The 72089-nt window shown below is 36.0% G+C and overlaps 1 pseudogene; it reads left to right on the top strand.

Moving 5' to 3' along the window:
• The first annotated feature begins 18076 nt into the window (after positions 1 to 18076).
• LOC125856098 (homeobox-leucine zipper protein HDG11-like) lies at positions 18077 to 46146 on the top strand (annotated as a pseudogene).
• Positions 46147 to 72089: the final 25943 nt, after the last annotated feature.

Here is a 72089-nt window from a genome sequence, read left to right as displayed (position 1 = left end):
AGTATTGTTATGTAGATTAATTCTTACGTGCTTCTTGGAGTGATTATTGCTAGTCTTAGCTTTCATATCTATGTGTTTTATACAGATTGTTCTGGCTTCTTGGTACTCTCTTAAAATAGTAATCGACTATTGATCTTTCAAGGAAAATACTAGAAAATATGGTCTGGATTGTTATTGTTTTATCTTCATTCTTTATATCTATGTAGGTTACTCAAAACCTGCAAAGTTTTTATTGCGCCTGTGTTGGATCACTAAAAAATGCTCAACTTTGGAAGGATTTATACACACTAGACGATATTTTTTAGGAGCCTAGGTTTAAGTTACTTTTTTTTTAGTTACAAATCAATGCTTATTTTTATGGTGCCTTCTCCTTTCATAATTTATATAGCTATAATGCAAATACCTCTCCCTTTCTCCGATCACATATCAAAGGTATAACATTGCTTGGTTGCTACACTATGTTGTTTGTTTTCTTCACAATCATAATATAATGTCGGTATAATGATAAATCTAAGTTCACTTAGCTTTATCTTCTCATCTCGGGTGTAGGTGATGCTAGCGTGCACGACTGAATTTTTTCATGAATGGAGGAATCGTCTGGGGACGTGGAAGCCTAAAACAATGTGATAATTACTTGTGGATATATAGAGAGCTCTTCAGCTCAAGAAAAAAGTCTACTGGAGAGGTGTAGGAATAATTTAATGGCCAAAAAAACAACCCAGATGTTAAAAGGGAATGCTAATGATGACAGAGCTATTGGAGTCCCCATGGGTTGGATTATTCGCAGGGAATATCAATGGTATGGCTCTAACTTCCATTACACCTAAATTGATAGAGAGTAATATATATAGTGGTTGAACTAGATAATCAAAGATTGATATATCTATATGTATATTTCAGCGAAGAGCCTTTTAACCGTTCGTCTATTAAAAGTTAAAAGGTTGAGTCATGTCAAGTAAAGTGATGGGTCTTGTATTTGAGTGAGCTTTTTTTTTGAAGTTTTAGAACAACTTTTATATTTGTGTTGTAAAGACAAATAAAATTGAAGAAAGTATATTACTTTGATGAGACTCCTGTAGAGTTTTTATACAGATAAAATAAACCAAATTAGTCTAAACTAACTCCTAGAATGTAGGAACACATAACAACAGCTAATAGATGGTGCAGGCTAGCTCCTTTGGGGATGTAGTTAATGATTTTTTGTTGCTTAAAGATGTTGTTTTGCAACATCATTACAAAATTGCGTTGTTCTATGAGAGGAATGATAACAATAGGTTCATATGGGTGAGGTAAACTAAGATATGGGGTTGGTAGTGAAGATGATGAGGGTAGTTGATGGCGATAGACGTGATTAACTGGTTGACGGTGATTTATGGAGATTGGAAAAGTTGAGGGGACATTGGGCTGGCTCTGGAAAACAAAATGGGGTTGAGGGTGAGCCACATGGCATTGCATATACCTATTAGAAGAAGAGGGTAATGAAGTAATGGGGGTATTATCTGGTTCCTGAGTTATGGAGTGATCTGCCTTTGGATAGTTCTCTACTGTGCGACACGAATTGAGCATGCGTCTCGGCATGTATCTGGCAATAGTGGAATAGTGGAGGGAAACTAGATGGTACTAGTATAAAGTATTTTTTGTGGATGAGAGAAAAGGTTAGACTAATTTTGAAAAGAATTGTTTTTCCATGCTAAAGAAGAAAGTTTCTGTTTAAAGTGAGAAAACATACTGTCAAATGGAAAAAACATCTTCAAAAAATCTGATATCTCAAGAGAGAAAAAGTTTAGAACGTGTAGGGTCAAAATACTGATGGGAATGAGAAGTAATGGAAAAATCTAGATAGACACAAGGTTTGGAGTACGGCTTGAAATTATTTTTGGTATAGGGTTGAAGCCACGGGTAACCAAAAAAACCATATATATGAAGAGATATGTAAGCTGGTTTGTCATTGAAAATAACTTTAAATGGTAACTTGCTATTAAATGTGTTAGTGGGTAGAAAGTTGATGAGATATGCGACATGATGACAAGCAAATGACCAAAAATCGGATTGTAAGGCAGCTTGATGAAGTAGTGTTTTTGCAGTCTGAACTAGTTGATAATGGCGTCTATCAGCCATGACAACCCTTTGAGGTGTGTTTGGTGGAGAAACAAGTGTTGTATGCCATTGCAATGAAGGTATGGGTCTAGTATTTGGTATTTTCCTCCCCCATCGGTGTAAAGGGTGGGTATTTTTTTTATCAAAATGTTTTTCAAGCACAGGAAGTAAGGTGTGAAAATTATTTTTAGCTTCAATTTTATTTTTTATTTTGTATAACCGGATGTACTTTCTATACTGATCAACACAAATACAACAATAATATTTTTTATCAATTGAGAGTACCGAGGAGGGTTCCCAAAGATCACGTAAAAGTGTTTCTAATGGAGATTTGTTGGACACTTTATTTGAAGATAATGGAAATCAATGGGCTTAATTGCAGAAACAAGAATTACAATAAGTGAATTTGTCTTTCAAAGAATAAGAAAGATTGAAATTATCGAGAATGTAAAATAAAACTCAAGAATGGGGAGTGACCCAATCCTCGATGCTATAGATGTAAGGAAGGGCTGGTAGAAACATTGATTGTTGGGTGAGACAGTGACGACCATTCCTAGAGTCCTGCTTTATTAGGGCTACACAGAAGAGGAGTTCCCATAGTCAGCTCCTTTACAAGAAAATTGAAAAAAAAATACTCGATTAAGGTTAAGCTGTCTTAGAAAAATTGAGAAATCGAAAGAAGGTTACGCTTGATAGCAGGAGCACATAAAACAGTAGAGAGTTTGCAGGCTTTATTTGATGCAGATAAATGAGTCGTACAAGTTTGAGTAATTGGAATGACATTACAATTACCAATCATCATGTTCTCGATCCCTTTGAAGTGCTAAACATTGTGCATGGAGTTTGCATCATAGGTAATATGGTGAGATACACCTGAATCGATAATCCAAGGTTTATGTGCTAGTGTGTAGGCAACAAATTAGACTTTACTTCAAAATAGTTATGGGACTGGGACCGACATACAGTTTTTGTATGCCCAAAATTGTAACATAGCTGACAGTGACCTGTGAGGGTTTTTGTGGGAAATTACGCCATTGAGAACCTTTTTTTGAATCTTGGAGAATGGCGTTTCAATGGGATGTCTGGTTGGGGAACGACAGTTGTTGTCGCTGGTGGGCGTCGAATATTACGTTGGTCTGATTGGGAATATGTGACTCATTAAGCAATTGTTGCAGTCACCTAACTGGTTGTAGTTATTAGGTCCTCGTGTTTGAGGAAAAAATCGTGATCAAGAAGTTTGTCAAACAGTTCAGCGTAGCTAATTGGAGAGTCTCTTGCCTGTATTGCTGATCAAGTCTCAGGAAACTCTAGAAAAAGTTCACTCAATATTTTCACCACAATTTCTTCGTTATTGACCAGTGAACCGGTGTGGCGAGTTCATCATACGTAGATGGAATATCACTCAAATAGTCAACAATAGATTTTCCCTTTACTAACTCGACGAAGATGGTACTGAAGGATAAATATGCGGGTTTGAGACTTGTTTGTAACGGAGGTGTGAAGGTGATCCCATGCAGCTTTGGAGTTTTTTGTTGAAGCAACGATGGATGCGATTGTGACATCAACAAAGGCCATAAGAGCATTTTGGATCAGTTTATCTTGTCAAAACCAATCCTTGTACTCAGGGTTGACAGTTTCAATTTCATTAGTATTGACTTTTTTCGAGGGGACACCTTGGTGCCGACAACATGACCATAGAGGTCATGGACTTGAAGTAGCATGACATTATAGATTTTCCAAGCGATAAAGTTGTGGCTACCAGAAAGTTTAATGGGAAGTTGAGATGATGGGTTGAATTGAATCAAGTGGTTAACAACAGGGGAGGCATCAACATTAGCAGCTGGGGTGGAGGGAGCCATTGATTTGTAGGAAAAAATTTACTCATTAGTGTATTTTTGGCACTAATACCATAGAAAAAGAGAGAAATAAAGTAGAAGAAAGTATAATACTTTGATGAGACTCTTATAAAGTTTTTTTTACATATGAAATAAGCCAAATCAGCAAAAACTAACTTCCATAATTTAGGAACAAATAACATTATCTTGAATAAATTGAACAAACATAATCCTAATAAAATTGTGCACAATAAAACAATGTTACAACACAAGTAAAACAGTAATGCTAATGTGCTATTAAAAATAGAAACTCTCTAGTTAAAGTTAATTGCTTTTATAGTTAGAATCTATAAGTCGGTGACCTTATATGAAATTAACCTAAATTTAAACACAATATTATGTTCGGAGCCATTTTAGAAATTTCGAGAAAACTCACATTGATTGATTTAGTATAATATATTGAATGTGTTTTTTACTCCAGAGATATCACACCTTTTTGTTGACAAATTTTGAAAATATGTCTCTACAAAGGGTAGTTAATAAAGAAGAATTGAAGAAGTAAAGGTGACTTCAATTTAAATTGTAAATGAATTGATGTCGTTGAACATTCAAAAACATGATAATATCTTGGAGCTAGAATCCAAAGAAATGATTAAATACAATTTGGACCTAGGTGGAAGAAGTCAGAAAATCTTTTTCTTTGTTGCCTTTTTTCTTTTTCTCTCTTTTCTCTTACAACCAAAATTCCTTTAATTTTTTTTGATACTTGAATCTTCTTTTTCTGAATGATTCATACTTGGATCTTCTTTACCTGGAGGATTCAATTTAAATTCAGCTTCAACTGGTGAGAGTCTGTTAGTACACTGTGGAATGCACGAAAACATAATGAGATTATAAAATAAGTTTATCAATTTTCTTTTATTTTGTCAAATATTTAAGAACCAACTTTAAAAAAAAGAGAAAAATAATGTTGAACAATACAAGAAACTTGTTGAAAATACTTAATGTTACAGAGGAAGATAGACATAAAGTTTAAATGAATTACCTAGTAGATGTATCAATGGAAACAAAATTTTAAACTTCTTGGTATTCCTTGTGTGAAGCGTTAAATTCCATCCTTTTCATCTCTGGAACAAAGTTTCGAACCACAATTATAATATTGTCTTTTAAAATAAAATCTGAATCATTTAAAATACAATTAAAATTATTTTGTAGATTATCTTCACATATGACTTTGTTGAGCTCAGACTCACCTGGAAATTCTATATATAAGCAAATGTGATTAAATGATACACCTGAAACTAATATATTATAAGTTCAAAAAATGGGACATAAGCTTCAATCAAATGACCGAATTTTAGGTTACTACTAGGTTATTTTCCATTTGGTTCTAGAGTTTCAATTATATTGAACTCATCGATTAAAAATTTAGGATTCATCTCTACTTCTGAATAAAACAAAGAATCAAACCATGAATATAAGTTTAAATTTTAAGATGTAAAATTCCTTAAGTACCATTGATATCTTTTTACTGATTAGGTAGTTCCTCCTCAAAAGAATCTTTTTTATTTGTGCTTATGTTGCTTCCATTGCATTTTCTGGATGTCTTATTTGCTAGCTCTCGGAAATTCACTTGATTCTTTTATAAGTGATTGAAGATAGAAAAATATATTGGGGAATAAGTGAGCGTGATCAATGAAAAATTCATGTAAATTGACATAAGTGATGATCAATTACCTTACAAACATCAACAAGGGCATTAAGCCTCTTTGATATTCCCTTATATGCATGGTAGTTTTTATTATTTTAGAATTTGTATTCTCAACATTAGAATCAACAAGGTATGATTAGAATTATATGATGGACTATCTTCATTAAGATTATCAAACTCACTTGAAAATCATGCATAAGCAAACGAAAAAGATAAATGATTAATATTATGAGCGTATCTATAGTTTTTTTTCATTTGGTTATGCATGATTTTCATATGTGTTTGATAATCTTAGAGAAGATAGCTTGTCGAAAAATTCTAATTGTACCTTAACTTACAATAACATTGACAGTAAAAATACAAAAAAAAAAATGAAGACTACCCTGCCTATAAGGAAATATTAAAGAGGTTTAATGCCCTTGATTACCTTTGGAACGTAAGTGATCATCACCTATGTCTATTTACATGAATTTTTTATTGAGCACACTCGTTGTATTCTACAATATATTTTTGTATCTCCAATAACTTAAAAAGAAAAATAAATGGTTTTCCAGGATTTATGAAATGAGACATCCAAAAAATGCAATGGAAGCAAATAAGCACAGACCAAAAAGATTCTTTCGAGGAGGAACTACCTGACCAAAAAAAATATATTGATGGTCCTTAAAGGAATTTTACATCTTTCAATGTAAACTTATGTTAATTATTTAATTTTTGTTTTTATTAAGAAGTAGAGATGAATCCTTAATTTAAAATCAATGATTGCAGTATAATTTAAAGTGTAGACCTAAATGACACATAAAATAGTAGTAACCTAAAATGTAGTCATTTTTTTAAGCTTCAGTCCCACTATTTGAAGTTAGAATTTGTTTCCTCGGTATCATTTCATCACACATGGATAATATAATTTTTAGGTGAGTTTGAGCTTAGCAATGTTACATGTTAAGATAGTCTCCCGGATAATTCTGATCGTATTTTAAATAATTCTGATTGTATTTTTAAAGATAATATTGTCAATTGTGGTTTGAAACTTTGGACAAGAGATGAAAAAGATGAAAATTACCGCATCACGCAAGGAACGCCAAGAAGTATAAAATTTTATTTCATCGATAACGTCTACAAGGTAATTCATATAAACCTTATGTATGTCTTCCTCTGTAACATTAAGTATTTCCAACAATATTGTTCAACAATAGTTTGCTCCTTCTTTACTTTTGGTTCTGAGATATTTGACAAAATAAAACAAAATTCCTGAACTTATTTTTATTATGTCATCAAGTTTTCTTACATGCCATAGTGTACTAACAGGTTCTCACCAGTTGAAGAAGAATTTAAATGAAATCCTCAAACTAAAGAAGATTCAAGTATCAAAACAAACAAAAGGAATGTTGGTCGTAAGAGAAAAAAAATGGCAATGGAGAAAAGGATGTTGCATCTTCTTCCATGGAGCTCCAATATTGATTTAATCCTTTCTTTGAATTCAAACTCCAACATTGTATCATTTCTTTGAATGTTGAATGGTACCAATTAATTTACAATTTGATATTTTTATTTGACGTCTAAAAGTATATATCCATAAATGAAGTGGATATATACTTTTAGCCGTCAAATAAAAATCTCAAATTGTAAATGAAGTGGTACCATTCAACATGAAAAGAAATAATACAAACTTGGAGCTAGAATTCAAATAAATGATTAAATACAATCTTGGAGCTAGTTGGAATAAGTTGCAACATCCTTTTCTCCATTGCCTTTTTTGTTTTTTCTCTTACGACCAACATTTTTTTTAGTTTTGATACTTGAATCTTCTTTTGCCAAATGATCCATATTTTGATCTGCTTTAGTTGGATGATTCCATAAAATTTAACTTACACTAATGAGAGCATATTAGTACATTGTAGAATGCAAGGAAACTTGATGAGATAAACAAAATAAATTCAACAATTTTCTTTTATTTTGTCAAATATCTAAGAACCAAAAGTAAATAAAGAGCAAACTAATGTTAAAAAATACTAGAAACTTTTTGAAAATACTTAATTTTATGGATGAAGATAGACATAAGGTTATATGAATTACCTTGTAGACGTTATCGATGGGATAAAATTTTACAATTTTCGGCGTTCCTTGAGTGATGTGGTAATTTCCATCTTTTTCATCTGTTGTCCAGAGTTTCAAGCCACAATTGAAAATATTGTCATTTGAAATACAATTAGAATTATCCGAGAGACTACCTTCACATGTAACTTTGTTGAGCTCACATTCACCTAAAAAATATATGTAACCAAATGTGATGAAATGATACATATGAAATAAATTTAAGTTCCAAAAGTGGGACTAAAGCTTTTAAAAAATGACTGTATTTTAGGTTACCACTATGTTATGTGTCCTTTAGGTCTAGAGTTTCAATTATACTGGAATCATTGATTTAATATTTTGGATTCATCTCTACTTCTGAATAAAATGAAAATTCAAATAATTAACATAAGTTTAATTTGTAAGATGTAAAATTTCTTAAGTATCGTCAATATCTTTTTGTTGGTCCGATAGTTCCTCCTTGAAAGAATTCTTTTTGTATGTGCTGATGCTGCTTCCATTGCATTTTTCGGATGTCTCATTTCATAAATCCTGAAAATTCACTTGTTTCTTTTATAAGTGATTGGAGATATAAATATATATTGTAGAATACAATGAGCGTGCTCAATGAAAAATTCATATGAATAGAAATAAGTGATGATCAATTACGTTGCAAAGGTCAACAAGTGCATTGAACCTCTTTGATATTCCCTTATATGCATGGTAGTCTTCATTTTTTTTGCATTTGAATTGTCCATTTTATTGTCAATTAAGGTACGGTTAGAATTATTCGATGGACCATCTTCACTAAGGTTGTCAAACTCATTTGAGAATCATGCATAACCAAATGAAAAAAACTATATATTCACTCATTCTTTTAATTATTTATTCTTTTCATTTGGTGATGCATGATTTTCAGGTGAGTTTTATAATCTTAATGAAGATAGATAATAATTATAATCGTACCCTTATCGACGATAACATTGAGAATACAACTACTAAAAAAATGAATATTACCATGTGTATAAAAGAATATCAAAGAGGTTTAATGACCTTGTTGACCTTTTCAAGGTAATTGATCATCATTTATGTCAATTTACATGAATTTTTCATTCAGCACGCTCATTGTTTTCCACAATATACTTTTCTATCTCCAATCACTTTTAAAAGAAACAAGTGGATTTTCGGGAGTTATCAAATGAGACATTTGAAAAATGCAATGGAAGCAACATAAGCATGGATGAAAAAAGATTCTTTCGAGGAGGAACTACCTTACGAACAAAAAGATATCAATGGCACGTAAGAAATTTTACATCTTATAATTTAGTTTTAGGCACTTTCCCACTTTGCTATCTATTGAATTGTGTTAGTTTTACCCATTTAATTACCTTTTAGGTCATAAAGGAGTTTCAACTTGAAAGAAGCTACTTTTGTTTCAACTTTCAGGTCAATGCAATATATATGGAATTACCTACAATATGTTTGTTTTGGCCTTTCCTACAAAGGATCTGATATAGATTGAAACGAGAGGAACTCACTGTACATAATTCCGCAAGATGGATGTAACATACTACACAATGTATTTTGTTAATATTTATTTTTATCATCTTACATATTTGGACGTCTACAAATATGTTTGTGCCTTGCACGAGCACCCTTTATCTAGTATTATTGAAGCATGGATAGGAGCACTTGGTATCAACATGTCTGTATATTGTCATTAATTAAAAATCAAGTGAAGGGTAATTTAAACTTTTCACTACTACCTATAAAACGTGTCTTTCACCCTGATCTTCCATAACATAATTCTCTTCCATGTCCAAAAATGGCATCAAAGACATAGAAGAGATAGTCGACCACCAAGTTTCATGTATTCGCATCGCTCCCTACAATGATGTATTATTTAGTTCTATTTTCCTTCCTTATAATCTTGGGTTTTGTTGTTTTCTAATAGATTGGTGGGTCGTTGCATTTAGGTAACTTATAGTTGTATGTGTGTAGTTTTTCTTCATTCACTCTATAACTCTTAATTTCATGAGATGTAAAAATTAATTTTATCTTCCTTTTTGTTTGATTTCCTAGAATGGATTAATTTTGCTTGCGAAGCTCGATTTTGAAATCTCCCCCAGAGAAAAAGACTAGTGATGGAATTAAGCTCTTAATGATGCACATTGTTGTTGTCTTCTTCTCAAGTTGTTGTTTCCTCTTTCTTGTAGTGGTTCCTTCAAATTAACTATTGTCTTCTAAGGATGGAGATGTCGTTTGCTGAATATTTTAATGGAATGATGCCAAACTACTGCCCGCATTTACAAAACAGAATGCCAAATTTGTATAGACAAAAGTGTTCACATTTTTGGCATAAAATGAACTCTTTTGGATATACATATAATTTGTGCTCTCATAGAACACTTGGGGCTTTTAATGGAATGATATTTATATCCTCTTTTGGTTAATGAGATTCTTTTTCTAGCTATAGGTAATGCTTGTGAGATCCTCGATAAAAGTTATAAATCTTGTGCTTGATGTAGTGTGGTATGTACTGACTGTGACGCTAATGCAATAAAATGGTTGTAGTATTATTTCTATTCCTTATGTTTACTCTTTTCACCCTCTGACTCTTACATCTTAGAAAGAGAGAAATGAATTATCTTTTTTAGAAGTTAGGAAGAGAGCCTCAACGCTTTAAAAAGGTACACAACATAATCAGTCAGTCAAAATGTCAGAAAATCACAACTGTAATTAAGAAAATCAAGATGACTGCCACCAACATAGTAACAGATTGCGTTACTATTTTTTCTTTTGTGGTACCGACTTCTATAAATACTCATGTGCACACATGGCAACCTTATCTAGTATACCATATATACATAACTTTTTCTTTCCATGCATACATTGCAATAATGAAACAAAATACATTATAGCATTAAAATTATTACAATCTTACTAATTATACAATATATCAATACTATATTATTACATAAATCAACTAAAGTTAATAATTTAAACATAAATTTATTCAAGTCTGAGATGACGATAATCACGACGACATTCAGGGCACGTCATGTTTGTAGTCATCCAATTATATATGCAGCCATGATGATATACATGGTTGTAAGGGAAGACTTGTACGTACGCGATCTGTTTGAATTCAGTCAAACAAATTTTGCACCTACCATCAGTAAAGTCTAATTCCTTCTTGTACCGAATATGGTACATGATAGAATAAACTAACGGCCCGTCTAATGGGTTGTAGGGCGGCATCACGTGTAAACGTATCGCGTGCCTCCCAGTATATAATAAGTAAAATTAAAACTACTAATCCTAAGAATGCACCTAAAGCAATTAGTTCAACACTTGTTTTAATAGGATTCTGCCATTTATCGAATTTGAGAGAAACTGAATCAACTTAGCAAATAACTATAAATATTTGTTTCAACCAAAATATATAATGTATAAATACGACGTTTTAAGACATATGCACGTGTATCTAGTGCGCCTTACATGCATCTTATGGGCCTTACATACATCTTAGTAGCTGATTAAAATAGAAATAAACACATATGCTACTATTTCAAATTATCAGATAACTGCATGTTGCGGACGTTCAAGTGCGTAAAACCTTCTTGAAATGGAAATAAGAACCACGTACCCTTTCTTCGAAATTTCAAAAGATTTTTTCTGTTTTAAGTCTTTTGAAATTAAATTAAAGATTTATTGGTTTTCATTTAAAAATTAAGTGGTAACTCTTTCAGAAGTTGATTTTTCCCCTTAAAGTTGAAATCAATTTTAAACATTTTTTTCGGACACCTAACAATGTTTATAACTAATTTAATGAACCTGTGACCTTAAGTTAACAATGTACTAAATGAATTGGATGGATAGGGGAGCCACTTCAAATATATTCAATACCTATGAAAGGAAGGAAATATAGTTTTTCATGTGGATATTGAATATGTTTAGGGCTCATGTGGAATTATAACATTTACATTTTGAAGCTATTAAAAATAAATCACATTTCCTCTTCATCTGCAATTCAAAAAAGGGCCTAAAATACCTCTCAACTATGAGAATTGGTACAAAATTACTCTTCATCTACCGTTTGGGCCTAAAATGCCCCGGACGTCAACCTTTTAGCTCTTTCTTGTTTTTTTTTAACGGCCTAAATGATAACCCCAATTAACAACTTCATTAATGATGTGTCATTTCCCGTTGACTACTCTAATAATTAATTAAACTAATTAAAAAGACCACCAATTATGCATTAATGCAATTGGCTCACCATTAGTCTCTTCAAGTAATTTTTCCAAGGAAGAGGCTGAAGAATTGCCTTAGCTGTTTCCAAGGAAGAGGCTGAAGAAACTAAGCAACAACTCGAAGAAGATGGTGCTAAAGTTTCTTTTGCTTTAATAAATATGTGGTAAAAGTTCATTCTTATCTCTGTTATTGAAGAGAATTCAATTGTTAGATATACTTGTATTCAATTTTCTGAATTCAATTTTATTTTCACTTGTCTTTGCTTATGGTTATGCACCATTTGTGAGTTGTTCCAGTTTTAGATTGTTAGTGTGTGTTTCTGGTGACTATTGTCTAACACAAATCTATATTTGTAAGATCAATTATTAGATGTTCCCCATTTGGGATACTTGAATGATCCGACTTTCATCTCTATATGACCAGTTGGTCTCACAGTCATGCTTATACGAGCAAAATCTCAGCTTGTGCTTACTTACACACACCTCAGTTGAATGTTAATCATGGGAATGATATAACCAATTGAGATCATTCTGAATCTTGTTCCAAGAAATATTGGTCCTTATGTTGGCCAATATTATGAATATGCAACTCCACTGTATTAGAGGAGTTAGGTTGTGTCATTATGGTTACTGGTCATGAATAGTAAGCTGATTCAGTGAAACACAATCAACTGTTAAATGGTTTTATCCATGTTACTTCTCTGTAGTCAGCTATATTGCAAATATCACAAGACTCAAACTAGCAATTGAGGGCTTGGCTGATCTTAAAAGATGAGGGTTAGGATTGCATTGACATTGATCAGTCGTAAACCATAGCCATCACTTGCAGTGGTTCTGCGTCCTGTTTTATACATGTTTGTCTGCATGAATTGCTTCCTTTGCATACTATATTGTTCAAGAAGTATTTCACCTATAACAATTTAACCCATCGATTTTAGCTTTAGAATTTGAAATACTTGGCCTGAAAATGGAAAACAATGTTTGGGACTCACCAACGACACCTATCTATGATTTATACATAGGATGACAGACCGTCCAGGTGAACCGTGCATAGGGTACTAGGACTTGTTTTGAATAAAATATTTTCCCTCTTCCTATGATTACCATCTACGGCCCATAGAAACTTCTACAGTCCATAAATGGGACCCTTAAAACCAGGCTTCAGTCCAAAAATTTATTTTCTTTCTTTTCCAAGTTCTGAGGTGTTACATCTAGGGTTCATCAAGGTATGTGGAAAGTTCATCAATGGATCCCTTTTAATCCATTGAGTCCTAGAGAATTCTCTATTTTCACTATGATTCCAGCCCAAATTCTAGGGTTTTGCATAATATTTTATGGGCTCAATTTTTTATGAATAAATTCATTATGGTTGATATCATTATGCATGACTTGATCTAAATTACATGTTTTCAATGATTTTCACATTAACTCATGCTATATGAATACTTTATAAATCTGAACTATGTTTTTGAAAAAATGGATACCATATAAATGGAGGAATTTATGAATCACACGTGCTTTTAGATAAAGTATCAACATGTTTTATGAAAAAGGTTGCTTCCAATTGAAGTATTCTCATTGTGAAAATATTATCATGATTTAGATGCTATAGATAAGTGTCTTTATGAGTATGAAATAAAATCATAATTTTGAAAGGAGTTATTTTATGATATGATGTTTATGATTGAATTGGTATTATTAGATTATTACCATTTCAAGTATTCTGATTATGATATGACTATGTACGTTTTGGTTGGGATTTTAGTTAGCATATTGTTGACTTTGGGATGGAGGTTCACTCATTAGTAGACACGGAGTTTTTTAGTAGCAATCTTCTTGTCTCATAACTACGTGTTCCCATAGGACTTAGTCTTAACTGAATCTAGCCAATGGATCCACCTAACCTTAAGAACATGGCTCTTAATTTAGCAAGTACAAACTCTTTTTTTTGTGTGGGAATAGTACACCAGACTCTATGCTATAACTCACATGGTTTATGTTGGTTAACGGTAAACCTCCCATGAATGAATTTTTTTTTTCACAAAAGTATATGAATTCCTCAAAGATTATGATTTAAGCTTACATTATGGTGTTCATGTATTTCATTTACGTTGTTGTATGCCTGATAATTCTGGCTTATCCGATGTGAGAAGTCTTTCTTGGTCATACATTAATATGTTTTAGACTTATCATGTTATCATGTTTATACTCATGCATCATTCCTCATACTCGTGCATTCTGAGTTCTAACATAGATATTCTTTTGTGCTGATATTGTCTTATAATATAGGTTCTAACGTTCCTCCATCTGGTCGTGGCTAGTGGATTGATTAGCATTGCTTAGCTTTTGATGAGTTCTCATGATTTAAGGATTTTGTCACACATGTCTTTTATTTCTTTAGGTCATTTAAATTTTCAGACTATTCGTTAGTTAGGACTTGTCCTAATCACATATGATAAGTAGAGGCTTGTTGTTAGACTTAGTAGTTTTTCTGCATTTTAAAGTATTTGTACTATGATTTAAGTATCTTACGAGATGTAGCTTGAAACATATATTATGATTTTATGCTTTATTTCAACTATATTGTTATCTTATCATGCTTAAGTCAAAAGGCTTGTTTATAGTCTTTCGGGATTCTATTCACCATGTCACATATAGGGGGTAGTTTAGGACGTGACACTTACTTGTTTTACTCTTTCGCAGCATGCCTCACATACACGGTTCTTGGACAAGGGCCGATGCTCTTGGTCCAGAAGATAGAGTCCAATCTAGGGGTAGAGGACACCCCTAGGTCGAGCATGACCTGGAGAACCAGCTCAGGATCGAGTCTTGTGGAGCCTTAGCCAACTCTTATTCCTCCACAACATGTGAGGCAGGGACCAGCCCAACAAACAAACGGGCAAGCCATTTCCCTAGACTTGCAGAAAGCTATCATTCTGTTATAAGCCATGCTAGGGGGCATGCAATAGTCCCGTACTCCAACTATACCAGCATTCTAGGTTGAGTCGGTAGTACCGACTCCATAAATTGTGTTGCCACCAAAAGACGTTCCTTCTCAGGTTGCTATCGCAATATGAGCTATGTCATTAAAGGATAAGAAGATGCTTATAGTGTTTTTGAGACTTACTCCTCCAAGGTTTTTTGGAGTTGTGGGGGAGGATGCCCACGAGTTTTTGACGACCATGAGGGAGAGTTTGTATACTCTGGGGTTAGTGTAGTTCAAATTGAGGAGTGTAAACGATCGACCTGTGATTCAGTTTGATATGTTGGAGTAGGGCTCCATAACCTTATTGAGTATAAGCCTAATTTCATGAGCTCTCAGGGCACACTACCATGATTCTGCCTAGAGAGAAAGAGATAGTTTGTTTCTTTGTCGATGGATTGACGGTGCAGTTGTAGATTAAGAAAGATTCTACAGGTTCAGCGGGCAGATATTTCTTAGATATTGTTGATCATGACTGAACTATAAATAATCTCTGTTGCGAGGCCCTAGGAGGCACCGATAAGAGCACTTGTCACAATGGCAATGACATCGGTTCCAGTCTAGTGCAAGGACTCCTATGATAAGCCTTGCAAGTGCTATCAACACGTAGGTCAATCTAGCCGGTCTGTCCAAGAGGAACTCCAGATCTCAGATGGTGAGTAGTATAGTCGAGGTGATTCTGATATAGGTCATAGTTCTTTAGCGGTCTAGGCCCACCTCAATTACTGATATTATCAGTGGCCTAGATTGGAGCAGGGATCCATGATTGTGTCGAAGTATCAAGAAATATTCAAGGAGCTCTCCAAGCATGCTACCATGATTCTTCCTAAAGAGAAGGAGAGAGATGGTTACTTTATTTCTCATCTGAGGTTGAAGTTTTTGATTGAGAAATAGTCTATCGCTTCAGTTGGCAGAGCTTTCTTAGATGTTGTTTCTCATGCCCATACTATGGAAGAGTCGCATCGTAAGGCCTAAAGGGTTGTGATAAGAGGGCATATCACAAGGTTACCTACATTGGTTCCTAGTTTATGGACATAAACTCCTATGACAAGGCACTCCCCCAGTATATTAGCACCAGAGTTAATGGAGGCGCCCTATCCAAGCGGCACTCAAGGCCATCAGATGGCATGTTTGAACAATTAGGGTGGTTCTGATGCAGGTCATTATTTGAGGGGGATCAAATTTGGGTTGTACAAGATGTGGTGGGTGGTCTTCTCAAAGGTATTTTGATAATGTCGAACTTGGTCATTGGCATAGAGAATGTCCTCGACGAGGGTTAATTGCACCTTTTCCACAAGCTGCGCAACCCATTTCAGTAGTAGAATCTCTGGCTGGATGCGTAGCCCATGGTTAAGATCATAGGATGGTCACCAGAGGTGTGAGGAGGACCTTGGTGTGGTAGGGTAGGAGGTAGATCAAATGCCCAGTTCAAAGGCAGAGAAGGTCATCTCTATGCAATTGTAATAACCCGGTCGGTCATTTTTTATTTCTCCATGGAAATTACTATTTTTCCCCTCCATATGTCGACCCTTAGTCATTTTTATTGAGTTAAAATTTTTGGTTTTAAACTTTGAGTTAAATTTTATGAATTTGATATGTTTTGAGTTTGAAGGCCAAGTTCTTAAAAAAGTGGTTTTCAGTGTCTTTTGGAGTTTTGAGCATCGAAATGGGATTCTTTTGATTCCATCAACCTCAAAAGGTGAAATTTGATCAGTGAGAGTTGTCGATTTCTAGTTCCGAGTCTTTTTTAGGATTTGAGGTCCAAAGTTGTGAAACTGTGAAAATTTAGCAATTGGGTTGACATTGGTAAACATTTGCAGTTCAGATACTCAAATAAGGATTCTGAGAGTTATGTTGGGTTCAGGGAATGATTTTAGGCCTAGGTGAGGTCTAGGTTGATTTTTGAGAGGTCCCGAGTTTATTTTAGTCTTTTTAGACATGAGTTGGTTTCTGATGATTTTCACGTATGTCGGGTCAAAGAGACTTTTGGATTATGTTTTGACGGTTCCATTGATTTTTGGAACGTCAAGTTTGGTTTAATTGATTTTCATTTGTGGTTTGTGTGTGTGCGGGGTTCCTAACGAATCCCAAGGTTCCTTTCAAAGTTTTGGAATTCGGCTGATATTGTTGTTGTTTGCAGACTTTGCTTCTACAAAGGCCACTCCCTTAGTGATCTTCTCTTAACCGATAGGCTTGTCTCTTAAGCAACCTTCACTTTTGCGAAGGAGGCTTCGCGTAAGCGAAACTCGCGTTTTTAGCAAGGTTCACTTAAGTGAATCCCTGGTTCACTTAAGAGATACCTAAGAGGGGTTTTCCCTCTCATTTAAGGGTTTAAGCATCATTTCACCATTTTTTAACTTAGGAAACCTTTGGTGGTGAATTTTGAAGGGATTTATGTGCTAGATCAGTTGGGTAAGTTCTCTAGATCTTAAACCTTCAGTTCCTTTGATTAATTTTGATTTTTAACATCAAAATATGAGGTTTATATTGGTAAATGATGTGTTTTTTCAAGAACCCAAGTTCTTTGCTAAAATGGAGTTTGTGAACTGATTTCATGTCCTATTTCGAAGTTTTTTTCCCTAATGAGCTCCTAAAGCATTGAGTTATGTTTTCAAGTATTAAATTTTAGATTCAGACCTTAATTTTATAATTGGTTTTTATGATGATTGACCCACCTTTCAAGAAGATTAATGGGGGTATTGTTTCCAAAAAATTATTGTAAATACTTGATTATTATAAATTGTGTGGCTTCAAGAGGGGTTTAGAAGGGGAAGAGTCAACTATTAGAGTGATTCTTTATTGATTGAAGGTAAATGGCTTCCTAAATCTTGTATTCTAGTTAAATTTGTATGGTTCCATTGTTGATTGTGTGTTGGGAGTAATGAAAATGAGGTGAAGGGTTTAAATTGTCCACTTGTTATATCTAAATGAATAAAATTAGGTTGAAATGAAAAGGGCTATGTGATGAACATGACAATGTGAATTGCCTTATTGTAACCCTTATTTATTGAATGATGAAAAGCTTGAAAGAATTATTGTGGACTTGAATTGTATGATTTGTTGTCTTTTCCATGTGGTGTGATATTGATTGTAAAAACCGTAATGAGGCATGTGATAAGTTATTATGCCGAGGTCCTTGCCGGAGAGTGTTTTTATGCCGAGATCTTTACCAGTGAGTGTTATTGATGTACTGTGAGTTTACGATTTTTTTGATGCATTTCACTTGAAGTTTGTGTTATTCTTGGACATTTTGTTATTCTATATGATGGTATATTTATGTGATTTTTGCAGGAAATAGGTTTGGAGTGGTTGAGTGAGAAAAGAGCTGAAGTAGCAAAAGTGGCAGTTGACGGGGCCCAACCACGGGCCGTCAGTCAGTTGACAAGCCGTAGATTGAGTGGCGTAGATGTGTTTTCAAGGAAGTCTTACTAAGTGTGGAACCACAGAGGCAAATGATTCCATATAGCTTGAGTGACGGACCGTTGATCATTGGCCGTCGTTTGATTTAGAAAGTTGAGTTCCAGTACTTGAACCATGGAGGAACATGATCGACCGTAAGTCAATCCACGGACCGTAGGTGGCAACTGTCGATTGAAGACCTTGAATTTTGGCCAACTACTGACCCACAGAGGTGAACCACAGACCGTAGGCTGATCCATGGTTCGTCGTTTGTGTCGTCGATTGAAATCGCGTCTAAATCCTACTTTGTTTAGGACATTGCTACTATAAAAACAAGTTAAAATTTTAGTTTTTGGGGGTTAGACCTTTTTGGAGACTATTGTTCTTGGCTTTTGGGATTATTTTGCAAACAATTTAGCAATTTAATTCTTGAAGCTCGTTTTATGCAATTTGCTTTTGACTTTCAATTGAAGATTATGGTATTCATCTATTTTGATTGAAAGTTCATGATTCATCTTATTAACCCTAATATGAATTGTAAACTCTCAAGCATGAGTATCTAAATCCACAACTAGGGTTGTGCGAACTTTGAGATATTAACAATGTATGACTAATAAATAAGTAACTCTAGAATAGTGTTTATGCATGCATTGTTAGTCCTCTCATCTAGAATGCTTTCTAGTGGTGCACAACGTTAGAACTCACCTCATTCCTACTTGCCGGACCAAGGAGGTAATAAACGTGAAAATTATTGAACAACAGAAATTTGGATGAGTTTAGTTGCTATCTAATAGCTAGACCCTAATCATGCGAAGGCTAATCCAGGGTCAAAGTAGAACTAATGGTGGAAACATCTGACACTCAACTCAAACACCCAACTGCAATTTAACACAACATAGCTTATCAATTGAAGTGTGCTTTTTAGAAATCATTACCTTGGTCAGGAATTTCTCCGAAAGGAAAGAGATGTGGGTATCTCTTCTTCATATCCTCCTCAACCTCCCAAGTAGCTTCCTCAACAAACTAGTTCCTCCATAATACCTTGACTAATGCAACCTCTTTTGTTCTCAACTTGCGAACCTGTCGATCAAGTATCTCAAGGGGTATCTCCTCATAAGATAGGTTGTCCTTAATAAAAATATTTTTTACCTACTAAGTGACGGATCGTCCATACATCTCTTCAACATTGAAATGTGAAACGTCGGATGGACTGCTGCTAACACTTGCGGTAGCTCCAACTCATAGGCTACAATGCCAATCCTCTTGTATATCCTGTGAGGACCAATATACCGGAGACTAAGTTTCCCCTTCTTACCAAATTTCATAACACCCTTTATGGGTGACACCTTCAAGTAGACCCAATCATCCACCTCAAACTTCAAGTCTCCTCTCCTAACATCTGTATAGGATTTCTGACGACTCTGCACTGTTTTCAACCTTTCTTGAATAAGCTTCAGTTTCTCCATAGCTTGATGAATTAAATCTGGTCCTATCAACCTAGCCTTACCAACCTCAAACCATCCAATAGGATATTTACATCTTCTCCTATAAAAAGCCTTATAAAGAGCCATCTGGATGCTAGAGTGATAATTGTTGTTGCAAGAAAATACAATGAGAGGTACGTGACCATCCCAATTACCCTTGAAATTGATCACACAAGCCCTCAACATACCCTCTAAAGTCTGAATCGTGCACTCTGCTTGGCCATCAGTCTGAGAATGGAAAGTAATACTCAAATTTACCTTCGAACCCAAACCTTTCTAGAAAGACTTTTGGAATTATGCGCGGAATTGTGCACCTCTATCTGAAATGATGAACACCAGAACTCCATGAAATCTGACTATCTCTTGAATATATAATCTAGCATACTCTTCTGTTGAATAGCTAGTCTTCACCGGCACAAAGTGGGCTGATTTAGTCATCTGATCTACAATTACCCAATAGAATTATTTTTCCTGCGAGACTGCGACAAACCAGTGATGAAATCCATATTGACCATCTCCCACTTCCATTCCGGAATATCTATATTCTGAGCCATACCACCGGGTCTCTGGTATTCTACTTTAACTTGTTTACAATTCGGGCACTTAGCAACGAACTAAGCAATACACTTCTTCACACTACTCCACTAATAGACTTCTCGGAAGTCGCGATACTTCTTTGTGGAACTAGGATGGATCAAATATCTGGAGCTATAAGCTTTCTCCATGATCCTCTCATGGAGTTCATCCACCTTTGGTACACACAATCTATCTTGATAAATCAATACACCATCTCGCTTTTGTTCAAAAGCCATCACTTTCTGCCTATGAACATTTTCCTTCAAATCAAGAAAAATAGGGTCTTGGTCTTGTTTCTCTTTCGTTTCAGACACTAATAGTGATTCAGCCCCATTCATCACCACTACTCCACATTCGTTGGAATCCAACAAAAAGACTCCCAAGCATGCAAGTCTGTGCACATCTTTCGCTAACTCTTTCTTGCCTTCCTCAACATGGGAAGTACTACCCGTAGACAACCTACTCAAAGCATCAACAACATCATTAGCCTTACCTGGGTGGTATAGAATACTCATGTCATAATCCTTGAGTAACTCTTACCACTTCCTCTATTTGAGATTAAGCTCTTTCTAACTGATACATACTAGTGACTCGTGTGATCGGTGAACACATCGATATGAACACCATAAAGATAGTGACGCCATATTTTCAAAGAAAACACTACAACAACCAACTGTAGATCATGGGTTGGGTAATTCTTTTGGTGAATCTTAATATGTCTGGAGGCATAAGCTCTAACTTTTCCATTCAGCATCAATACACAACCTAGTCCAACTCTAGACGCATCACAATACACCACAAAACCTTGTGTACCCTCCGGTAAGGTCAATATTGGGCAGTAGTCAAACCTAATTTTCCATTTCTGAAAGCTCCTCTCACAAGCTTCAGACCAATTGAAACGTTGTTGTCTTCAATCAAAGGGGATGAGATAAAAGAAAACTCCTCCACAAACTTCCTATAATACCCAACCAATCCCGAGAAAATTTTAATATATGTCGAAGATGTTGGTCTAGGCCTATTTTGCACTACCTATATCTTCTGAGTATTAACTGGAATTCCATCAATGGAAACAATGTGGCCTAAGAATGACACAAACTCAAGCCAAAACTCACACTTAGAGAATTTGGCATACAACTCTCTATCCTTGAGGGTTTGTAGAACTATTGTGAGATGAGTATCATGATTTGCCTCATTCCTCTAATAAATTAGAATTTCATCAATGGACAAGATAACAAACATATCAAGATAAGGCTTAAACACTATGCTAAGAAGATCTATGAATGTTGCAGGAGCATTAGTCAAGTCAAAAGACATAACTAAAAACTCATAATGACTATAACGGGTCCCGAATGATGTCTTTGGGATATCACTCTCTCTTACCCTCAACTGGTAATAGCCTGATCTGAGGTCTATCTTAGAAAAACAAGTGGCACCCTAAAGTTGATCAAATAGATCATCAATTCTCGGAAGAGGATACTTATTCTTGATAGTAACCTTGTTCAATTGGTGGTAATCAATAGACATCCTACGAGAACCATCCTTCTTCCTCACAAATAAGACTAAACCGCCCCAAGGTGAGACACTTGATCAAATAAAACCTTTATCAAGGAGATTTTTCAACTGCTCTTTTAACTCTTTCAACTCAGTTGGAGCCATTCTATATGGCGGAATAGAGATAGGTCAAGTATCAGGATGAATATCTAGAAAGACCTCTGGAAACTCACTCACAACTGGAACTGACTTAATAGGTGGTGTCTCAACAGTAGAGTCATTAACTCGGACTAAGTGATAGATGCACCCCTTGGAAACTAACTTTCTCGCCTTAAGGTATGAAATGAAATGACCTTTAGGCACTCCTCAACTACACCTCCACTATATAACCGACTCATTAGGAAACTGGAACTTAACTACTCGAGTTTTACAATTAAATGAGGCATAACAACCATGAAGCCAGTCCATACTTAGAAGAACATTAAAGTCCACCATATCTAGCTCAACTAAGTTAGTCATGGTGTCCTTGTGATTGAAAAAAAGGACACAATCACGATAAACTTTCTGAGCTAGAATAGACTCACCAACACATGTGGAAACACTGAAGGGATCAAGTAGTTTCTCAAGAAGAATATTGAAATTCATAGCAATATATGGAGTCACAAAAGATAGACTCGCACCTGGATCTAACAATGCATATACATCAAAAGTGAAGACTTTGATAATACCAGTGATAACATCTAGTGAATTCTCTTGTTCTTGGTTATTGGTGATAGCATACAGATGGTTTGCTCCTCCGTCTGTCCCTAAAGTAGCTCCTATAGGGGTAGCTTTGTCTGGCGAAGCCGCTGAAGAAGATTGGACTCTATTTCCCTATTACCATTACCATGTATGTTCTTAGGGCACTCTCTCATAGAGTGACCTTCTTGACCACACTTGAAACAGCCAATGGAGCCATCACAACATGCTTCTGGGTGGTTCCTACCACACTTAGCACATGTAGGAGTCCAATTACCTCCTTGTGCCACACTACCTTGAGATTATGTAGGTCTATCTCTAAAATTCTGGGAATTGTGGCTCTTGAACTCACCTATGTTCCTTAGTACACGTGCACTAGCAGATGATGGAATAGGTCCATTTGGGTTTTGTTGAAAGGATGACAGGTTTGCATTACTCTTCTGCTGCCCAAACTCGTTTCTTATTGTCTTAGCTTTCTTGTTTCGGAACTCCTCTCTATTTCTCATCTTATCTTCCTCAACCCGTTGCACATGGATCATTAGCCTTGCTATGTCCATGTCCCCTATCAACATTGTGCCCTTACCTTTTTCTCTTGACAGAGAGACAACCTAGACACAAACAATATCATCATGCTCCTCATATGAGCGACCATCTCCGGAGTTTAATGGGACAATTGAGTGAACTTGAGACTGTACTCATGCACACTCATGGATTCCTGCTTAAGAGTAAGGAATTTTGTTACCTTTGCCTCTCTCAGTTCATGGGGAAAGAAACACCCAAAGAAGGCCTCCTCGAAAATAGACATCTCACAATTGGTGCACCCTCAACTTTACACTTCTTCCTTTAATCGTCCTAGACTCTAGCAACACCCTTCATTTGTTATGGAGCTAGTTCCACACACTCAACATCTGCCACCTGCATCACCTCAAACAATTTTTGCAACTCTTCCACAAAGTTATAATTCTAAATAACCCTTGAATTGTTGCAGTCTAGAGGATTCATCTTTAATAACTCACAAATCCTGGATGTATGTGCCACATCCATTCGATTTCCTCTTTTTTTATCAACTTGATTGGCCACCACATGACTCAACATCTGGATAGCATCCTAGAACTCAACATTAGTAATCTCTTTTTGGGGTTGCACTTTTGGTGCATTGGGGACCCCTTTATCTTGGGGATCAACATCTATCCTGGCAAAACGACCTCGAACAGCTCTTTGTGGAGGCATGATCTGAAAGATACATGCAAGAACAAATTAGAACCAAACTTTTATAGAGTTGAACTCTCTCGCACGAAAAAAGTATGAAAGAAGTGAAATTGTTCGTAAATGTCGCAGCCTCCTAATTATAGATGTGGCATGCTTCACACTGATATCTAGGACTCTATAGACACGGCTTCATAGACCCCCTAAGACTCTTGAACTCTAGGTTCTAATACAAAGTTTGTCACATCCCGAGCCTACGCCATGGACGCGAGTGGCACTCGAAAAGCATTGCTAGCCCCAAGAGAACCCTTGGCCTGTCTCAATACCAAGAGGAAGACTTACTCAACACTAAAAAACTTTCAAAGTAAAACTTTAAGCTCAATGTCTAAAAATAATAAACTCAAAAATGTATAAGAAGATTCAACGGGCCCTAAGAAGGAAACTCGAGTCTCAAACATCAACAATGGAAATGAAAAAGGCTCATGAACTACTACTGTCTATATATGAAGCCTCTAAATGACAAAGATGGAAGTTGGGACAAAACCCACGATATCGTAACAAAAACTGAAAGTAAATGGAATCCTACGAAAGCAAAAAGGCTCACCAAAGCTAACTCGAATTGTAAATGGTATCAACGAAGTGCTTAGTGATGACACTGGCTACTTGTATCTGCATTATAAAACGATACAGGCCAAATGTCATCAGTACATTGAATGTACGAACATGCAAGGGGAAATCCAAAGCATAACATAAGCTTGAACAAAAATTGAAGGAAACATACTTACCATGTCCCAAACTCACTCAACTCAAGGAATAGTCAAGGTTACTCAAAGATACTCAAACTTACTCAACTCAGAAGTACTCAAGGATATGCAAAGATAGTCAAACTTACTCAATTCAAAAGTACTCAAGGATACTCAAACTCGGGGATACCCAACTCAGTTTAATATATAGCAATAATAAAGATGCATTGTAAAGAAAACTTTTAAAATAGAAGAGGATAAATCAAAGTATTTAAAAATACATTAATAACTCAATTTGTATGTAAAGATACAAAATAACTCAATCTGCGAGATTCTCTAACAACCATAACTATGAGCTATGTGATGATACATCGTCTCGCCTACACTGCCAGAACTATCCTATACCTTGACGGAGTATAAGACATCCTCAACTAAGTGGATCAACTAAGCTATGCTTAAAATGCAACAAGGAATCATCTAAAAAGTATGATCTTTTCTACCCACATTGGCTACATGGTTTTGAGGACTTTGAGTTGTTTGAACTCATTCCCATATCAGTGCTTAATACTACTCCCAAAATATATTACGCTCTTATGTTTAAAAACATTTCTTCATCCTCATACTTTGAGATTATTACTCAAAGGTTTTTCTTAAAAGAGATAGTACTCAAAACTCTACATAATGCATTTGGAAATCAAGGTTTCTCTCATATTTAATGTAAAAACATTTACTCTTGGGAATACATAGTTCCCATATATTCATTTTTAAAAATGTAACTCAACCCTCCTCCTCATACTCAAGTACTCAAGTCTTAAAAAAAGTTTTAAAAGATTGTAAAAGACTTCGCAAATTGACTTGAAAGAACTCTAAAGACTTTACTCTTAACTCTATCTTGAATTCAAATTATGAATTCAAGGGTTATGATTCATGTTATGAAGGATCTCTCAATTTTTACATGTAGTTTAGATTAGTTAGAATCAGAAAGGAGTAAAGGAGTGGCACGGAGCGCCAGCCTTTTAACAACAAAACCTCTTTTCTAGCCCACTGCTAGCGCAGCGCGCCATACTTGCCCTGAATTTCTGATGAATTTTTTTCTTCGATTTTTTGCCCTACCCAACCTTAATAAATGAAAATCCACTCATAAACAACCCTCACACTCCTAATTTTCATCTCAAGAACTCATCAAAACCTCAATAATCAAGATTTACAAATAAAACTTCAAGAACTAATCAAGAATCTCAATACATGGATTATCGTGGATGAAATTAACTCAATAAACTCATGATTAGCGTGAGGGGGAACGAACCCATCACTATGAACAACTTACATACCTCTTAGGGATCAAACCTTTTGCGAAATTCCTCGACAAAGCTCATGAATTGTGATGAACGCCTGGAATCTTCCCTCTTTTCTCCTTTTGAACTCCTCTCAAAACCCTAAGCGTATTTTAGATTTGTGAAAAAAAACCCAAATCAGTTTATACACCTAAAATATTACCAAAAAGGTTTAAAGCTGATGAGGTAAGGAAATGACCAAAATACCCCTCATTAATTTGGGTAACTTTTCTCAACTGGACAAGCTAACTTAAAATGGGTAAATCTCCCTCATCTGAACTCATAATTTAGCAAAATCTATGGCATTGGAGAGATGATTCAAAGAGCTTTAATTTAATATCTTATGGGCCACCTAACTCATCTTGTACTGAAAGTTATGGTCATTTGAAGTTGACCCAAAACTCACCACTTAAGCATAACTTGTCAAATTCTCAAATTAGCTCTTTCCAAATTAGCTCTTGCTAAATTTAGTTCTTTCCTAGACCAAGATGATACATTATTCTTGTTCAAACAATTGGTTACCAAACTATCAATATTGAAATTGAAACTTATAAATTTACATTAAGTTGTGTTTTGCTTATGGCTATTCTACAAGAAATTAGAACACATCTATACTTCGTACATGAATTTTTTTCCATATCACACCTTATGGGATTGACCCCAACTCATCATTGGATTGAAACTTTCTAGCGACCGCCTAAACTTTGAATCATATGAAGTGTAGTTAAGCATTATCAGGAAGCTGAGTAGAAAATGAAGACTAGATACCCTCATCTCTTTTCCTCCGATTTAGTTCTAGTCCAAGGTTTTAACTCTTCCTAAAGTACACATTCAATTTAGTCCCTTTTTCATTGTTTTGAGTTCATGAGTTTTGTGTATTTTGCACTAAATCGGGTTGTTAAGCATTTCCCTACCCTCTTCATGCTTAGTTTATCCACCAATCAAGGACGAATGATTCCAAGGGGGAGATAACCCCAAAAATTTCTAAGCTAAGGCTCGAACAATCTTTATATGAATGTAAAATCATATCCGGTGATTCTTAAACTAATCATATATTTAAAGGTCATTTCTTTTGTGCTCCAATGGATTTAGATATGAATTAAGGTCATATGAACTCGCTAGCACAAAGTTGAGTTGAAAGCTTCATTACCGATTAAGTTGACATCAGACTACCCTTCTTAAAAATTGATGAAAAATCTCTTATGGGTCCATCTATTGTTTGTGGTTTATTATACAGACCGTAGATTCCATTTGTGGAATTTACATTCAATTTTTAGGCTCAATATTTCATTGTACGGATCCAATCTACGACCATTATAAGTTTGTATGGACTGTAGATCAAATCCGTAGACTTTATACAATTTTACGGGTCCAAACTACAGACTATAGAAGTTCCTACAGCCAGTAGAATGGATCCATAGGAATTGGACCCCTAAATTAAATGTTTTTATTTTATCTTTTTGACTGTTTGACAATATGGGTCGTAGTTTATTAGTGCCTCAGGGTTGTTACATTTCATACCTTAAGGCCAAAAAGTTAGTTTCTAAGGGATACATATATCACTTAGTCCGAGTGAATGACTCTAGTGTTGAGACATCGCCTATTCAGTTAGTTCTAGTTGTGAGTGAGTTTCCTGAGGTCTTTCAAACGATCATCCTAGAGTCCATCCTGAGAGAGAAATAGACTTCAGAATAGGTATTCTTCCTTACACCCAACCCATTTCTATTCCATCATATAGAATGGCTCCAGTTGAGTTAAAAGAGTTGAATAAGGTTATCATAAAGAATAAGTATCCCCTTCCGAGAATTGATGACATTTTCGACCAATTGTGTCCAAAATTTGAATAAAGTTTAAGGATTGGATCTACGGTCTGTTTAAAAATATACGGGTCGTAGATTGGACCCACATAATTAAATCTTGAGCCTTAAAATTAAATATAAATTCCACGGATGGGATATACAATCCATAGAGCAAACCACAAACAGTAGATGGACTCGTAGGAGGTTTTTCGTTAGTTTTTAAGAATGGTAGTTTAGACTTTTCCCACCCCTTCTAAGCCTAACCCACAACCCTTTTTCACCTAATTAAGGGTCTAAACAATGTTCAAGTATACTTTTATGTTCTTTAACACTTCAAAGACTTAAACCAAGGATTCAAGAGGAGAAAAGCTAGGGTTTTCTAACATTCTTCAGATTTTGTTGATTTCACCAATAACTTTGTTCTTCCCAGGTATGTAAGGCTATCACTGTGATGGACTGAGTTAGTCCTCATACCCTACATCTACTTTCTATTAGTAAAAGAGTAATCTAGAGCTCTACCCTTAGTTTTAGTATTCTTGAGATGAGTTTTTGTTGAATTTCGAGTTGCGATTCCTAAATTTGAAGTTGCTATATATTATGCAATGAGATTTTTTATCTGATTGTTCATGTTTATTTCTCAGCAGGAACCCTATTATTTAAGTATTCATTGAGTTATTATTGAGAATCTTTTTCACCGAACAATTATCTTAAATTGATTTTCTAAGAAAGTAAAGACTAGTTTTGAGAAAAGTATAAAGAGAATTTTTGAGTAAAGTTTCAGGGGACTATTGAATTTAAAATTTATCATTTTTACATTGAGAAAAGAGAAAAAATGATTTCTAAGAGAGTAATGAGTTTAGCGTTATTTGAGAACAGTTAACTCTTTTAAGAGGTTATTTTGAGCAACTACCTCAAATTGAGAAAGAGTATGTTGTATACATTTGAGCATGCATATATATTTATTGGAGTAGTATTGAGCACCATTATGGGAATGAGTTGAGAAAAATCACATTCCTTATAAACCATGCAGCCAACATGAGTAAAAGATCATACTTTTTAGATGACTCCTTATTTCTTTCAAGCAAAGCTTTAGTGGATCCACTTAGTTGAGGTGTTCTATACCTCGATAAGGTTTAGGACAATCTGGCAGTGTGGACGGAATGATGTATCATCACATTACTCATAATGATGGTTGTCAATTAGTGTATCTCTCAAATAAGAGTAAAGAGTAATTTATTGTATTTTGTATACATCCTTGAGTTATCATCTTATTTTTATGAAGATTTAAATATTTCATCTCTTATTTTTTCTTTGTATTGAGTTGAGTAGAGGTGAGTATTATTCTAGCCTTATCAGTTCAGTTATTTATTCATTAAGCTTTATTACATACGCATATATTCAATGTACTGTTGTCATTCGACATACATCTTTCTATGATACATATATTAGTGTACAGGATCATCAACAAGCACTCCGTTAAGATCATTTGGCTTTCCAGTTTGCTTTTGGTGAGCCTCTTTGCATTCCGGAGGACTCTTTGCACCCCTAGATTTGGGGGTTTTAGCCACCCATCACAAAAATCAAAGAAATTATACCATTCATTAAAGCAACCATGGGTAACATAAAATTAAGTAAATACAAGCAAACCCACTTTGAATTTAAGTTCTATTTGTCAATTTGAAGAATAAAGTTGAAAACCCCCAAAAATTAGAAAGTATTCTTCGCAAGGTAAGCTTCTCATATAAATTCTCTCATTGTATATCTCTACTTTCTCTCTCTCCTTCGGGCTATTCATAGTTTCTCAAAATTTGGCCCAAAACTCAATACATGACCCTTGGGCGACATTATTCGGGATCGCCGATCACGTTTGTTGAATCACCCTCTACTCTTTAGTTTGCCTTTTTCAGCTCCTGGCTTCAGGTTTTTGAACCTCAGTCGGTGAGCTCATTTTTTGAGTTTGCATTTCATGTTCGTTATATCGCTTAGTACCACCTTAGTTTGACTTTCGAGCTTTCACTTTTTAGCCTTGTACAATTGCTTTCAGTGATGGTCAATAAGGTCGCCCTTCTCATTCGGCGAGTCACCTTTCCTCTTGGATGCCGCCGACTTGCCTCAATAAACACAAGTGGTGTGCACTGTCACTTTGGTTGAGGTCATGCTCATTAGGCGATCCACCTTTCTTGTTTGGCAATCATCAATTTATAGTTTAAACTTCTTTTTACATTTTTTGCAATTATTTCAAATATTCATCATTTCCTTGTCCATTAGCCTTCATAGCTACAAATTATCAAAATATCATTAGAATATGAAATGATTAGGCATTGAGGACACTAATTGTTGAACAAAATAGGCCTCAAAAGAGTGCAAATCTACCACTCATCAATAATCACAAAAAGCCATAGAATATTCACAATTTAGATAGAAATTAACAAGTAATCTATAAATCCTAAATTAATTCAATACGTCTTAATATTCCCATATAGTGGAATTATATTATGATAACGGTCAAATTAGCCTTAAAACAAGGTAAAAGAGTAAGTGGTCGTTAGCAATAAAAATACCCAACAAGAGTTGGGGTCAATCACACAAGAAACAATTTTTTGGCAATTGAAGAGACAAAGAATAAAAAGCTACAAGTTAACAAAAAGATGGATTTGGGAAAAAACATTATCAAGCAAGGGATATATGGGAATCGGGAAATTTGGAATTCAGTCAACACTCAAACGATCCATTACATTTCAACACATACAAAATTAATCTTAGACAAGCTAGATCATCATCAATCAACACTAATATCATTTCGGTCTCAAAGTGTTATATCACAAAATCTCTTTTTGGTCTAAGTCGTATTTAATGACAAAGTAACCTAATACCTTAATCTAAACCCCTATTTCTAATAAGTTTAGCATTCAACAAAGTAGACCCAAATCTTCTCCTTTTAGTCTCAAATTTAGGACTCAAAACCGAAATACGATTATTAATCTATTCATGAATTCCCATTCGAGAAACCCACTAAGTCCTAAAGTAGATTCGACTGTGCGTTCTCAAATCATAGGTTAAAACATGGTTAATAGATTAAACCCATTTCATGAATTTACGCTTGAAATCAAGTAATCACAAAAGCAATAGAATGATAAATCCAATAATCAAATAGTTTTGTCTATTTCTACAACAAAACCTTAATTTCATATACACAATTGCACCCATAATTCAAGCAATGTAAAACAAGAAATGAAGAAGGGGAGTAAAAGATTTTATTTTTAAGCACACAATCTTCAAACCTAAATATGAATTGTGAGGCAACATGCCTTCAAAATCTCAACCCAAAATAAGAACTCTATAAGTTTTTCTCTATACTCTTCTAAAGATGAACTACTCTCTATTCTATGAAGGATTTTGTGAATAATGACTGTTGGTGAGTGTAAAGAGGGATTCTGGGATAAATTAAGTGAAATTCCTATTTTGTCTAGAGGCCAGGCATTTGCTTTTTCTGGCCACAACAACTAACTCATGAGATTGCGACAAGCAGTGTTGCTGGGTCACACAATTGTGGACTTTCACCAGGCTAACGTGAGGTTTGAAATTCTTGGCCAATGCGATCGCAACCCCTGTTTGATGTGGTCGTGATGAGTACTTCAGTATACCAAATCATGTTTCTTCTTTTTGACCTCTTCTTACCTCAATTCCACTTGGTTTCTTCAAATATCTTCTAAATCAACTCTCAATTTTATTTTCGTACAAATATGAAAAAAAAAAACATATTAAAAACACCAATTCTAACCTAAATCAAGCCAAAACTAATAATAAAAGAGCCTCAAATGAGTGGAAATCCACCACACATCAAACTATGCAAATTTCAAAGGAAAACCTACTTATCTAGATGCAATTAATCCTTACTTGTAAAATACACTTGTCTATTTCTTTTTGTTAGTTCACCATTCATGAAGGGTATTGTTGGGTTTTAAATTGTGTGAATGGAAAATGAATAGTTGTGACTTTTCTTAAGAGTGGTGAATTTTCTGAAGAGTTGTGACTTTTTTAAACGGTTGCGACTTTTCTAAAGAATTGCGATTTTTCTGAAAGGGTTTGACTTTTTCTAAGGGTTGTGACTTTTCTAAAAAGTTGTGAATTTTCCAAGGGTTTTGACCTTTCAAGTAAGGTGGAATAAGTACATGTTCATACTGTCCATTTTTGTTTAGAAATAGAGGGGTTCCCTCACATTTTTTAACCAACAATTTTTTTGAACTTCTTATTCTTCACAAAACACAACTTCAAGTTTACTGTACTGTACTGCCTTTGAGTAATTTACCGATATCGTGATTTTAGGTACTAATATATCGGTGATTATGATCGTTCTATATTGTGAGGTTATATTCCATTAGTATCTAGTACTCAAGGGGAATAATTTCTCTAAGGACACACTGTGTATTCAGTGGGATCGATTTTTCTTTTTTTTTTCAACATTATTTTTGTTTTGTTGCAGATTATATTTTCAATATTGGTTCTTGCTTTTTGGTTTTTAAAATATACTTCAAACTTTGTTGTTTTTTTACGAAATTCTGCAAAGCTATTGTTCTAAGTATCTTAGTAATATAGATAAACAACATCATATTCAACCCTTTCCTTTAACAAGTGAACCTAGTCTCCCATTACATTTCTTAAGCCAAGAAAAAAACTATTACTATTATTGTTCCATGGAAGTCACTATTGACCTATAGCTATATATCTATTTTGGCTTTGATGAGTCATCAAGATGATTAATACCATTAGATTTTCTTAAATCTCTTCTTTTATCAATAATCCAAACACTTGGGTTGTGGTCCGATGGTGTTAGGGGGTCTGTGAAGACCCAATTTTTTTCTATTAGACATTGAAACCGTACTCTTGATCCTATACAAAATATGGTTGGAGGAGTAATCTAAAGTGAAAAAATATAGTGTACAGATTTTTAACCTCCTCCTGTAACATATTTTGTATAACAGATCCTCATAGATGGCAATTGTAATTGATATTTTAAATTATAGATCTTTCATTGATGGTAATTGTCATTGACCCCACTGTTCATCTCTTTAGCTAATTTGGCAAGTTAGTCAGCAACTAAACTTCTATGTAATTGATGGTAATAGAACATTGGCGATCATGTTATGGACTACCAAAGGGTTCACCTCCATAACAAAATCCTGATGACAATTGTTGTTGTCTCTAATATTACTATGGAAATGATTCTTTTGTTTACTCTGCCATCATTTTGTGCTCCAGACTTAAGCTTGACATAGAGTTTTTTGTCATAGTATTGACTGTAAGCACACTAATTAAAGAAATCAAAATAACAAGTTAATTGAATGGAATCCTTGGCGTAGTATCTAAAGTTATTGCCATGTGCTTGGACATTACAATATGATTTTAAAAAAATATGATTTTTCTTTTAGAAAAAATTTTGATAGAAAAAATAATAATTATATGTCTATTTATGAAATTTAACTATGATTCTATTTTCATAGAAAATATATAAATAGAAAACCATATTTACTAATCCGAAACAAAATATTTTGTGAAAGATAAACAAAACAAATCACAATTCTTATCTTGTGTTCACACTTTCTATTCTCTGTAATTTTCCTCCTATTTTTTTTAGGCATAATACATAAATATATTTTTTAACTTGGTCTCATTTCACATTTATGTCATTCAACTTTGGATGTGCGTAAATAGACACTGAAACTTGTATAAAGTTGAACAGATAAACACACATGTCCGACATGACATCCTACATGACAATTTGTATCCTATGTATGTTATGCCACATATGACTCATGTGTTTACTTATTGCACTTTGTAGAAGTTTAAGTCTCTACTTCTGCACACTCAAAATTTAAGGGGATAAATGTTAAATGAGGCAATGTTAAAGAGCACACTTATGTATTACACCAATTTTTTACCATATCAGATTCTATGTATCTATCACTTGTTTAACTCAACTTCTATATAAATATATCACTTACTATGATTTTTTAGTGTTTCTCTCTATCTCTAATCATCAATCAAAACTGTTTAAAGAGCTGTCTTCTATATATCTCATTTCTCTTAGTTCTATTTTAGTTGTTTCGTATACAAATTGATCGGGTAAATCATAAATCAAACCGATTAAAACTTGGTTTTTTCTGATCTCTTTGTTTATGTTTTTTGAACAGAAAATTATCAAAGAAAAATGGCAGATTCTGAGAAAGAACATGTTGGAGAATCATCAATGTGCCAAAAAAGATTAGAAAGGGAAAGGCAATGCCACAGACTCACCGTGGCACAAATTCATCAACTTGAAGCGTAAGATCAATTTTTTTTAATTAAAAATAAAGAACTTGAACATTCATATATGTTTAATTTTTTTGCTTGTTTGTTAAAGAGATGATGTTATTTTCGAAGAGGCATGAGTGAACAAATCAAAATTAATTAGTGATATAATAGTTAGTTTTCTATAATTGATTTTTGTACATCAATTTATGTTTAATTGGTGTTAATTTCATGTGTTTCTTTTTTCTTTTGTGTGGACTCGACTAATTTAGATTCACATTAAAAAGTCCCACTTTAGGGTTCCACTAATCTTGATTTACATAAAAAAAAATCAACTTCCAGTCCCATGTAACCTAGATTTGCTTTGTCAAATTTCACTTTAGAGCCCGAGTAATTCAGACTGGTGTTGGAAAGTGTCACTTTTGGGGCAAAATGTTCCCTACCATAGGTGCAACTGACAACTCCAAGTTCAGGACACGAACACTTGCACGAGACTTCTTATTTAAGGTTAAATGAGTACTTAGCTCTCACCAATTCTTGATGAGTTTCTGGTACCTTCTCGAAGGTATGACTAATCGATATGCACATTGGATATTAAATCTCTTTTTGAGGTAAAAACATTCTCTACCAAGGATAAAATTAATTTTGACACTCAAATTTGAGACCCCATTGAATGATAGAGAAATAATTATCAACTAACCATATATTTTTGATGATATATAAAGTCTTTTTTATTCTTTTCGTTTTAGGTTTATTTCTTTAAAAAGTGACTAATGATCATTGTTCTTTTTTATGAATTTTGAAATGAAGATTCGTCAATGAATGTTCGCATCCAAATGAAACCCAACGAAATCAGCTGGGTAGGAAAATAGGGCTTGACCCTAAGCAAATCATGATTTGGTATCAAAACAGAATGACTCAAACAGAGGTAATATTTTTTAATCTGTCCTTCTTCTATAAATGTAGTTATACTTAATTGATGGCTTATTATTGTTCTTATCATTATTATAGTTTTTATTCTTGTTCTTGTTCTTGTTATTCAATAATTAGAAATGAATGACTAATTAAAAGTAGGGAAGACTCCATGATGTGGCCAGTACATCTCTTTTGTTAGGCCCCAAAATTTCTTCTTCAAACTTGCTTACGTTATTCGAATGTGTGATTTAATACAACAATATATTCTTCTACTAAGAATTAGTACATTTACTTCCTTATTTTTATTCCCTCCATTTACGGTCAATTCTATTATTATCGATTTGACTTTTTCATAAAGAAAGTTAAAAAAAATATTGGTTTTACAACTAGGAACTAATGATTTTCCTTTTATGAATTCTTTAACTAATTAAAGAAGTCTTGGATTATTAAATGTGTGATTTGAACTAAGTCCAAGATAGTCAAAATGGTTTGAATAAACAAATGATCGGGTTAGTAAATTATTTGGGATGAGCTGGGCTTAAAATAGACCACAACTCAATATTCCAACTCGAACCAAAATTTACTTTTTTTTTAGTTTGTTTTGTTGTTATTTGTTTATTTACCAAACAGATTAGTTAATTATTTTTTTTATCATGATCATATTTAATGTCTCTTTTCTAGCTAATTAATTAATGTTTTGAAAAGAATCATTTTACAACTTATCTACTTTAAAGAAAGGGCTGATCTGTCTTATTTCCCAGTCTAGTCAGGATGGTTTGAATAAATAAATGAGTGGGTTAAAGATTATTTGGGATGACTTGGGTTAAAATGAACCACAACCTATTTTCTAATTTTAACCATAATTTTATTTTCTTAGTTTTTTTTTCTTGTAACTTCTTTACTAACAAAAAAAGAATTAATTAATCTTTTCTTTATGGTTAAATGTGATATCTCTTTTCTAGCTAATTTCTTAACGGATATTTTGAAAGGAATCACTTATGCCTTATCTACGCTAAGACATGGTTGATATGTCCTTATTGTTTACAACACTCTCAAGCATATTTGTCACTCAATTGACTATCAATGAAAGGTTTTCTAAATCATGTAGTATTTATTATTTATTCCTAACGAAATTGTATACAAGAACTCAATCTGACGAATGGTGAACCTATAATCGTCCATGCAAAGTAAAATTTCAAATAATAACTTTATTTACGTACTTCTTCTTTTGTATCAAATATTTCACTTGACAAATTTCTCATTTTGATATTTCAATACACAATTTATATTTGAATATGTGCAAACTTAGTTATTATTGTAGATATTTCATGTCTAATCAATTATGGCTCGTCTTTGAGAAGTGTAGTCTCCTTCTAAAGTAGATAAATATCAAGAAGTTCTCGCCAAATAAATTTAGCATCTTGTAAGATTTAAACAAAAATACGATTAATATATGTCTTCTTTAGAATGTCTAGTAGATCATATCAATTTCACGTACATAAAATTCACAAGGGGTTAATAAGAACGTACAACATAAAATATTTTTACGTTAATATAACTTGTAGATAAGTTTAATAAAATAGTAGATGATACAGATTCCATCAAATAATATATGACGATAACGATATGATGCTGATGTGATATGATTACTTAGTATAGTAAGTAACTTAAGAATTGGTTTTTTGTTTTGCAGCACGAAAGAATATCGAATATCATCCCTAGTGTTGTCGAAAGGTCTTCTGTGATGGGTTCAAATTTTGCACCACAAAAATCCTCTCTCGGATCTCCATCAAATTTGTTGAGCCAAAATATATGTGGATCTCTCAATGCATATCATTCTACTTTTCATCAAAAAAATAATACTAATGTTAGAGAACATCCAGTAAATACTAATAATATCCCAATAATTTCCTCATCACTACAAGAAAATTATGAATTTCATCATGATAATAGGGATAAATCAACTATTTTTGAGATTGCTGTTGCAGCTATGAATGAAATGGTTGAACTTTTGAAATTGAATAATCCAATCTGGATAGAATCACCATGTTATGAGGGGTGTTTTATTCATCGTGAGGTTCATGACAAGTTATTTCCAAATCAATATGGACCTTGTAAAACACCGATTACTCGATTGAATCATCGAAGGTTTGTGGAGTTGTGCCAATGAGTGCAATTGAGTTGATTCGAAATTTTGTTGATCCGGTAAGTTTCTTGAACGTTTTCATGTTATGATTGCTCACCTCAAGAGTGGTACATATTATTTGCTTTGGACCTAGGTTGATACAACTTATCAATGTGTCAGTACTAGGGTCTTTGTCTTGATTCATTATATATATATAGCTCCCTCTCATGTGTTGAAAAGGGCAAAAAATGTGCATGCTAACAACTTTTTGGATAGATTTATCGGAAGTAGCCAATGATTTATAATTTGCTATAAAATAAAAGCTTTTGATGCTGAAACATACCAAGCTAGAATCATGACTTTCAAAGTTGGTAAACTGAGAGATCGAAGATACTAGTATGACTTCTTATATTTTAATGACTTTTGAATTTTATCGCTATTTTAATTGACTTAGAATTTTTGACTAATTTTAAATTGGTCATTTCGTTTTAATTTTCTTCCATAATATAATTAATTAAGATGAGATCAAATAGATTGACAAATATGGACAATGAGTGTTTATATAGAAGTTTTAGGGCTAACCAAAAGAAAAATAAGTTAACTACATGAGTTTCAAACTGAAATTTTGATTAATAATCTGTTTATTTGGTTTTATAGGACTATGATTAGTTTAATCTATTTTGAAGCGTAACTATTGCTCTTGTTTAATCATTAATCATATACTTAAAAATAATTGATTTTTTATATGCAGATTAAATGGATGAACATGTTTCCTACTATTGTCACAAAAGCTAGGACTATTGAGGTATTTGATTCGGGAAATGTGGGAGGCTCTATACAATTGGTAAAATTATATTAGTTCATCTTTATATCTTTTTTCATAAATATTAAATTTCATTCATAAAAATGAATTAAGTTTTTCTTGGTTCATGAAAACAGATGTATGAAAAGTTGCATATTCTATCTCCTCTATTGGAAGCTAGGGATTATTTCTTTATACGTCATTGTAGAAAACTTGATCAAACAACATGGATTATGGTGGATGTTTCATATGATTTAATCAAAGAGATTCAAAGTGGTGAACCTTCTCATGCTTGGAAGTTTCCTTCTGGTTGTGCAATTCGAGATATGGACAATGGTGAAAGTATGGTAAGAATCATCTACTTTCTTTGTTGTAAGCAACTTTACCTTGTATTTCCGTAAGAGTTTGTTTGTTTCAACAACCTTATGAGTTGTACTATGGGATTGTATTAGATTCAATATATTTTTTTATTAATCTTAATTTAAAAGTGTTGAACCTAGCTCACATTATGTTATTCATGCCTAAGATGTTGAAATCAAAACAAGAGTGGATGAATAGTTTTCTCCTTATATGATATTACAGAATCCTCGTCTTATTAACAATTACTAAAAAATAAAAAATTTCAACGTACATACTTATCATAAATGTTTCCAATGGTGAAGCTAAATATATATACTTTTTTGCTTTCTTGATTGTTGTTTTCCGTGTAGGTTACTTGGATTGAACATGTTCAAGTAGATGAAAAAATTCAGGTTCATCATATCTTTAGAAACTTGTTGATTGGTTTTGAGACATATGGAGCTAAAAGATGAATCATTACACTTCAAAGGATGTCTGAGAGATACTGTAACACCCCAGAAAATTTTTTCGAACTAAGACTCGAACAGTTCTTCGTTGTGAGTAGGATTTTATTGAGGAATTAAAATTTCTTAAGTGTAAAGGTCACTAGATGCAGCACCTTGAGTTCCAAAAAGAATTAAATTGGAAATAGCAAATCTGAAATTTTGCAAGTTAAGCTAAGTATGAGTTTTTGGTCGACTTCAAACGATAATAACTCCTAGCTCAGGATGATTTAGGTGTTCTACCATATACCGTAGGAAATATCTTTGAATTATCTTTCTAACGCCACCGATTTTGATTAGTTTCGAGTTCGTATGAGTGAGATATGACACTTTAAAGTTAAGCTGCCCAGTTAAGGAAAGTTAACCGGAAATAGTGAGGGGTATTTTGGTCTTTTCCTTACCCAATCAGATTTAATTCATTTTTAGTAATATTTTAAGGGTGTAATCCTATTAGGTTCAGTTTTATAATCCTAGTTTACGCCTCGTGTTTTAGTTGAGAGTTCAAGAAGAGAAAAGAAGAGAAAAGAGGAGAGGATCAAGCTTTCGTCGAGATTCTTGCGTCTTGTTGCAGATTTTCCCCGTGGGTTTGATCCCTAAGAGGTATGTAAGCTTCCATAGTGTTGGGTTAGTTCACCCACATGCCAATCATGTTATTTTCAGCGCAAATTTCATTCTTGAAGTTGAAAGATTAGAGTTCTTGATGAGTTCTTGATAGGTGTTCTTGAAGTTCTTTTTAAATCTTATTGTGTTGGGTTTTTGATGATTTATTGAGATCAAAGTGAGTGTTTTAAGGGATGTATTGAGTATATTAGAGTGTACTTATGCTATGTAATCAATTCTAAGTGATTGGGGAAGAAACCGTTCGATTCTAGGTTAGGGGCCTGCCGCGATGCACCTGCCAGAGCGCCCCAAACCCACCTCTGAAGTTTAGGGGCTGGCGCCATGCACTACTAATAGCGTCAGGGTCGCCTGCCCCACCTAGTTTGTCGTCGATTGCCCCGTTTGAGTTTGTTTAAAGTGCACCTTCACTCCTTTTCGATTCTAACCACTCTAAGCTACTTCTAAACACCTAAAATCATTCCTAACATGATCATAACCTTGAATTCATAATTCAAATTCAAGGTAGCATTAAGAGTTAAGTTTTGAGAATTCTTTCAAACATTCTAAGAAAGTCCCTTTGAGTCCTTTTAAGGAAGTCTTCTATAACTTCTAGTAACTTGTTTTAAGACTCAAGCAAGTGAGTATGAGGATGAAAATAATGTATTCATGAGTCAACCTTGTCATCACGAGATCCTCCATGCATGAACCAAACTCTTGAATTCATAATTCACAATCAAGAGAAAGTTAAGAGTAGAGTTCAAGAAAAGCTTATGAGTTCAATTCTTAATCCATCGAGATCAACTATCAATTTGAACTAAGTTCTGAGAAAGTAAGTATGAGAATGAGAAGAGTTGTATTCACGAGTTTCATGTTATTAAGTAGACTTCGAGTCGAGTCATTTATGCTCATAACTTCCGCGTGAACTCGAGCAGTTGACTACCTTTGAGAGGAGTAGTATCTTCAATTTCTAAGTCTTGAGTAATAAGTTTCTAATGCTTTGAGATTATATTTCTAATCATTGGACTATTACATGTTACCCATGAAGTCTTTGGGTTGAGTCGTTCATGCTCATAATTTCCGCATGAACTTCATCAGTTCAGTATCTTGAGATGAGGAGTATTGTTGAGTCCTTGAGTTGAGTAGTTCATACTCATATTTCAGCATGAACCCTCTGAGTTGATCATTCTTGAAATGAGTAGTATCATTGAAGTTCTTGAGTTCCAAGTATTGAGTTATATCTATGGTTATTGAAAACCTTGCATTGAATCATTCATGTCCCTAATTCGGCATCAACCATATTTTAGGAAGTCTTTTTCAAATATTTTAACTTTGTTTTAAGACTCAAATTTTCAAGTTAAGCAAAGAGTAAATAGTTGAGTCCATTTCTCAAAAAGCTATAAGGGAACTAAGTATTCCCAAAGAGTTTATAAATATTTTCACATTTGAGCAAGAAAAGGGAACATCGATTCCAAGAGAGCTTTTAAGCTAAGTTTTGAGTAATTATCTCAATTCACAGAAAGATTTTGTTTTTACAAACACATGAGCTAAGTATATTTTGGGAGTAGTATTGAGCACCGATATGGGGATGCGAGTTCATATTAACTCAAGTCTCCATAAACCATGTAGCCGTCATAGATAGTAAAGGATCATACTTTTTAGATGACTCCTTAAGATGCTTTTAGCATAGACTAGTGGATCCACTAAGTTAAGCGTTCTATATGACGGCAAAGTATATGACAGTTCTGGCAGCGTAGGCAAGACGCTGTATCACCACTTAGGCTCATATTGGTGGTTGTCGGTTAGAGAATCTCCCACAAAAACTATATTACTTTATTATATAAGTAAAGTTGAGTTAGTTATTGCATTGTCTTTAACGAACTGAGTTATTTTTACTCTTTTATAAAGCTTTCCATATATTGCATGCGTATTGTTGCTTTATATTGAGTTGAGTACTAAGAGTCGAATATCATATCTTTGAGTTGAGTATCTAATCTCTAAGTTGAGTATCTTATTCTTGAGTACTTATGAGTTGAGTAAGTTTAGTAGCTTTGAGTATCCTTGAGTATTCCTTGAGTTGAGAAAGTTTGAGATGAGGTACGTATGTTTCTTTTTTATCAAGTTTCAAGCTTATGTTTATGTTTTAGAATTCCTCTTACATGCTCGTACATTCCACGTACTGAGCCATTTGGCCTGCATCTTCTCATGTTGCAGACACATGTATTCAGGATCATTAACATGAGATTCGTTGATACATCCGGGAGTTTGAGTTAGCTATGGTGAGCCTCCTTGTTTTCGGAGGATTTCATTTACTTTTCAGTTTAGTTAGGATGTTGTAGTCTTATCCCGACTTCCATCTTTATAAGTTAGAGGCTTCATAGATAGTCAATATAGTCGAGAAGTCTGTATTATTCATTTATTTTATTAAATGTTTTAAAGACTTAAGTTGCCTATTTTATGGCGAGTTGAATATATTATTTTTATTCAGAGTTTTCTTTTGAGTTAAAGCTTTGTATTTGAGTTATTGATTTTATTCAGTTTTTAAGCTGTGTATGCTTGAATCAGTTTTCCGCTTGTAGTCAGCCAGGATGAGGGTTCGCTTGGGGACCATCAATGGTTCTCGAGTGCCTGCCATGGCCAGGGTGTAGGCTCGGGTCGTGACAAACTTGCTATCAGAGCACAGAGTTCAAGTGTCCTAGGTGTCTATGAAGCCGTGTTAGTAGGTTCTCGTTTATGGTTGTGAGGGCCCCACTTCTATAAATGAGGGACTGCAGACATTTAAGAAAAGTTCCCCTTCTTTCATACTCTAAATCGTGCAATAGAGCTATGTCATAGAGACTTATTCTAACTCGTGTGTTTCTCAGATTCTTCCGACTACCCATCATACTAGAGATGGTTGAAAAGTAAAGTCAGTTCTTTGTCGATGAGTTGTTCTTAGCTACAGTCTTGAGAAAGTCATGAGACTCCAGAGGGGCTTGAAAGTACCCCAAAGAGTAAGTTAAGTGTTCAGTTTCAAAGTAATGCACCCATAATTATATGAATTGTGCATTTGGGGTAAAAGCAAGTTGTACTCTTTTCCTTATGCCTTGTTTGAGCTGAGATCCTTTTTAAGAGGTATGTTTAGAGCTTGAGTAGTATTTTCACCCGAAAAGGTAGCATGAGTTACGAGATCATGAGCAGTAGTAGTGAAAGAGCCTAGAGTTACAGAAAAGTATGCAGAGGTTTAGTAATCATAGAAAGGGAGATAGTGATGAGGCAAGCTATGTTACTATAGTCATGCACCCAATATGTTTTTAATGAAGCATTTTCCCTTATGGGTAGACTAAGAAGTGATGAGTTGTGAAGATTGCATCATAGAAGGTAGAATGGGTTTTAGATAGAAAGGAGTTTGAGATGAAGTGTCATTGTGTAGGAAATTACCAAGTGCGAGTGTTGAATAAAAGAGCAGAGTATTCATGAGGTGTTAGATCTAAGCTAGGCTTATGATTTTGAGAGAGAGCCCATAACATTCAAAGTGGTATAGAATTAATTAGGCATTGATGTATAGTGAATGAGTGAATAGTACTCAAGTTGTGAAGGGAAATGTGATAGTAAATTGTAATTATGAATACTACGAGGTGGGGATTGACTATTGGTCATAAGCTCCTAGTGGACGAGTGTTTCTGAATTTGTATCTAGTAGTTGTAAGTTAGTATAGTAAGCGAGCAATCATATTAATATTTAGGTTTAGTCATAAACACTAAGCTTGAATTTGAGATGAGTGTCATGATCAAAGGAATGACAACATGAGAGTGATGATGTTAGTCTTGAGATTTGATCTAGAAGACTTGACATAGAGTAGGTGAGGAATTGAGGTGATTAGCTTCAATAGATATGAGTGGTACAAGTGAGAGACCCTAACATTTAGATAAGGGCAGTGAAGTGTGGCTAAGTCACAAGAGTAACAAGAGCATTAAGAGAATGTACACCAGTTAAAGATGTGGAGTAGGTCCATAGCCTTCAAGTGTTACCTTTAGACCTAAGGGGGAGATGATAAGATGAGAAATCAAGTCAAGTGTTGAGAATTTCTTAAGGATTTGGTTATTAAGAGTCCATGCAGTTGTTAGAATACTAAGCCTGAATGTGGTGTTAAAGAGTAATAATCTTGGGATGAGATTCCCTATAGAGAGGTGTAGAACCTGAACCTATGGATTTGGGTTAAGCTTGAATATAGTGAGAGTGCACCATTAGATGCAGACCTTAGTAAGAGTAACCCATTCCATACCCAGTCCAATCGTCATTCAAGGACGAATGATCCCAAGAAGGAGATATTGTAACACCCTAGAAAAAATTTTCGAACTAAGACTGGAACCGTTCTTCGTAGTGAGTAGGATTTTACCGAGGAATTAAAATTTCTTGAGTGTTAATGTCACTCTATGTAGCACCTTGAGTTCCAAAAAGAATTAAATTGGAAATAGCAAAATCTGAAATTTTGCAAGTTAAGATAAGTATGAGTTTTGGGTTGACTTCAAACGATCATAACTCCTAGTTCAGGATGATTTGGGTGTTCTATCAGATACCATAGGAAATATCTTTGAATTATCTTTCCAACGCCACCGAGTTTGATCAGTTTCGAGTTCGTATGAGTGAGATATGACACTTTGAAGTTAGGCTGCCCAGTTAAAGAAAGTTATCCGGAAATAGTGAGGGGTATTTTGGTCTTTTCCTTACCCAATCATATTTAATTCATTTTTAGTAATATTTTAAGGGTCTAATCCTATTAGGTCCAGTTTTATAATCCTAGTTTACGTAGGGTTTTAGTTGAGAGTTCAAGAAGAGAAAGGAAGAGAAAAGAGGAGAAAAGAGGAGAGGATCACGCGTTCATCGAGATTCTTGGGTCTTGTTGTGGATTTTCGCCGTGGGTTTGATCCCTAAGAAGTATGTAAGCTTTCATAGTGTTGGGTTAGTTCACCCACACACCAACCATGTTATTTTCAGTGCTAATTTCATTCTTGAAGTTGAAAGATTAGAGTTCTTGATAGGTGTTCTTGAAGTTCTCTCTAAATCTTGTTGTGTTGAGTTTTTGATGATTTATTGAGATCAAAGTGAGTATTTTAAGGGATGTATTGAGTATATTAGAGTGTACTTATGTTAAGTAATCAATTCTAAGTTATTGGGGAAGAAACTGTTCGATTCTAGGCGAGTTAGGGTGAGAGAACGAGCAAAGAAGTTCGTCAGATTTTCTGGGTTAGGGGCCTGGCGCGATGCCCTGCCAGAGCGCCCCAAACCCACCTCTGAAGTTTTGGGGCTGGCTCCCCGCGCCACCCATAGCACCAGAGTTGCCTGCCTCACACAGTTTGTTATCGGTTGCCCCGTTTGAGGTCGTTTAAAATACACCTTCACTCCTTTTCGATTCTAACTACTCTAAGCTACTGATAAACACCTAAAATCATTACTAACATGATCATAACCTTTAATTCATAATTCAAATTCAAGGTAGAGTGAAGAGTTAAGTTTTGAGAATTCTTTCAAACATTCTAAGAAAGTCCCTTTGAGTCCTTTTGAGGAAGTCTTCTATAACTTCTAGTAACTTGTTTTAAGACTCGAGCAAGTGAGTATGAGGATGACAAGAATGTATTCATGAGTCTACCTTGTCATCATGAGATCCTCCGTGTCATGAACCAACAAAAATAAATTATTCTCTGAAAAATCTTCTATCACACACTTATTTGATAAGTCAATATTCATTTATCTTTTTTTAAATTTTTTTTGTATTTTTTCAGTGGTTAATGATCTAGAAGGTCTCGACAATGTGATGCAAATATCTCTAAGGATGGTGAAGAGGTTTTGTGAAATCTTAAGCATGACAAGAAATTTAGTTTATGCAACTTCATCACAGTTGAACAGAGAAGATAGAGTATCGATAAGAAAAAATGAAGAATTTACCCAACAAAAAGGATTCATTGTTACTTCTTCTACTACCATTTGGCTTCCTCATTCATTCCAAACTGTTTTTAATTTTCTCAAAGATGATAATACACGGTGTCAGGTATGTTTCAACATATTTATAGTGACGTGGTTTGTTCAAATATTTATTTAGTTGTTATAATGAAAAGATGATATTGATATCGATATTAAGGAAAACTTATATGTTATACTTGAATGTTGTTATATATAGGTTTGATTGTATATATATTTTTATGAAGATTCAATTTTTAATGCATTGAACCAAACGTCTGATAAAAAATAAATTTTGTGTTATCAATTCTTGTACAACTTATTTTTTAAAACAAAACAAACTCTAAACCTACACTTATAAAAAGTAAGATAATTTTAAAATTTAAATGAGTTATTTGTTAAGAATCTTCGAAACCATTAGTAATAGTCCTGAATTCGACCAATCTACTAATACTCATACTTAGCTATCATATTATGTTATCTACATAACTTATTAGTTCGTACACTAACATTTCTTCAATTGTTATAATGTATATGCAGCCTTATGTATCAAAAGAGAACAACATGTTAGTTCTTGAAGAGTCAGGCATTGATGAAATTGGAGCATTTTTAATCTATGCACCCATAGATTCACTAACAGTCAATTCAATTGTCAATGGAAGTGATGCCAAAAAAGTTACCACTTTGCCTTCAGGTTTCATCATAAGTTCTGATGGTCGCTACCCCTTGTGCAGAGACAATAATGGAAATTTACAAAATGGTTCAATTTTGACAGTAGCTTTTCAAATATTAACCATTGGCCATCCCAATGATAATTCAGTCTCTCAGAAGGAAAAGAAGAGTGCAGTAACTTCTTTTCATACCCTTTTGAGCTCTACAGTTTTAAAAATTAAGAAAATATTAGATTGCTCTGATTAAGGATTATAATGGTTTGGCTTCGTAATGTAAGGATGATGGTTCTTCTTCTTGTGTTATGATATTTTCAAGATAGTGAGATATGCTATTGCAATTATATCTTATATTGATAGACTAAATGTGAGATTTCTCATTTCTTTGGTAACTTAATTTAGCCTGTTTTGACAAATTATCAAAAAATTTCTCCGTATTTTCCTGCTCAATTTCATAAATACTTATTTTTGTTCATTATGTTTGTTCATTGTCATGTATGAATTTCACGACTTTCTGATTTTGCTAGTCAAATCTAGTGTAGTAATAGTATGTATAACATTCAGATTGGATGCACTTATAAATAAGAATTAATAATGTGGTCAGTTGCCATCATGCTTTTAATGCTATATATTCTTTTTAAAAGTATCTAACTTGTATCCTTCATTGACATACTTCAATTTCCTCTGCCTCCGCCTCCTCCCCTTCCATGTTTTATTATAGTAGGCACTATAGGATTTTATTTTTGGCACACTACAATCAATTTGTATCCTTGGAATTGAAATTAAATGTATATTTTTTTGTTTATTATCAAAAAGCAGGTCATTAATACAACACAACTTTGTAATTATTTCGTGACACCATCACCAAAAGTACAAAAAGCCTAACAAATTATACAATTTTGTGGTGCTAACTATGTACCCAAAAAACTCATCTTACAAAAACACTAGCTATGTTATACTTCGACCTAAGGCTGGGCATTTGGCGCTTGTCAAGTTGTTGTTTCTCTTCACTGTAAGATGTTGGAAGGAATTGATTCAAGTCCTCGTCGTTGGTTGATGAGAATTTATCAAGAAAAACACCTCTTCTGTTTCCCTGTTTAGTAATACTAAGTGATTTGGATTCCATCCCTCTTATTGTAGTAAATAATGTCATCCACAATTTGCTGAAGATTCAGGTTGCAAGAGTCCTCCTTTTACCATGTTCGTGTTCTAAATTGAAATTAGTATGTCCATTATTTGAGACCACCAATTCACTCTGTAGTATTGATACTACTACAATGTATTGAAAAGGAGAATGTGATCATGTCACGATCCAAAGTATCCCCTAGGTGTAACATGGCGTATAGGACCCCAACCAGCCCTACATAAGACACTTATTATACATCATACAAATAATAGAAGTAAAGAGTTGAAAATCATGGTTTTATATCATAAAGGAGTTTAACAAAGTAGAAGTGTAATCATAAGTCTTAGCAAGCGATCTATTACATCATAAGGAAAGTGATTGTGACGTAACCCTACATCACATACAAATCTAAAAACTAAAGAAAGACATGACCAAGTAAAAGTATCTCGGTCCTCGGAACATGAAGATTCACCAATCTTCAATGTCAAAGAAATAAACTTGCCACAAGTATAGGAGGTACGAGTGTTGGAACCTGCATTAGTGAAATAATGTAGGCACAAGTATGCATTAGTACATGGAATGTACTTAGTATGGGGCAATATGCATCATATAGGCATGGTAGCATGAATGGCTTAAACCATGTTGTGCATGACCAACATTTGAGCATTTAAAATCTTAAAGAAGAAATGGCATATAAAGCATGAAATATAGTCAATGCATTTAAAATAAGAAACATAAAAAAGCTTTAAAGAAACATAGTCATTTTTGTGGGATCTTAGCTTTAACCGACAATAAGACAATGTGATCTATATCATTGTCATGCCCGAGGCTACCCTCCTAGGACGCAGACATAGGACCTAGGATTACGAGTGACCCCAAGCTAACCAATTCGGTATATCATAAGCATACTAAAGATAAACTGAATCAATAAATATTGTGCGGAAGCTAATCATAAGATAATCTGAAATGATGGGGATTACCCATACAATATCTGAATATATAAATACCGAGAGTTTAATAACAACTAAAAAGTTAAACTCAAATACTAAAGTTGAATCTAACTATGTCAGAAAATAGCCTCTTACTAAATAGAAGTGTTGGGACATGCCCGATCTTAATCTAGCAAATACTGAATACTAAAGACTAAAAACAAAGGAAGATAATCATGTAAATCATCATCGAAGAATGAGGACTCACCACTGATAATGCTGCACTGAAGATCGGGAACTGTTCTATGCATGATCTAGAAGCTGAGAACCGGAACCCACATTACGAGAAGATGTAGCGCACAGTATGTGTCAGTACTTGAAAGGTGTTGAGTAGAGTAAAGCTGAACAATAACATAAATGAACCAAAACATATATCTGATTAATGATATGAGATAAGCATGATACTATATTGAGAATACTGAACATGAACTAACTAATGCAATGACCAAGTCTATAACATGCTGAGATTGAAATCTAACTGTAACTGATAACATGGTCAATGCAATATAATCTGACTGGACTGTGGGAGCTACTAATAACCGATATAAAACTACATGAGCTAAATGTAGAGTCTAATGTATACGCTCCATCGAGAGGACCCAATACCTTGCCAGAGGTATAGAGGCATGACTGGCGTGATCACTTAAATGATGCCCACAGAGGGGACTTACAACCTACGGGGCACATAGTTCTGGGACTTGAGGGTGACTGACCCTAGTCCACTCGGTATTAAGCTACTCCTAATTGATTAAGTAATTATCACATTTTGACTAAATTTCTATAATACTGGATAGCTCAATATACTAATATGCTAATTGAAAATGCAACATTAATTTCTGATAATGAAACATTTGAAAACGGAGGCATGCACATTTATTTATTTATCCTAGCTAATGCAATTCATAAACTAAAATAACTACATAACTAGAGTTCTGAGTTTATACAAGAATCGATGCAAAACAATACTAAAATCATAATAATCTAATTAGGAACATTATAGTAACTAATTCATAATAATCTGCTAAAATTCTAGAAACCCTAGGTCTAGATAATATGAAGGGAATCAAGAATCTGACTGAATTCTAGGGACCTAATGGGTGAAAGGAACCTACTAGTGAAATCCTACATACCTGGTGTCGATTTCCATGGAGAAATCTTTGGATTTCGAGGCTGGAACTGATGAATTTTTTGTGAATAATTGATTAGGTTAGCTTCTAATTTGTTTACTAGGCTAAAACTGACATAAACTACGTAGTTTAGGTGTCCAACATGACCCTACTTAAAAAGTCTGACGGGATGACCACGACCCCTATGACGGGCCGTCAAAGGGAGAACGGACTGTGGGCCGATCGTGGTCCTTGGTCTAGTAGCTGAATATTTTTGGGCCTCTCTACTATAGTCCACTTTACGAACCGTGTGAAGTATCTTGGACCTTAAAGGTCCTCATGGTCCTTCAACTGGGTTAGAGGCTGCACTGGCTCAACTTAACAAAAGACACCACGACTCGTCGCCGAGACCACATCTCGTGAAGGGCCCCGTGGTCTGACATTTGATCCTGGTGATTCCATCTGAATTTCACGAGCACCAGCACGGACCGTGAGGTGGTCCATGGCCCATGAAGGACTTTGTAGTCCACCGCTGATGGGAAGGTGATAACACCATGGGCAGGTCGACGGACCATGGTCCCTTTCACGATACGTGATCCCTGTCGTGGTTCACTAGTCCTGGAGTTTTTCTGTTGCATTTTATAAGTCTGAGTTCTAAGGTGTTACAATATATCCCCCTTGGGAAAATTCATCCTCAAATGAAGTCTAAACTAGCTGGTTAGGGAGGGAAAGAGCTGCAAACCCTGCCACTAATTTGTAGGACTGATTTCTGATTGAACTAATTTCCAAGAACAAGAAAATACGTTGAAAATGCAACTACAAACTGAAAATACATGATACTGCGACTGAAACTACGCATGAATGACTAAAAAATTGAAGAGGAACTATTACCTCAATCTTGAGTGGAATCGGAAGGAAAGAGATGAGCATACTTGGCCATCATGGCTGTTTCTGCTTCCCAAGTAGTTCTCTCTACGGACTGACTCCTCCACAAAACCTTCACTAAAGCGACTTCTTTGTTTCTCAACCTTTGAACCTGATGATTAAGAATCTCAATGGGTACCTCTTCATAAGTGATACTATCCTTCACATCCACACTTTCTAAAGGTACAATAGACGCTGGAACACCCACACACTTCTTCAACAACGAAATGTGAAAAACTGGATGCACTGCAACTAGTTCTGCTGGCAACTTTAATTCATAAGCCACTTTACCAACTCTTTTCAAGATCTTATAAAGGAATACATATCTAGGACTGAGCTTCCATTTCTTGCCAAATCTCATCACCACCTTCATAGGTGACACTTTCAGCTAAACCCAATCATCAACTTGGAACTCTAAGTCCCTTCTCCTTACATCTGCATAGGACTTTTGGCGACTCTGGGCTGTCTTAAGTCTATCTCTAATGAGCTGCACCTTCTCCATGGCATCATGAACTGATTCTGGCCCTATCAAGGCTGCTTCACCAACTTCAAACCAACAACTGGAGATCTGCAGCTACGACCATACAATGCATCATATGGAGCCGTTTGAATGCTGAAATGGTAACTATTATAATAGGCGAACTCTATATGAGGAAGGTGATCATCCCAACTTCTCTTGAAATTGATCACTCAAGATCTCAACAAGTCTTCTAAGGTATTAATGGTACGCTCTGCCTGACCATCCGTTTGTGGCTGAAATGTTGTGCTAAGATTAACTTGAATACCAAGACCTTTGTGAAATGACTTCAAAAAATTAGAGGTAAAGGGCTCAATAATAATCCAGTGATAGATGAGCATGTGGAACTAGTGAAGGATAAGAATGGTCAGGATCGTGGTGGTAATCTACTCGAAGATGCATTGAGGGTATAGAATCCACCAGAACCAATGTTGCGGGTTAACTATAGGGTTGACTTCAATACCGTTGATTCCGAAGGACTTATTGTTCTACCTTCTCTACCTTCGGGGCATACATTTGTGGTGACTAGCAGTCTGATACAGATGCTTACAATGAGGGCTTTGTTTTTTGTTATGGCATAAGAGGACCACATGGGCACATGGCCAAGTTGATGAGTGTTTGCAAGAGTAGTGTGGGTCGACCAAAATTGGACATGGATGTCATAGGGTTGAGAGTTTTCCATTTTTCATTGACCGGTGATGTTGTGGTGTGGTTTTCTGAGCTCCCATATAACTCAATTCATACATGGGATCAATTGCATAAGGTGTTCATGGCGAAGTACTTCCTATTGTCTAAGAAGTTGAACCTAAAATACAAACTGAACAACTTTGTAGCACTACCTAGAGAATCCGTGAGCAGTTCACGGGATAGGTTCACTGCATTCATAAAATATGTCCCAAATTACCGCATTGATGATGAGTCACTGAAGGAATACTTCTACAGAGGCCAGGATGTCAATTGTAAGGCTGTGCTTGATACTATCGCTTGGGGTTCATATGGTCAGTGCACTTTTAAGCAGATCACTGAGAAATTGGAGAAAACCTCCCGAAATAACAAAGCTTGGAACACTAGAAAGTCAGAAACTAGGAGGAGCATGTTTGCAGTTCAATATGTACCTAGCCAATCTGCTGATGACATTCGTGAGGAGATGGCTCAGATGAGGACCGAACTGGGTTGGTGTTAAAGCATGTGAGCGAAGGTGTCGAAAAGGTAAATGCTTTGAATTATTTTACCAGGAATCCACCACCACCGGTTGAGAAATGCTACAATGAAGAGGATGCATACTTGGTGAATCATCAGACGGGGGGTTTCAGAGCCAATGCACAAGGTTCCAACTCAGAAAATTGGTGCCAAGGGCAAGGAAACCAAGGTCAGAACTATGGCGACAACAACCGAGAGGGTCAATATGTCCTGGATGGGAACTACAATCGCGACAACAACTACAATCGGAACAACTATGGCAACAGAAACTATAGGGTTGGTCCTTATGTTCCACCTGCAAATTGGGAATCTGGTAATAGGGAAGCTGGGGTAGTATGTCACGTATTGAGGATATGATGCAACAGATGATGAAGAGGTTTGATTTGACTAATGAGAATGTGAAGGAGATGCGGAATGACTTGTATGGTATTGGTCAAAAATTTGATGCCCATGCGGTGTCGATCAAGCAACTTGAGCAACAGATGAATTAGTTGTCAACTACAGTAAACCCACGTCAGCCTGGCACACTTCCTAGCAACACCATCCAAAATCCAAAGAACGATGGGCATTGTATGGCAGCCACTACTCGAGGAGGTAAACAAACCATTGATCCACCTATTTCGTTTGAGGTTGAAAAGGATGATGATGAGATTGCGGTTACTGGAGAGTCGAAGAATGCTACATAGAAGGAAGCGGAGATAACCCAAAAAAGTTTTTCCCATGCCGATAGAACAATGAAGAGGCCAATTGGTGTTCTCTAAGATGTACTTATGAAAGTGGAGTTATTCATCTTTTCAGCGGATTTTGTAATACTTGACTGTGAGGTTGATTTTGAGGTTCTATCACGACCCTAGCCTACACCCCGGAAGCGACACGACATAGGGGTCTCACACAAGCCTCATAGCATATTCATTGCATAAGATACTTAGAAATAGTGTGGAATTTAAAACCTTTCTTTTATAAATCCAACAATTGAAATCATTAAAAGCAAGCGGAAGCCTATCATCTCACATGGCCATCTAAACAACATACTTGAAACAAAATAGGGTCACGACCCTTTATAATTGACAAACTTAACAATAGTCTATTACATGAAAAGAAACGAAACATCGACTACTTGTCCTCAATCTATGAGGACATACCACTTAGTCTTGGAGAATCTCAATTCCAAGCTTCACTAGGGAGAATCACTAAAATGCCGGAACCTACACTTATAGTAAAACATGAAGAAGAATGGGTTAGGATAATTAAGTACTAAGTATGATAGCCATGCAAAAACATGCTTAAACCGGACATTTTATTTGAAAGTCATGGTTTTATGCTATTTTGAGAAAACTTCATGAACATAAGCATAAGAGGCATAATATTCAACTATAACCAACATACGAGTCATTTAACCACATAAGAACATAATCAGATAGTAACCATTACCCTCACATTAAGCCTTCACCTCAAGTAACCCTCAAGCTATACTTTGTGCAATGTATGGATAGCGTCTCATACCACCATCCACACAAAAGTACCACCTTAAGGTCACCAAAAGTGAACTTACCATTCAACATATCCATCCTTACGCAATACTCATACATAAGAGATGTAAACATTATATAAGCCATATCATCACATAAGGACCATCACCAAGGGTAACTCTAAGTCATACTTGTGCATTGTATAAGTAGCATCGCATACTACTACTCACACTAAGCACTCCTTTAAGACACTATAGACAAGGCACATTCATATTCATTAAGTCATGACAAGGAAGTAACTCATAATACCATCCAAGTATAGCATATATCATCTCATTCAAGCATAAGTCACATTCTTCATTAGATTCATTTCATTAAGAGCACCTTCATTCATTCATTTAGACATTAGCTGAACATTATTCATTGACATCACCATAAGAGCACATTCATTACACTTAACATTATAAAGGAACACACCACCACCTCTCTCAAAGCCAACTTAGGCGATGCATAGATGGTGTCCCATACCACCACCCACACTAAGTAATGCATTCTTAAGAAGCCATAGTTCATTAACATTCTTTGTGGGGGTAAGCCTTAACCGACTTTGACCATGTGAGCATTTCATGGAATCCAGGTGACACCCTTACCAGAAAAGGNTTAGGCGATGCATAGATGGTGTCCCATACCACCACCCACACTAAGTAATGCATTCTTAAGAAGCCATAGTTCATTAACATTCTTTGTGGGGGTAAGCCTTAACCGACTTTGACCATGTGAGCATTTCATGGAATCCAGGTGACACCCTTACCAGAAAAGGGATTCCTACTTGCCTAAGGTAGGACCATTGTTTTTAGCTTAAGTGGATCCACTAGCTAGACCTAAGTCGGCACGTAGTTATGGGATAGGGAGATTGCTTCTAGATACCCCGCCTTAACTAATGTATGGGCAGCCATCTCAACAGATTGTTACTAGATACCTCACCTCAACTCACGTATGAGTATCCATCTCAATCCATATACACTCGGTGCTTAGCATTATTCCCCACGGAGTATTTGACATTCATTACTTTCATTCATTTTTATGGGATAAGAGATTGCTACTAGATACCCCGCCTCAACTAACATATGGGCATCCATCTCATTTCCAACCTTCACTAATTGGAAAGCTCATAGATCCAAAGATGAGAATAGCCTTTCACCTAGGAATCCCATATTGTGAGAAAGTCCTTTCACAACATGTCATTATCATTCATTAGAGTGCAATTGAGAATAGCCTTTCAATGAACCAATAATCATTAGTATAATCATAGAAAAATTCATTCATTAGTCATTCATGACAGTGCGTGAGAATAACCTTTCACATAGATCATCATGATTCATAAGCATTTAATACTAACACAATTCCATTCTAAACATGATTAGAATACATTCATTGAGATCACACACATATACTTCACATTATAATCATACATAATCCTTCATGAAATTGGCCCTTCAGGCTATGAACCAACATTAACCCATAAATCCAAACAACTACAGTATATAAGGAAATTTACATGATTCAATCACTTAATTCAACATAAACATCAACAATTCAACATACTTACATAATCAATCAATTCCCACTCACAAATCACAATTTAGGAATTTGGGGGAAAACATGGGTTCTAGGAAGAAATCATCTTAATTTATCTTTAAATCCACAATACATTCATAATTCAATGCATTAATGCCTTTGAAAATCGTTTGGAATCGAACCCATGCCAAGATTGAAAACTAGGGTTTTAGAGAAAACATTGCAGACTTAAAATCACTTTTGAGATTGGCTCCTTGAAAGAACTAAGTCAAGGATGAAGACCAACATTCCTTTAATGGATGAAATCCACGAAAATCCCTTGAAAAACTTGAAGTCTTGAACTTGGAAGCTTGAAGTCTTCACCTCCAATGGAGGTTTCTAGAAAGAGAACTTTTGGAGGGGAAGGGATGTTTGTATTTTGGGTTTTGAAATAATGAAGTCTAAAATAGAGTTTAACACATTTAATACTTTAGAAACCCTTAAAATGCCTTAAATAACCAATTAAAACCTTCCCCCAACTAAAATAGACTTAATAGCAATTTACCAAAACACCCCCACATTGGTCGAGAATTGTAGCTTTTACAATGGTCAACCACGGATCCCCACCCACGGACCGTGGGTGGGTCTATGGATCGTCCTGTCCTGGCATGGTTTGTTGTTGTGGCTTGGTTTTTGTTGCCGTGACCTACGGAGGCCATCTACAAGGCGTGGATGGACCTACATGGCATGGTCCCCTTCCGTAGGTCACCAAGTTTTAGGCAACTTTTCTCTTTTGGGGCAGCCTTGGGGTTAGGCTAAGGGTCCTCCTCAAGGAACCCTAGGGTGGTCCTTAGGGAGTCGTACCTTGATGTTTAATACCTAAATCCCTCGACCATAGCTCAGGACAGCATTTTACACCCTCAAACCCCACAATAACTCAAAGACACCCTAGTTAGGCTCTAGTTTTACTTATTCGTTTTACGGGTGGTTACATTATCCCCCACTTAGAAACATTCGTCCTCGAATGACACTTGAAACACAGTAAGTGGTTAAAAACTCAAGCTTAGCATCCCATAATGCATGCAACATCATAAAAAAAAGCACAAAAGTAGGAGGAAACCTCAACTCCATATCAATAAGCTCAATGCAAGATAAGAAAGTAGGAACTACATCTACAAACTCATTACGCAACATAACTTCATCATTTCTTATTATATTGGAGGAATTACCATCTCCAACTCATATCATGCTCATCATAACATCATTAGGCACATTATGCGAATTATTCATAAAAGCACATTAGGCATGTTCAACAATCAACCTCATGAAGCATATATACAACTCATACTAAATGCATATCAACAAGAGGAACATAATTCATATAAACTCATTTTCTCATTCAAACATAAACTCATTAACATAAGGAGACCATGGAAACTCATATTCACACATGACTCCAAAACATGAAACAAGCTACAACGAACTCTTGGTCTCAAGCTTGATTAGGAATAGAAGGAAAGAGATAAGGATTTCAAAACGCTCAACAACCTTACTATTCAACATATGATCCCCCACTTAGGAGAAAACCCAACTAAGGCTAATCATGAACATGACATTGGAACCTTAATCAAGACATTTACAACTTACAAGAAACCATCAACATACCGGTGCTTTTAAACTACGAAGGTCCTCATTAAGCAACTTTTGCTCACAAACAACCTTACCAACACCACTCAAGGTCTCATATGAGTCTACCACATAGCTCTAAACTCCTTAAACTCACTAAACCTCTTAAGGTGAGATCATCAAGCAAGCCTAACTCATGAACATCAAGGACATTCCATGACCTTACCATCTACGCATATTACCTCCCCCCCACTAGGGAGTAAGCCTATACAAGCTCTTTTACACTTCACTTCTTTCCATTCTAAGGTCGGAGCGTAACATCACTAAACCCTCACACTTATCACACTAGATTATTCTAAACCGAGGTGAGTTACACTTCTACCCTTCTTAGAGAAGTCTACTCACTCAACACACCTAGGAATTTCTAGAACACTATATTTCATCAACTCTTTTAACAAACATCAAAACTCATTATGACTAAGCCAGTTTCTACCATCATCCAAGCATAACCATAAAACAACCCATTCATACTAAGGACAACATCATGTCTATCACCTCAAATCTAACAAGTCACATAGCCATAAATGGCATCACAAGCAACCTTCCTTCCTCGCTCCTCATAGCATAAGCCTTTCAGATGGTCATACCCTAAAGACCATCGGGTAAGTAATAAGAGTAAGAGATTCTAGAGTTAAGCTCTATGGCACAACTTGAAGAATATGAAAGAAGTCTAACTTTCTAACGTCCTATAGCCTCTCGCTCATAGATGTGTTGTGACTCACCCTAATGAACAAGAATCTACTAGATGTGGCTTGTGAGACATCAACCTAAAAACCATTTCCAAAACCTTGTGCTCTGATACCATGTTTGTCACGATCCAAGCCTACACCTCGGAAACGACACTATGTACTTGACCCCGAAGTGATCTCATACAAGCATCATAACATATTCACTGCATAAGATACTTAGAAATAGTGCAGAATTTAAAACTTTTCTTTTATAAATCCAATAATCAAAATCATTAAAAGGAAGCGGAAGTCTATCGTCTCACATGGCCATCTAACTAACATACTTGAAACAAAATAGGGTCACAGGTCTTTACAATCGACAAACTTAACAATAGTCTATTACTTGAAAAGAAAGGAAACATCAACTACTTGAACTCGATCTATGTGGACATACCACTTAGTCATGGAGATTCGCAATTCCAAGCTTCACTAGAGAGAATCACTCAAATGCCGGAACCTACACTTGTAGTAAAACATGAAGGAGAATGCATTAGCACAATTAAGTACTAAGTTTGATAGCCATGCAAAATCATGCTTAAAATGGACATTTTATTTGGAACTCATGCTTTTATGCCATTCTGAGAAAACTTCATGAACCTAAGCATAAGAGACATAATATTCAACCATAACCAACATACAAGTCATTTAACCACATTAGAACACAATCAGATATAAACCATTACCTTCACATTAAGCCTTCACCTCAAGTAACTCTCAAGCTATACTTTGTGCAATGTATGGATAGCGTCCCATACCACCATACACACCAAAGTACCACCTTAAGGTCACCAAAAGTGAACTTACCATTCAACATTTCCATCTTTACACAATACTCATACATAAGAGACGTAAACAGTACATAATCCATATCATCACATAAGGACCATCACCTAGGGCAACTCTAAGTCATACTTGTTTAATGTATAAGTAACATCCCATACTACTACTCACACTAAGTACTCCTTTAAACCACCATAGACAAGACACATTCATATTCATTAAGTCATGACAAAGAAGTAACTCATAATACCATCCAAGTATAGCATTCATCATCTCATTAAAGCATAAGTCACATTCTTCATTAGATTCATTTCATTAAGAGAACCTTTATTCATTTAGACATTAGATCAACACTCTTCATTGACATCATCATAAGAGCACATTCATTACACTTAACATTATAAAGGAACACCCCACAACCTATCTCAAGGCCTACTTGTGCAATGCATAGATGGCGTCCCATACCACCACCCACACTAAGTAGTGCATTCTTAAGAAGTCATAGTTCATTAACATTCTTTATGGGGGGTAAGCCTTAACCGACATAGACCATGTGAGCAATTCATGGAATCCAGGTTTTACCCTCACCGGATAAGGGATTCCTACCTGCCTAAGGTAGGACCATTGTTTTTAGCTTAAGTGGATCCACTAGCTAGACCTATGTGGGCATATAGTTATGGGATAGAGATATTCCTACTAGATACCCCGCCTCAACTAACGTATGGGCATCCATCTTAATAGATTATTACTAGATACCTCACCTCAACTCACGTATGAGTATCCATCGCAATCCATATCCACTCGATGCTTAGCATTATTCCCCATAAAGTATTTGACATTCATTACTTTCATTCATTATTATGGGATAAGAAATTGCTACTAGACACCCCACCTCAACTAATATATGGGCATACATCTCAAAACCCAACATTCATTCATTATTACGGTATACGAGATTGCTACTAGATACCCCGCCTCAACCAACGTATGTGCATCCATCTTATTCCCAACATTCTTTAATTTGAAAGCTCATAGATTCAATGATGAGAATATCCTTTCACCTAGGAATCCCATATTGTTAGAATGTCCTTTCACAATATGTCATTATCATTCATTAGAGTACAATTGAGAATAGCCTTTCAATCAACCCATTATCATAGAAAACTTCATTCATTAGTAATTCATGAGTGTGTGTGAAAATAACCTTCCACATATATCATCATCATTCATAAGCTTTCAATACTAACACAATTCTATTCTAAACATGATCATAATACATTCATTGAGATCAGACACATATACTTCACATCATAATCATACATAATCCTTCATGAAATTACCCCTTCACCAACATCAACCCATAAATCCAAACTACTACAATAGATAAGTAAATTGGCATGATTCAATCACTTAATTCAACATAAATATCAACAATTCAACATACCTGCATAATCAATCAATTCCCACTCACAAATCGCAATTTAGGAATATGGGGGAAAACATGGGTTCAAGGAAGAAATCATCTTAATTCATCTTTAAATCCACAATTCATTCATAACACAATGCAATAATACCTTTCAAAATTGTTTGGAATCGAACCCATGCCAAGATTGAAAACTAGGGTTTTAGAGAAAACATTGGAGACTTGAAATCACTTTTGTGATTGGTTACTTGAAAGAACTAAGTCAAGGATGAAGACCACCATACCTTTAGTTGAAAAACTCTAAGTCTTGACCTTGGAAGCTTTAAGTCTTCACCTCCAATGGAGGTTTCTAGAGAGAGAACTTTTGGAGGGGAGGGGAGGTTTGTATTTTGGGTTTTGAAATAATGAAGTCTAAAATAGAGTTTAACACTTTTGATACTTTAAAAACCCTTAAAATACCTTAAATAGCCACTTAAAACCGTCCTCCAACTAAACTAGAGTTAATAGAAATTTACAAAAACAACTCCACATTGACCGAGAATTGCTGCTTTTACAATAGCCAACCACTGACCCCACCTACAGACTGTGGGTGGGTCCACAGACCATTCTGCATTGGCGTGATATGTGGTTGTGGCTTCATTTTGGGGGCCATGACCTACGGAGTCCATCCACGGGGTGTGGATGGACCTATGAGGCGTGGTCCCCTTCCGTAGGTCACCAAGTTTTAGGCAACTTTTCTCTTTTGGGGGAACCTGGGGGTTAGGCTAAGGGTCCTCCTCAAGGACTCCTAGGGTGGTCCTTGGGGAGTCGTACCATGACGTTTAACCTCTAAACCCCTCGACCATAGCTCTGGACAACATTTTACACCCTCAAACCCCACAACAACTCAAAGACACCCTAGTTAGGCTCAATTTTCACTTATTCATTTTACGAGTCGTTACAAGTTCCCATCATCCTTGGGAGACAATTCCTTACTATTGGGCGTGCCTTGGTTGATATGGAGAAAGGGCAGATGAAGTTCTGATTGAATAGTGAAGAGGTAACTTTTAATATTTGTAGGTCCATGAAGCAGGAAAGAGATCTTAAGTTAGTGTCAGTGGTGAATCATATGTGGAGCGAGGTTCTGATGTGTCTATTGAAGAGAGGTTGGGTGTTGATGCACTGGTGATATAAATAATGCTATCAAAGACACTAAATCCAGTTCTAAGAGTCAATGATCGTTAGTCAGTATATAACCAAATCAATTGGGTTGGGATCATTCCCATAGAGAGTGGTACGTGTTTGAAAATGAAGAGCAAACTACGAATATGTTCAAGTACAACATAGGAATAAATATTTACGAATAAAAACATAATTCAAGTTAAGGGGTGACACAAGTGTCAAGTAACAAAAGGGGGGGGGGGTTAAGTTATAACTAACAGCTACAACAACAACAAACAACACGAATTAACAAGTAATGAGACGGATTCTTGGGATGTGATTGGATTATAAGCTAATATAAACATATGGGTGATTGTAACTATTAGTAAATAGTTGTAAATCAGTGAGTAAGCTAGACTTTAGTAGGGATAAACTTTCTCTCAAACAGTTTACCTTGAATCAAGTTGGTTTCTCTCAAACACCAACAAGCAACAATTAAAAACAACCTACGATTTAGTCCATTCACTCTCTCAGCTAAATGTGTGGAAAAGGGTTCAGGATTCACTTTCTTGAGTTGAACTTATGCCAACCCAATTCCCACAGACCATCAAATCACTAATCTTGGTTTTAAAACATCTCTCTCAAGCAAGCCAAAAACACGAAGGTAGAGTTGCATTTACAACTACAACCCTTTAAATTGAACTAGAACTACTGAACTTTTAAATAACAATTACACTAACAATTAACAATACCTACAAGCTAAATCAACCCATAATCACATAATCACACCCCAAGAATTGGGGTTTAGCTAGACATCATAAAAAGATATAAATCGTTACCAAATTGTGTTTCCATCAACTGGGTAAGATTAATTTCGTCTTTACAAAGCTCCACGTTAAAGAATCTTAAAGACCCACTTCAAATTTCTCAAAAATGTAAAACTTTAATTCTTCAAAGCTAAGGAAAAGTTTTGTCTCAATACCCAATGTTCTAACTCCAAAATTCTATATTCTGAAAACTGATTATAAAAAACACTTCAAACTAAGAATTCAAAAATGTATTTATAGTCGCCAAAAATACGCTGCGAAGGGCCATTCGGTGCAGTAAGTCAGGATCGCCGATCAACTCAGCGATCCGCCCTTTGGTAAGTTCTATCACCTTTTTTCTTTGGCCTTCAACATCTTCAAGTTCTGCAACTTTAGGCGATCCAATAACTGCATCACGGAACTGTTCGGTGACATGCCGACTACTCTTTTCTCTCGCTGACTTGATTTTCTCCCTCAAGACTTGGCACACTGGAACTTTAGGTGAGGTAATAGCCACTCAGCAACTCGCCCAATGGATTAGGCGATCAACAGGCCTTCTTTTCTTTATTTTTTCAAATGCCTTGTTCCTTTTTGCTCGTTAGTCTCCATGATTTGTTCCTCAATCCAAATACCTGGAAATCAAGGATTTTACATCAGTTATTGACACAAAATAAGCATTTGAGGACACTAAATCTATCTAAATAAATCCCTAAATGAGTCCAAATCGTGGACCCATCAACACCCCCAACTTAAACTTTTGCTTGTCCTCAAGTAAAATTCAAGTTCAGCAGTTCAAAAAGGATATCTCAAACAGTGCTACACAAGACTCAATCATGAATGCACACAAAAAGAATTAACTTACTCATGCAAGGATCAATTGTGCACTTAAAGATTCAAGTTGTGACTCACCATTATCAAAGATTCTCCGGTTCGCAATACTTGCTGCAAATGCAAGTGCAAGCTCAACAAAGGTATTCAAATTCCCTCACACAAAGAATTATTCCATATTCACACACAATGGTTCAATAATTTAAAGCTCCGGAATCACAATCAGCACTCACACTAAAAAAGATGAACACATGCATGACTCCACCCATAGGTTTGCCCTTATTTTCCAATCAACACTTGTTTCAGCTCACTCAAGATCAAAAAGGTCTTTTCAAGGCTTGTAATGGGGATTAGTGCAAAGGTATGGTCATTTAGGCTCAATGGTTGTAATCCTCATGAAATGTGGTATGAACAATTCTTTCTTTCCTTCTCTTCAACTTTCTCATTCATGCTCAAAAGTCACCCAATTATTCATCTTCCATGGACTGTTGGATACCCCATTTTCTTTGCACTTTCACAAACTTTATTTCAAACTTTTTCATTCTTTTTCTTTTTCATTCTGTTCTTCTTTTTCTCTCTCCTTTTTTTGTATAGAGGGGTTCCATCTTTGTCAAAATCATGGGTAAAGGGGGACTTATTTGCATTTCTTGGTCTACCTTCTCTTTTCACCACACCCTCAACTTAGGCTTTTGGCCTAAGTTGGCTATTCCAACTAAGCATAAATCATGAGGATTATGGGTAATGGATAAATAAAGGTCACAATTTTGCATCAAGTTTAATTTCTTCTAAGAAAAGGATAAGGCTCAAAGGGTGTTCAAACAAGGATCACACACTCACAAGGTAGGCCACAAAAAGAGATATAATGTCAAATTGTTTCACACACTTCAAAGTTACCTAAGATCATTTCAAGAGATTGCATCACTTACTCGTCCAGACCAACAAGGCAAATTCTAGGTGTCATCACACATGGTTCGTGGTAAGCTCATCACACAAGCAATTGACACCAATGTCACACAAGACTCCACACTTTTACTAGTGTTCAATGTTCATCACAAGAGACTAAATTTGAAAATTAGTTAGTCACAACGAGATGCAACAAGTTCACATATTGCCTATGTAACTTCATTTTCCCTCATCGTAGCCGTACATTCATTTTTGTTCGATTATGAGCACTATTCAAGTCATCGGTATTGATCAAGAACGATACTCAAATTTTCAAGAGAACAACCACATTCAAACACAAACAAGAGGTGGCACAAAATTTTTTGGAAGGGTCAAAAAAACATTTACAATTAAAGCAAGGAGCCGCAATCTGACTCATCCACAAAAATAATGCTAAACACAATATAAAGCTCAAAAACCCAATATATACAGAAAAATAGTCACACAAGGTAGGCCTCACCCCACCACAAAACAAAAGTTATTTGTCCTCAAATGCAAACAATAAAATATCCAAAAGTCAAATGAAATAAGACAGAGAGGTAGGTAAAAAGGGATCCTGTCTAAACAATTGCTTCGTCTCTCTGGGCATCAGTGCCCGGTGTAGTGCTATGAATCTGGGTCTCAGCACTCGGAGTCATATCAACAGAAGTAGCGAGTCCACTAGGAGCTGCCATGGACGTCTCTGTTAGCGATGTCTGGATCACCGACTGTACAATCGTCTCCTTAAGGTCTAGAAAATCACCATATATGCTTTATTCCCTCATCTGGATCTGCTCCTTGTCGATCTATTCCTTTGACTCATCAGTTGTTGTGCCATCCCTATGTACATCTCCAATGGTATCCAGAGGAATCACTGAAGTCTCATGGGCGTGCACATCATCCACAACCCTAGTAGTGAAGTGAAGTCAATAGAGTTTAGATAGTCTACATCCTTCCTCAGATATGCTACTTCGGCTTTCAAAGTCGTAACCTCGGAGGTCTCCCCCTGTCTGCTCTCACAAGCCTCAACTCTCATAGTGAGAGTTTCAATGGAGGTCCGAAGGTGGTTAAGTGCAGCTAACATGGCATCCTTAATCATCCATGGCACAACAACCTCCAATCTGGTAGCTCTCACATCAACCACATCAGCTAGCTTCCCCATCATCAGGATTATTGCCTCAGTAATCTTTGCTGGCTAGGAGGAGGTAGAGGCACTCGGGGCTTGTGAAAAAGAAGGAGGAGAATATGTACCTGAAGGCTCGGAGGCCAGAGTAGGCAAAGATGTCTCTGCAGGTATAGAATCGACATCAACCTCTGGAAAAGTATCAGTCGGAGCTGCTCTCCACCTGTCACCCTCCTCTCGTGTGTACTTGGCATCAATGCGCCGGATGTCAGTGGAGTAAGACAGAGTAACCTCAATATCTCTCGTATCATCCCGGGGCACTTCAGCACGCCGACATAATTTTGTGATCAAGACCGGGAATGGTAGGGAAGTCTGCCTCTGCTCGGCCCTCATGGCCATCTCCTGCTCAATAATGAGTCCCAGGTTGATACTCCTTCGGGATATCATCGACCCAAGGCAGGCCAACTTGGGGTGGCGAAGGATGGACTCGTTCTATGATGGAATGATGGTGCTGCTTAGGAAGCCAAACCAGAATCGAGCAGCAATACTCAAATCCCTCCTCTATGGGGTCCCCTGCCTCGATCCACCTCGGGGTGGTATCGGAAATCAATGGAGCCAGCCAGCCCTTCAAGTCAAACGACTGAGTAATCGGCAAACCCTCATATGCCACTTTAGCTTTAAGACCCCTGCCAAGTACAATATTGATGTACTCGCTATTGCATCCAACTTCCTTACCCCGGACCATGACCGATTTAACCGGTCTAAACTCGTTGGGCTTCTTCTAGCTCTTCGGGACCAAGTCACCATATGATGTATAGAACTCCCGAACCCATGAAAGAATATAAAGGCCTCGGGGCCTGCTGAAATGCTCAAACTGATGGAAGTGGAGAGTGCCTCTCACCCTGGAGTATTTTCCCTCAAGGCCATCTGTAGATAATGACTTCTCCTCGAGGATAGTTCGCAATCCATCACCTTTCATTCTGTTGAGAAGCTTGGGAAGAGGTAATACTGGTAGCACTGGAGCCACAGAAAGTGTCAGAGCTGGCACTGAACCTTTTGGGGTGGAAGCTGAAGGGACTCTAGCTGAGTCAGGGCGAGATATAGCATGGATCTCAGCATGCCGGGACTGTAAGGGTTGGTCATCCTCCGTTTCAGAGAAAGCTGTATAAGAACCCTCACTATCGGAGTTGTGCTCCGGAGCCTCAAATACAGCCCTTTTTCCTTTCCCCTTGCCTCCCTTTGGAACCTCTTGCCTTCCCTTTTTGGGAGGGTTTTCTCCCCTTTCGTTGATCACAATTCACTGTGCTCTTTTGCAAGGGTGTCATGTCAAAGTTAGTCCTGGCCATATATGCAAAAACATCAAACAGAGTTTGAAACAATTCAATCAGATGCATAGAAAAGTAGTTGCAGACAGACTCACCGAACAGGTCGGTGAGTCCCTGAATCTCTTTTGCGAGCCAGATCTGGCTATTCGAAAGGATTGGCTCAAAAATTCTAAAAACTTTTGGCCTGTCGGCGATAGGGAGGGCCTTTCGGTGAATTGCTGACAGCATTCGGCCAGCGAGAACTGGCCCGCCAAAAGTTAAAATGCAATTAAGGGTCAAAGGCGCAGACAAAGGGCGATCAAGAAAGACTCTCGGTGAGTCACCGAGTGCACTCGGCGAACTCAAGCTTCTCACCGAAAGTTATAGAACCTTTTAAAAGTTTAGCATGAAATTAAAAGCGATCTAGGGAACTTCGCCGAACCGCCGAGTGGTTCAGCGAGCTCAACCCAGCTTGCCAAACGACCCAACGTGCCTACTTCCAAACCATCTTCTCAAATTCAACCCTGCAGCCCCCAAGAACATAATCAAAACCTGCACCCATAAAATTAAACGAAGACCCATTACACCCATACCCCCGGGATACTCAAACTTCTCCCGGTTTGGCCAAATTTGGCCATTTGATTACTTTTGCCCTTAAGAATAACGTCAACAGCTCCATCATTAGGCAAAATACGTCATTGGCACAAATATGGGCTACCTAGACTTCACCCAAATAGACCCAACAACATGCAAGGACAACCCCACAATTTTTAACTAATTTTAAGGCACAAAATATCTGGAAATCAACAGTATAGGCAAAATGGGCAAAATAATCGAATTAACACAGGCATTCTAGAATACAAATATTATCAGAGAGGCCCAGCACATATCACTAAGATAAAATCATTCAAAAGAGTACAAATTGCTAAAAATGAATTTACGGTTTGGAAAACCAACATTAGATGCCAAATAATCACGATTTGAAAAGCTAGGCGGTAAAGATTCCAACTCTGAGCAAACAATTAATGACTCATATACAGTAAAAACATGAAAATATGGGAAATATTGTACGGGTGTGAGATTGGGAAGTTCATAAGTGAGGAAAAGTGAAAGAGTTTGAAAGTTTAAACCTTTGGCCTTTAAAAACCGTCCAGTTCTCGCCCATTTGGCAACAAAAGTTGTGCTCGCTGACCCATTTGGCGACACGCCAAGTGGGAACTTACCTCGCAGAGTTTTACCGAACCTTCAGTTATTGTGGGGGTCTAAATGGCGGACAAAGTCGTGATCGCCGACCTAGACTGCGATTCGCCAATCAATTCCTGGGCTCGCTGAGTTTTACAAACTCCAATTTAAAAAATATCTTGAGTCAAACGGCGGTTCAATTCAGACATGTCGACCTCTTCGACGATGTGCCGACTGGACTTTTGGCTCGCCAGCCTGCACTTTTCAAACACTTTCCATACTTCGACCTGCACAATCAACACACCATTATTTCATATTCAAAAAGAAAGAAATAAAACCTTGGGTTGCCTCCCAAGAAGTGCCTTAGTTATTGTTGTTGTATGACGTAGGTCCCCACTTAAGTTCCATTATTGGGGTTTGCCTCACTTTCATAAGGTAACCCCTCTTCTAGCTCTGGATAGAGACAAGACAACACTTAGTCCATTTGGGACTCTAGTAGTTGAATGAGTATGGAATGAGAGGTTGTCATCTGATTTAGCATCAAGACATTCTCTCATATCTCCTCCAGCATTCGATCATGCTCATTGGCCTTTTGGAGAACGATTGAGAGCATTTCTTCGACACGACTACCCTCATTGTCCTTAGGCTTCCTTCTTTCATGAGGAGGTATGTATCTATCTATCCTTTTGCACATCACCTCCAATTCCATGAAATTCTTGGCCAAGACATCCAGCTAAGTCAACAATGCGGCCAATTCTTGGTCTTTTTCTATCTGCTTGTTGGTCTTAATCATGCCATCAAGGAGTTTGGATACAATTTCGTAGTGTTGTATTAAACAACCCGCAAAGAGTTGATCAGCCGCGCTTCTACTTTTGGGACCAAGACCTCTATAGAGGCATTCCAGAAGCATCTTTTCTGGAATTCCATGAGTTGGACATTGCTGCAATAAGGTCTTATATCTTTGCCACAACTCATAAATCGACTCATTCTCCAATTTACTGAAATTTAGGATGTTATCCCTAAGCATCATCCTTTGCACAGGAGGGTGGTCCATTAGTTTGCCATTGCTACAAGATCTGTACCTTTATTCTGCTCTAACCAAGCAACATGAAAACAAAAACTCAAAGTGAGTAGATTCAACTATGACTAACAAGAACAAAATTCAACTTAACTAAAATTCTCAACCAACAGCACTCCCCGACAGTGGCACCATTTTGATATGAATAACGCTATTAAAGACACTTAAACCAGTTCTAAGAGTCAATGATCGTTATTCAGTATATAACCCAACCAATTGGGCTGGGATCGTTTCCACAGGGAGTGGTATGTGTTTGAGAATGAATAATAAAGTACGAATATGTTCAAGTCAATCATAAGAATAGCTATTTACGAATAAAAAAGTAATTCAAGTTAAGGGTTACACAAGTGTCAAGTAACAAAAAGGGTGGGTTTAGGTTATAACTAACAGATATAGCAACAACAAACAACACGAATTAACAAGTAATAAGATGGATTCTTGGCATGTGATTGGATTGTAGACTAATATAGACATGTGAGTGATTATAACTATTAGTAAATAGTTGTAAATCATTGACTGAGTTAGACTTTAGTGGGGATAAACTTTATCTCGAACAGTTTACCCCGAATCAAGTTGAATTCTCTCGAACACCAAAAAGCAGCAAATAAGAACAACCTACTCTTTAGTCCATCCACTCTCTCAAGCTGAATGTTTGGAAAAGGATTTAGGATTCACTCTCTCTCGCTGAACCGATGACAACCTAATACCCACAGACCATTAAATCATTAACCTTATTTTTAAAACCTCTCTCTTGAGCAAGCCAAAAACACGAAGGTAGAGTTGCATTTGCAACTACAGTGCTTTAAATTAAACCACAATTACTGATTGAAATCACTTTTAAACATCAATTATACTAACAATTAACAATACCCACAAGCTAAATCAACCCATAATCACACCCCAAGAATTAGAGTGTTAGCTAGACATCATAAAAAGATAGAAATTGTTACCAAATTGTGTTTTCATCAACTAGGTAAGTATAATTTCATCTTTACAAAGGTCCAAGTTGAATAATCTCAAAGACCCACTTCCAATTTCTCATAAATGGAAAACTTCAATTCTTCAAAGCTAAGGAAAACTTTTGTCTCAATACCCAGAGTTCGAACTCCAAAATTCTATATTCTGAAAATTGATTATGAAAATCTCTTCAAACTATGAATTCAAAAATGTATTTATAATCACCAAAAATATGCTGCGAAGGGCCATTCTACGCAGTAATTCAGGATCACCGATCAACTCGGCAATCCACCCTTTGGTCAGTTCTATCACCTTTTATGCTTTATCCTACAATATCTTCAAGTTTTGTAACTTTGAGCGATCGAATCACTGCATCCCGGAACCGTTTGGTAACAAGCCGAAAGCTACTTTCTCTCACCGACTTGATTTTCTGCTTCAGGGCTTGGCACACTGGAACTTTAGGTGAGGTAATAGCCACTCGGCGACTCGCCCAATAGATTAGGTGATCAACATGCCTTATTTTCTTCGTTCTTTCAGATGCCTTGTTCCTTTTTGCTCGTTATTGTCTATGCTTTGTTCCTCAATCTAAATACCTGGAAATCAAGGATTTTACATCAGTTATTGACACAAAATAAGCATTTGAGGACATTGAACATATTGAAATAAAGCTAAAAATGAGTCCAAATCGTGGACACATCAACTGGCAACAGTAATGATGAATTTTGAAGGTGATGGTGTTGAAGATGAATTGGTTGCCGCACTTGATAGGTTGAATTTTGTTCCAAACCGAAGAAACTGGAGTTAGATATGAAGAATCGCGACTCTCCATCCGTAAAACCGTCAGTTGAAGAGGCTCCGAAAGTGGAGCTTAAGGATCTACCATCACATTTGAGGTATGTATTCTTAGTGAGAGATAGTACTTTACCGATAATCGGTGCAGTAGATTTGAATGTGGTACATGTTCAGGCATTGGTCTTTGTGTTGAAGAGGTTTAAGCGAGTTATTGGGTGGACAATTACAGACATTATTGGGATTCCTCCTGGCATTTTTTCTCATAAAATCCAACTCATGCCGGACCATAAGCCTAGTATCAAGCACCAAATGAGACTAAATCCGCCTATGCAAGAGGTAGTGCAAAAGGAAATCATTAAGTCGTTGGATGCTGGAGTCATTTATCCTATTACAGATAGTAGTTGGGTTTGTCATATTCAGTGTGTGCCCAAGAAAAGTGAGATTACTTTGGTGCCTAATGCGAAAAATGAGCTTGTTCCAATGCGGCCAATTACTGGATGGAAAGTATGTGTGGACTACCATAAATTAAATGCTTGGATAGAAAAGGACAACTTCCCTATGTCGTTCATGGATCAGATGTTGGACTGCCTTGATTGTAAGGGTTGGTATTGCTTTCTTGATGGTTATTCGGGCTACAATCATATCTCCATAGCCCCGGAAGACCAAGAGAGGACCACATTCAGTTGCCCTTATGGGACTTTCACCTTCAAACGGATGCCTTTTGGGTTGTGTAATGCTCCAGCGACCTTCCAACGTTTCATGATGTCCATATTTCCTCATATGGTGGAGGACACTATTGAGGTCTTTATGAATGGTTTCTCTGTGGTAGGTTACTCATTCAATGGTTTTTTGGATCATTTGGCCGAGGTACTTAAACAGTGTGAAGAGTGCAATCTGGTGCTCAATTGGGGAAAGGGCCACTTCATGGTGAAAGAAGGGATAGTTCTTGGGCATTAGATTTCTAAGAAGGGTATTGAGGTTGATAGAGCGAAGTAGAGGTAATAAAAAATCTTCCACCACCTATCTTTGTTAAAGGTGTTAGAAGTTTTCTTGGGCATGCAGGCTTTTATAGGAGGTTTATCAAAGATTTCTCCAAGATTGCACACCCATTGTGCAAATTGCTCGAAAAGAAGTGTAAGTTTGATTTTGATGATGCTTGTTTGAGAGCTTTTGGAGAGTTGAAGGAAAATCTAGTTTCCGCACATATCATTAATTCACCGGATTAGGGTAACAGTTTAAGGAAATGTGTGATACGAGTGGAGTGGCGCTTGGGGTGGTTTTGGGACAGAGGCGATAGAAGTTTCTTCATTCTATTTACTATGCCAGTAAAACTCTTAATATGTTGTGGTTTTGGCTATTGAGAAATTTTGATCCTACTTGCTTGGTACTAAGGTCATAGTGCATACTGACCATTCTGCATTGAGGTATTTGATGGCTAAGAAGGATGCGAAACCGAGGTTGATTAGATGGGTGTTGTTGCTACAAGAGTTCGATTTTGAGGTGAAAGATAAAAAGGGGATAGAAAATCAAGTTGCCGATCATTTGTCCAGATTAGAGAAAGAAGCTATGTTCAAGCTAGGAGATGGGGCTGAAATTAATGATGTTTTTCCAGACGAACGGGTATTGGCTGCTTTTCATGATCTGATTCCTTGGTTCGCAGGCTTTGCTAAATAGTTGGCAAGTGTCTGGTTCCATCAGATTTGTCTTTTCACCAAAGGAAAAAGTTTATGCATGATGTGAAGAAGTTCTTTTGGGATGAGCCTTACTTGTTTGGTATTTGTGCTGATGGGATTATTCGTCGTTGTGTGCCTGAGGTTGAGATGATGAGTATACTAGAGGTGTATCATTCTTTGCCTGTTGGTGGGTATCATAGTGGTATTTGGACTGCACGTAAAATTTTGCAGTGTGGGTATTACTAGCCTACCATCAACCAAGATGCTCATGATTTCGCCAAGTTTTGTGATCATTGCCAAAGAAAATGAGGAATTTCAAAGAGGCAAGATCTACCTATGAATTTGATCTTAGTGATTGAGTTGTTTGATATATGGGGCCTTGATTTCATAGGTCCATTTATGAGTTCACATGGGATGAAGTATATTCTTGTTGCGGTTGAATATGTGTCAAAATAGGTGGAAGCAATTGTGATATCAAACAATTAAGGTTAAGTGTAACTGCATTCCTAAAAAATAATATCTTCTCCAAATTTGGTACACCTAGGGCTCTTATCAGCGATGGAGGTTCCCACTTTTGTAACAAGTTGTTCAAGGCGTTGCATGAGAAATATGGAGTCTGCCACAATGTAGCCACTCCTTACACTCCGCAGTCTAGTGGGCAGGCTTAAGTGTCCAACATAGAGATAAAACAAATCCTTGCTAAGACTGTGAATGCAAATAGAACCGACTGGTTAAGGAGGCTTGATGATACTCTATGGGCCTATCGCACCGCATTCAAGACTCTCATAGGTATGTCCCCCTACTAACTTGTATATGGGAAGTCTAGCCATTTGTTGGTGGAGCTAGAGCATAAGGCTATGTGGGCGCAAAAGAAGTTGAATTTG

This window comes from Solanum stenotomum, chromosome 2, assembly GCF_019186545.1.
Source record: "Solanum stenotomum isolate F172 chromosome 2, ASM1918654v1, whole genome shotgun sequence".
NCBI classification, from domain to species: domain Eukaryota; kingdom Viridiplantae; phylum Streptophyta; class Magnoliopsida; order Solanales; family Solanaceae; genus Solanum; species Solanum stenotomum.
Note: the sequence above shows the minus strand (reverse complement) of the source record. Positions and strands in the feature narration are given on the sequence as shown.